The sequence below is a fragment of the Cherax quadricarinatus genome, unplaced genomic scaffold (genome assembly GCF_038502225.1).
Source record: "Cherax quadricarinatus isolate ZL_2023a unplaced genomic scaffold, ASM3850222v1 Contig342, whole genome shotgun sequence".
Lineage (NCBI taxonomy): Eukaryota > Metazoa > Arthropoda > Malacostraca > Decapoda > Parastacidae > Cherax > Cherax quadricarinatus.
Window position 1 is genome coordinate 50,371 of NW_027195368.1, and position 72,089 is coordinate 122,459.

Sequence of the window (72,089 nt, forward strand, 5' to 3'; positions counted from 1 at the left end):
TGAACTCTTGGATAGTCAAGGTCCATCTAGCTAACCTTCCAGTAGGTTGTTTGTTCTGGAATAAAGGTATCAGTGGAGCATGGTCTGTCAAGACATGAACAGAGTACTGATAAATAATGTCTCGGAAGTGCTTTAAAGACCATACTATTACTAAAGCTTCTTGCTCAGTTACTGTATAATTATGTTCAGCCTTTGTAAGGACTCGGCTAGCAAATGCAACTGCGTTGTACTTGCCATCGGTCTTCTGAGCTAGTACGGCACCTATGCCAATTGAACTAGCATCAGTTGTCAGATAGAAGGGCTTAGAAAAATCTGGAAATTTCAAAATTGGAGCAGATGTTAGCTTTTCTTTTAGAGTTTGGAATGCTCTTTCTTGACGGAAGGTCCAAACAAAAGGAGCATCTTTCTTAAGCAACTCAGTTAGAGGAGCAGCTATGGAAGAAAAATTGGCAATGAAAGATCTATAAAAACCTGCTAAGCCCACAAAGGATCTTACGGCATCAGCAGTTTTGGGAGTTGGAAAATTTAGTACTGCAGTTACTTTACTTTGGTCAGTCGTAACCCCTCTAGGAGTGACTACGTGACCAAGAAACTTAATTTCTGATCTGAAAAATTGACATTTAGACAGTTTGATCTTTAAATTGGCTTCTTCAAGCTTACCAAGTACTACATCAAGTCTTTTCAAGTGTGTATCCACGTCTTTAGACATGACGATTACGTCATCTAAGTACACCATAAGTGTATTACCTATGAGACCTCTAAAGATATTAGTCATGAGCCTTGAGAACATGATAGGGGAAGATCGTAATCCAAACGCCATACAGAGGAAGTGATAATGACCTGTAGGAGTGGAGAATGCAGTTAGCTCTTGGCTGTCCTCGTGAAGAGGGACTTGCCAAAACCCTTGTAACAAATCCAGGGTTGAAAAGACTTTGTTATCTCCGATGTTACGTAAAAGATCACCCAGTACAGGAAGTGGGAAGCGATCTGGAATGGTTTTCGCATTTAACTTCCTAAAGTCAATTACTGGGCGCCAAGTACCATCCTTCTTAGGTACTAGTATCAAGGGTGCATTCCAAGGGGAATTGCTAGGTGCAATAACTCCATCATCAAGCATTTGATTTATCAATTCTTCTGCGACAGCAACTTGTGAATGAGGCATTCTGTACGCAGGTATGTAGATAGGTCTAGTACCAGGTTCAAGTGGAATACGATGGGACAATAAGTTCGTTATACCCATCTTCTCACCTGGTAAGGCAATGGCTGTACGACGTTTGTTCAACAGAGTCAACAAACGCTTGACTTCATCTGGGAAGTCAGTGGGAGCTAAGTCTTTCTCCTCAACTGGTGGAACAGATTGATCCAGTGAAGTGGATGAGGTCTCCCCGGCAGAAATAACACCGACCCACTGGTCAGGTGACAACTCATCCTCTACCTGAACAGGGTAAGGATAGTGAACAAGGTCAACAAGATTGGTATTTGCTCAGAGGCAAACACTGTGACCAGAAGTGTTGGCCAGAAAGAAATGGATCTTACTATCTCTTACAACATGTAAGGATGGTTCAACAAATAGACCTTTTACTTTGCAGGAATCACTGTCAACTAGGACGTTATCACCATCTGGAACACTAGGAACAACTACAGACACTCTAGTGAGAGCACTAGCCGCAACAGAGACGTCTTTCTGCAGACGGCATGTGACATCAACAAGAGATGGCATTACTAGTTTCAAGTAATCGTTTTCTGACAAGGCATCCCCTGTGGAGAAACTACTACTCGAACTAGCAGTCATTGCAGGGATAGGTTGTGCACTCAAGGCAATCTGAGTGTCCTTGGACACTTGAGGCATCGGACTATCCTGCAAGTCTGAAGGTATAGGTGGAACACTGATGGGAGTGACAGAACTACCAGTGCCTGACCGCTTGGGTACGCTACTGGAGAATGCATTAGCTTGTAAGGACTTAATCCGTACATCATACTCTGCAGCAGTATAACAGATTTCTGATCCAAGCTGGTAACCCCAGAATGGAACGATCAAGTCGTCAATTTGGGCATGCCATCGATAAGGGTCGAGCACTATACGTAAGTCTCGCATGGAAGCAAATCCCAGTAGAAGGTCACCAGGGAAAGTAATCTGGTCGACAACAAGGAAGGAAGCAGTGAAGTCTCTACCTTGGATAGAAAAGGTTAGGGAAGTCCGACCTCGGACACGCAGGTGAGAACCAGCTACTCCACTAAGGGAGGACACATGAGTCGGTTCTACGAGGACATGTCGTAACTGCTTATCCTTAAACAAACTAGACCTAATAATATTGACTTGCGCACCAGAGTCCATGAACAAATGAACGGGCGCATTATGAACAGATGCTTGCACTATAGGGCCTATGGTTGCATTGGAAGTTATGTGCAAACAAAAAGGTGGATTGTCATCAGAAAAGACTTGTTCTACTTCATCCCCAAAATCATCTATGCCAGAGACATGTGAAGCAACATCATCAGCAGGATTATCATTCTCGAGACTGCTTAAGGCTTCAAAGGAATTGTGAACGGGGATGGTGTACTCATTATCACCTACTGTCACCATGGGACGGATTGACTGGGGCGCTCGAATTCCCCCGAATTGGAAGAATGAGCCTGGTTCTGGTTAGTTTGAGAATTGGAAGAATAAGCCTGGTTCTGGTTATTTTGAGAACCACGATATCTGTTTCCTCTACAGGTTCTGCGGTTGGAACGGCCACAGAAAGACCTAGAGTACTGAAGGTTATAGAGAGCATTGCACTCAAATGTGTCATGTCCATGTATTCTATGATAAGTACAACCCCCGGAATCTGAAAGGTGGCTTCCAGAGATACACCCGTCGCCCGAAAGACACCCAAATCCACCCTCCGGGATACAGGAGAGGGATCGGGACATCCCCAGGCAATCCAGATTCCATGGGAAACTACGCCGCCACCTAGAATTTCAATGGAATGGGATGGACCCAGGTACCCTTTCCCCTACCTAGGAACTAGCATGCCTGTGGGGAAAAAATCCCAAAGGCCAAAAAGGAAGGGCAAAAGGGAGGGGTGGGGAGGAGGAGGAGGAAAGGAAAAAAGGGAGGATGGGATAGGGAAGGGGGGATTGGGGGGTAATTAGGTTCGGTCTGAGGAAGGAGACCGACAGGTGTAATTCCTCAGACCAAGAGCCTCTTCACCACAACAAGGAGCCCCCCTTGAAGTGGGCTTGATTTGAAGCCGCTAGAATTTATGAGTATATATACGTCAAACATGGTGGCTCGTAAGACGTATATACAGGAGGGCCCCACTTATACGGCAGGTTAGGTTCCAGGCTACCGCCGTAAAGCGGAAATCGCCGTAAAGTGGAACACCCTTTTTTTCCACTTATAAATGCATACAAACACTAGATAACAAGTTTACACTAACATATATTAAGTTAGCAATAGAACCAGGCATCAAAAAACAATAAAAAGGTACAATACACACATAGTGCACTCATTACTTACCTTAAAATATTTATAGTCTTAATCTAGGGTGAGACAAGTAGTATTTATTGTAAGAAATCAAGTGTGGTATGTATTGTAATAGCCAGGCTACCTTACAGGCCACCCCACCCACACATACTATTCTATGATATTTAAGCATCCCAGAGCGATAAAATGTATATACAGTTCACTCATTACTTACCTTAAAATATTTGTAGTCTTAATGTAGGGTCAGGAGTAAGTAAATGAGATAAAACGAATAAATGAGAGAGAGAAAGAATGAGTACATGAGGTAACAGAAGCAGAGTTATGTAAACAAACCAGGCTCCCACATCTTATATTTATGTTTATTTATTCTATTGTGGGGTGTATTTATCATCTTTTTATGTTATGTATCGTGTTTATTATATAATTTTGAAAAAAATATCATGGCTGGATTAATGAAAATGTGTATATTACCGTAATATACGACATTTAATGAGACTCCGTGACTATTGTTATTATCACCACTTGTGGAAGTCGTCTGCTACCACAGCTCACATTTATGTTTATTTATTCTACTGTGGGGTGTATTTATCTTATTTATATGTTATGCATCGTGTTTATTATATAATTTTGAAAAAAATATCATGGATGGATTAATGAAAATGTGTATATTACCGTAATATACGACATTTAATGAGACTCCGTGACTATTGTTATTATGGCGTCACTTGTGGAAGTCGTCTGCTACGACATCTCACATTTATGTTTATTTATTCTACTGTGGGGTGTATTTATCTTATTTATATGTTATGCATCGTGTTTATTATATAATTTTGAAAAAAATATCATGGATGGATTAATGAAAATGTGTATATTACCGTAATATACGACATTTAATGAGACTCAGTATTGTTATTATCACCACTTGTGGAAGTCGTCTGCTACGACATCTCACATTTATGTTTATTTATTCTACTGTGGGGTGTATTTATCTTATTTATATGTTATGCATCGTGTTTATTATATAATTTTGAAAAAAATATCATGGATGGATTAATGAAAATGTGTATATTAACGTAATATACGACATTTAAATGACTCGATGTATGTAAGTTTATTTAGGTACAGGTATACATAAGTATAATTATCAGAGTATATATAAAATATGAAATAACTTTTAAAAACATTTGAAATTTTGGAGTTTCCAGACAAAATGGAGAGACTTAGTGCTTACTGAGCTCATGGAGAATGTAAACAAACAGGGTGGGGCACGGTGACCGTATTAGAAAGTCAGGTGGGGGGAGCCGTATAGTGAGTTTTGGTCATAATTTGAAATGTCCGTATTAGCGGAACGCCGTAAAGCGGAACGCCGTAAAGCGGGGCCCTCCTGTATATGACCGAAACAGTCAAAGGGTTAAGAGTTAAAGACAAGCTCTCTGGAATGGATTAATGTCATTAACTGAGGATCTACTGTACTAGTATCATTGTTTGAAACCCTTTTAACACACAACAATTTTATTTTTGTCTTTTTGTATCTGATAATGCTCTCTTAATATCAGGATCATTTGAGGTAAAAGTATTACTTCCATGTTGTATGATGGTAAACAGGCAAGTTCGCCTACTAATATTAACTATAATTCATCTGACTCAATGTGTTGCCTGGTTTACCTTAGTGTACTGATGCTAAGAGTCAACGTTAGATAATTTCTGATACACATTAATGCAAAATAGTTTACACAATTCATTATGACAATTAAATTTAATGTTTTATAAATAAAATGTGTTAATATGCAAAGTAGTTGTCTTGTGCATCTTGTAATAAAAAAAATTATTGTTTATGATCACCCAGAGATCATGTATATAAATATAAATAAGTTATTGTCATATTAGTCTTAAGATTGTCTTAAGTTTGTCAGAAATGTTCTGCAGAACAATGGTCTTTCTGCATGAACACCTAAATGTCACCCATCTCTGTACACTGTATCATGCTTAAATACAGATTATGATAATTATGATAACATGAGCTTAGTTCACTGTCTAGTATTGAAGCATTTCTCTATGCTCATGTTGAGGATTATGAACACCTTAATCTTTGTCCACCAAAACACTAGGTTAATTTTCTACACTTATTTTGGGGAAAATATAATGTATATTGTATAAGTGTACACTCATTGTATTTAACACAATAACTGCACTAATTTGTTTATCATTATATTGCTTACAAAACTTGTTTACAAGTTTATTGTAAACAAAATGATGAAAATATTAGTGCGGTTATTGTGTTGAATACAATGGTACCATATGGTACAATGGTGCCATATGGTACAATATGGTACAATGGCACATGATACAGTATTTTCCATATATATATGAATTGTTTGTACTGTATATTAGCTCTCATGAGTACACACGACTGCTCTTTCTTTTTTAAATATATAAGATATTCTGAACATTAATACAACTTATCTCCTCTATGAACTTATATGATTTATATGACTGACATTTCATTAACATATTTCACTCTCAACTGTTATGGTATATCTCTTTTATATATTCTGATGAGTTTATAACTAAAATATTTCTTAAACATTAAACACTAACATGTTCTATCTCTTGAATGTACTCTTGTATGTCTCACAAGTCTGATTTTTTATTAAAAGATTTCAGACACTCAGAACATTGATATGGTTTATCTCCTGTATGCACTCTCATATGTCTCACAAGACTGCCTTTTTCACTAAAACATTTCAGACACTCTGAACATTTATATGGTTTATCTCCTGTATGTACTCTCATATGTCTCACAAGACTGCCTTTTTCACTAAAACATTTCAGACACTCTGAACATTTATATGGTTTATCTCCTGTATGTACTCTCATATGTCTCACAAGACTGCTTTTTGCACTAAAACATTTCAGACACTCAGAACATTCATATTGTTTATCTCCTGTATGTACTCTCATATGTCTCACAAGACCGCCTTTTTCACTAAAACATTTCAGACACTCAGAACATTCATATTGTTTATCTCTTGTATGTACTCTCATATGTCTCACAAGACCGCCTTTTTCACTAAAACATTTCAGACACTCAGAACATTCATATGGTTTATCTCCTGTATGTACTCTCATATGTATCACAAGACTGCTTTTTGCACTAAAACATTTCAGACACTCAGAACATTCATATGGTTTATCTCCTGTATGTACTCTTATATGTCTCACAAGATGGCTTTTTTGATTAAAACATTTCAGACACTCAGAACATTGGTATGGTTTATCTCCTGTATGTACTCTCATATGCATCACAAGATAGCTTTTTTTATTAAAACATTTCAGACACTCAGAACATTTATATGGTTTATCTCCTGTATGTACTCTCATATGTCTCACAAGATTGCTTTTTCCACTAAAACATTTCAGACACTCAGAACATTCATATGGTTTATCTCCTGTATGTACTCTCATATGTATCACAAGATAGCTTTTTTTATTAAAACATTTCAGACACTCAGAACATTCATATGGTTTATCTCCTGTATGTACTCTCATATGTCTCACAAGATTGCTTTTTAGACTAAAACATTTCAGACACTCAGAACATTCATATGGTTTATCTCCTGTATGTACTCTCATATGTCTCACAAGACTGCTTTTTAGACTAAAACATTTCAGACACTCAGAACATTCATATGGTTTATCTCCTGTATGTACTCTCATGTGTGTCACAAGATTACTTTTTATACTAAAACATTTCAAACACTCTGCACATTGATATGGTTTATCTCCTTTATGTACTCTCATGTGTACCACAAGATAGTTTTTTCCACTAAAACATTTCAGACACTCAGAACATTGATATAATTTGTCTCCTGCATGTACTTCCATGTGTCTCACAAATTGCATTTTTCAGTAAAACATTTCAAACACACTGTGCATTGGTATGGTTTATCTCCTGTATGTACTTTCATGTGTACCACAAGATGGCTTTTTCTACTAAAACATTTCAGACACTCTGAACATTCATGTGGTTTGTGTTCTATATGTTTTTCCATATTTTTTAAATGAAAGTATTTCATTTAAAATATTTTAGTCATACAACAGTTGTAAAATCAATCTTCCTTATGTACTCACATGTCTATTTCATGATTTTTTTAACTATTTTGGACACTGAGCACATGGTTTTCCTTATGAACATATTCCCATGTTAAGATTTACTTAGGCAAAACTTTTCCTACTAATGAGCACTAATAAAGTTCATATTGTTTGTTAAAACACTATCATAATTTTTGTTGTGTTAAAACATTAATATATGTACTAGAACACTGCAGATACACTCAACATTATTATTATTATTTGCTCTTGTGTTTAAACAAATTTTTCTATCTTCTTTTATTGACCCTTTGAGGGATCAGACCCCCAATCTGAAAATTCTCCACAGGGTCTAAAAAATATTATTTTTTTCTTAGGAAATCATAGAGAATCTTTTTCTGAATGTTTTAAAATAAAGAGTACATAATTTTATAAAGAAATGATGAAGTTATACTCCTGCAAATTTTGCCGTGTCAGAAATATTTATGCACTGGCAATTTTGCCCACTTTGAGTCCTGTTTTTGGCCAATTACATAGTTCCATTAGACCAAATTCTTAGCTATTTCACTAGTATATGTTCCATATTGTCTACTAAGCACATAAAATTGACCAATTTAACTATTTCAACTTCTTAATAAAGTGACTGGATATTGGAAATATGGCCAATTTCACACAAAATTCAAAATATTCCAATATCAAAATATGGTCCAGAAAAATCAATGCAGGCAACCTGGCACTAAACTATCATTTCTACTATTTTTTTAGTTACATTTGCAGGCTTTGCAGATGAATTTCATTTTGATTTTTATTCACAAATTATTTTTATGCACACCAAAAAATAGAAAAGTTATTGCTATGCAATATTGTAATAATTGTATAAATAATATCAGTGCATTCAGTAGCACACATTAAACCCACCAGCTGACGTGCACTGGACGAATGATGTGATTATTTACCCTCTAATATCAGCAAAAATAGAACATTTCTATTACTCTGAACTCAATTTCAAGCTATTTTCAGTACTAAAATCCATCAAAGTCGTTTCTGTAATACATCTTCTATTCTATCAAATTAGATCAAGAAACAGTGAATGCTACTATAAAAACATGAAAATACACCAAAAATTTGCTGTCTTAATCCAAAAACACAGTTGCACTTTGTTTTTTCCTCATGCACTGCCTGCTGTAGGATTTCTTTTATATGGTGCACACTTACCACATCGATGCATTCTCTCATATTTAGGCCCAAATTTACTGCTCACAGCTTATCTGAGTAAGCTGAGCTCATGATGTAGTACTACAGCTTAAAAATCATAGAACTACAAAACGAACCCTCAAAGAATTAACTGCCATGCATTTTTAGATAGAATTCCCAATATCAAAAGCAAAATTGTTTAATTAGTAATAGCTAGTTAAAAATTCACAAGAAGAACAGCTGTTGCCTTCCTTGAAGTACTGAAGATATAGTCTCTGGCAAGACACAACCTGGTATTCTTCCACAAAATACTTCTGCAACATCAGTTGTTGTTCAAGACACTTACACTGGTACTTCTTGAAGTACTGAAGATATAGTGTCTGGAAAGACACAACCTGGCAGTTTTCCACAAAATACGTCTGCAATAGAAACATGAGTCAGTATAGTACAATATTCCACAATTACCATTATAACATACTCAACTAAAAAAGATTTTTTTCTCTATTGTCATATGCTTCACTAAGTAAAATTGTCACTTAAGCCTTTCAGGGTCTGTGCCATAGATCTATGGGTTTACGTTCAGGGTCCAAACCGTAGATCTACGCCAAAATTCTAGCAGCATCAAATTTAGCGCGAAAACGCTGGTAGGCCTACATGTGAGAGAACGGGTCTGCGTAGTGTGTGTGCGCCATAAACAAAAATTCTAGGCTCCCGCATAGCATTGTGGGAACGCCGGCTCAGTTACCTTTGTTCACCATGCCTCGCCGCAAGGCAGCTCTCACTCCAATGAAAATTGGGACTCTCCTCTTCCTATCTGATAGTTCTGACTCCGATGAAAGTGGAAATGAAGACGAATTCTTTGGCTTTGATCAGTTAGTGACCGAAAGGAATGACCAGGATATCGATAATAGTGCAGAAAACCTTGGCGATCCTGAACCTTCTACCTCTGATGTGAGCACTCCTCAGTCACGGTCAGTTGTATCTCATCCCAAGAGAAAACTATTATTTTCACGTGGCCGGGCCTCTGACTTCAGTAATGATGATGACAGTGACGTGGATTGTGATTTTATTGCTCTTGACGATTATTCGAGTAGTGATGGTGAGGAAACATATTACTGCAACCCCTGAATGGATCACAATGTATATAATGTATATTACCTGTTCATATAATTTTATATTGCTTATATTTGTGATAATACCTAAATCATAAATATATTGCTTTATACAGTGGACCCCCGCATAACGATGGCATCACATAGCGATTATTTCGCATACCGCTTACTTTAATTGCAAAAATTTTGCCTCACATACCGCTTAAAAACCCGCTTACCGATTTTCTTCCGAGACGCGCTCACATGTTCCGCCGGTGGCATTGTTTACCAGCCAGCCTCCGCGGTAACATCCAAGCATACACTCGGAATATTTCGTATTATTACAGTGTTTTCGGTGCTGTTTCTGGAAAATAAGTGACCATGGGCCCCAAGAAAGCTTCTAGTGCCAACCCTGTGGTAAAAAGGGTGAGAATTAGTATGGAAATTAAGAAAGATTTTGAAGGGTTTGGGGCTAACCCTGAGAAGCCTATGCCAGTTGTGGAATCCATTGTGCCTACTTCAAAGATTAAGGAAATGTGTGCACAGTGGGTTGAACTGCAAACCTTTATAGATGAAAATCACCCTGACACAGCTGTTGCAAGCCGTGCTGGTGACTATTTCAATGACAATGTTGTGGCCCATTTTAGACAAATCGTAAAGGAACGGGAGGTACAGAGCTCTATGGACAGATTTGTTGTGCGACAGAGGTCCAGTGACTCTCAAGCTGGTCCTAGTGGCATTAAAAGAAGAAGGGAAGTAACCCCGGAAAAGGACTTGCTACCTCAAGTCGTAATGGAAGGGGATTCCCCTTCTAAACAGTAAGAAGATAATGCTCTCCCCTCCTCCCATCCCATCAATCATCACCAGATCTTCAATAAAAGTAAGTGTCATGTAATTGTGCATGCCTTTTTCAGTTTGTGTGTATTAAAATTAACATTTCATGTGGTAAAAAAAATTTTTTTTCATACTTTTGGGCGTCTTGCACGGATTAATTTTATTTCCATTATTTCTTATGGGGAAAATTCATTCGCATAACGATTATTTCGCATAACAATTATCCCTCTTGCATGGATTAAAATCGTTAACCGGGGTTCCACTGTATTATTATTTTACTTAGTTATATTTATTAGGTAGGATATAATATTTGTATATTATTAAGTGCTCATAGTTCGAGTGTTAAGCAGCTGACAGTATTGTCTAACTACTGTGTTTTCTCTTCACTCGTTACGCTGACGGCTTGTGTGTTGCTAGGCAGCAGCAGTCCACGGAGAATCATGGAGTAGTCTGTCTGGGTTGCTCAGTCTCTTGTCGGATGGGCGTCCTTCTAGCAAGAGGTCCCTCTACTCCTCTACCCTGTGCACTGTTGTTGGAAGATCGTCTCTGTCACTTTCTTGTTGTTGGTTCTGTGTAACTCTGTTCACAGAACATTGCCTAGACTTAGTGATTTTCGACATACTGAGATTGCATGTTCGGCTTATCAGTCGTTTTATTGTTCAAGCAAGCTGTTCTGATTGCCAGGTTGGTCAAGAAGTTAGTTTATGTGAGGACTTTTAGTCAGTCACTGTCTATATACCTTTGATTTACCTTTAAAGAATTTCGAGGGCATATCTATTCTCTGAGCCCGGCCATGGGTCTGGCTCGTCTGGTGCTTGCCTGGTCAACCAGGCTGTTGCTGCTGGAGGCCCGGTGCCCTACATATCCATCACAGCCTGGTTGATGTAGCATCTGGTGAAGATACTTGTCTACTTTCCTCTTGAAGGCTTCAACACTTGTTCCAGCAGTGTTTCCAATATCTTCTGGTAAGATGTTGAGAAGTCTGGGAACCCGGATGTTGATACAGTATTCCCTTATTGTCCCCACCGCACCCCTGCTCCTCACTGGATTTATTTTACACTTCCTCCCATATCTCTCACTCCAGTATGTTGTTATAACAGTGTGCAGATTTGGGACCAAGCCCTCGAGTACCTTCCAGGTATATATTATCATGTACCTCTCTCTCTTTTGTTTCAATGAGTACATGTTCAAAACTTGCAGGCATTCCCAGTAGTTTAGGTGTTTCACTGGCTCAATGTGAGCCGTAAACCATCTCTGTATTCATTCCAGTTCTGATATTTCTCCTGCCCTGAACGGGGCCGTCAGCACTGAGCAATATTCTAAGTGAGGGAGCACTAGCAATTTGAAGAGTGTCACCATCGGCATTACAGTGGACCCCCGCATACCGTTGGCATCACATAACGTTAAATCCTCATACCGATACATTTTATCGCTAAAATTTTGCCTCGCAAACCGCTAAAAAACACGCTCAGCGCTATTCGTCCGAGACGCGTCTAATGTGCAGCCTGAGCCAGCCTCACATGTTCCACCAGTGGCACTATTTACAAGCCAGCCTCTGCGGTAACATCCAAGCATACAATCGGAACATTTTGTATTATTACAGCTTTTTTGGTGATTTCATCTGCAAAATAAGTAACCATGGGCCCCAAGAAAGCTTCTAGTGCCAACCCTACAGGAATAAGGGTGAGAATTACTATAGAGATGAAGAAAGAGATCATTGCTAAGTATGAAAGTGGAGTACGTGTCTCCGAGCTGGCCAGGTTGTATAGTAAACCCCAATCAACCATCGCTACTATTGTGTCCAAGAAAACGGCAATCAAGGAAGCTGCTCTTGCCAAAGGTTCAACCGTGTTTTCAAAACAGAGATCGCAAGTGATAGAAGATGTTGAGAGACTCTTATTGGTGTGGATAAACGAAAAACAAATAGCAGGAGATAGCATCTCTCAAGCGATCATAAGTGAAAAGGCTAGGAAGTTGCATCAGGATTTAATTAGAAAAATGCCTGCAACTAGAGATGATGTGAGTGAATTTAAGGCCAGCAAAGGGTGGTTTGAGAGATTTAAGAAGCATAGTGGCATACATAGTGTGATAAGGCATGGTGAGGCTGCCAGTTCGCACCACAAAGCAGCTGAAAAATATGTGCAGGAATTCAAGGAGTACATAGACAGTGAAGGACTGAAACCTGAACAAGTGTTTAATTGTGACAAAACAGGCCTGTTTTGGAAGAAAATGCCAAGCAGGACCTACATTACTGAGGAGGAAAAGGCACTCCCAGGACATAAGCCTATGAAAGACAGGCTTACTCTGTTAATGTGTGCCAATGCTAGTGGTGATTGCAAAGTGAAGCCTTTATTAGTGTATCACTCTGAAACTCCCAGAGCGTTCAGGCAAAATATCCTCAAGGCTAATTTGTGTGTGCTGTGGAGGGCAAACAGTAAGGCATGGGTCACTAGGGACTTTTTCTATGACTGGTTACACCAAGCATTTGCCCCCAATGTGAAAAATTACTTAACTGAAAAGAAATTAGATCTTAAGTGCCTCCTGGTGTTAGACAATGCCCCTGGTCATCCTACAGACTTGGCAGAGCGACTCTGTGGGGACATGAGCTTCATTAAGGTCAAGTTTTTGCCTCCTAATACCACTCCTCTCCTGCAGCCCATGGACCAGCAGGTTATTGCATTTCAAAAAACTGTACACAAAAGCTCTGTTTGAAAGGTGCTTTGTAGTGACCTCAGAAACTCAATTGACTCTAAGAGAGTTTTGGAGAGAGCACTTTAATATCCTCAATTGTGTAAACCTTATAGGTAAGGCTTGGGAGGGAGTGACTAAGAAGACCTTGAACTCTGCTTGGAAGAAACTGTGGCCAGAATGTGTAGACCAAAGGGATTTTGAAAGGTTTGAGGCTAACCCTGGGAATCCTATGGCAGTTGAGGAATCCATTGTGGCATTGGGAAAGTCCTTGGGGTTGGAGGTTAGTGGGGATGATGTGGAAGAGTTGGTGGAGGAGGGAAAGAAGAACTAACCACTGATGAGCTGCTAGATCATCTTCATCAGCATGAGGCCACACCTGAGGAAACTGCATCGGAGGAGGGGAGAGAGAAATTGAAGAAGTTGCCAACTTCAAAGATTAAGGAAATCTGTGCAATGTGGCTTAAAGTGCAAACCTTCATGGATAAAAATCACCCTCAGACAGCTGTTGCAAGCCATGCTGGTGACTATTACACTGACAATGTTGTGAACCACTTTAGGAAAGTCATAAAGGAACGAGAGGTACAGACCTCTATGGACAGATATATTGTGCGACAGAAGTCCAGTGACTCTGAAGCTGGTCCTAGTGGCATTAAATGAAGGGAAGTAACCCCGGAAAAGGACTTCACACCTCAAGTCTTAATGGAAGGGGATTCCCCTTCTAAACACTAAGAAGATCAACAGTCTCCCTTCCTCCCATCCCATCAATCATCACCAGATCTTCAATAAAGGTAAGTGTCATGTAACTGGGCATGTCTTCTTCAGTTTGTGAGTGTTAAAATTAATATTTCATTTGGTAAAAAAAATTTTTTTCATACTTTTGGGTGTCAGGATTGGATTAATTTGATTTCCATTATTTCTTATAGGGAAAATTAATTCGCATAACAATAATTTCGCATAACACTGAGCTCTCAGGAACGGATTAATATTGCTATGCGAGGGTCCACTGTATTTCCCTTCTTTTGAAAGTTCTCAATTCCCACCCAGTCATCTTCCTGGCTGTCGTGATCTTTGTTTTCTTATGGTCTTCAAAAGAAAGGTCGGCTGACATAATTATTCCGAGGTCTTTTACGTGTTCCTTACGTTCTATTTGGTGACCCTCTTGAGTTTTGTATATAGTGCTCCTTTTGAGTTCTTCATTCTTTCCACACCTAAGCAGCTGGAACTTATCATCATTGAACGTCATGTTGTTTTTCACTGCCCACTGGAAAATGCTGTTTATGTCTTCCTGTACTTTTTCAGTGTCCTCTATCATACTGACTTTCATGCTTATTTTAGTGTCATCTGCAAATGATGATACAAAAGTGTGCCGGGTGATTTTGTCTATGTCTGCTATGAGGATGAGGAACAGCAGAGGTGCCAGAACAGTGCCATGGGGCACTGAGCTTTTGACCTCGCTGATGCTGGATCTTGCCCGCTTCACTACTACTTTTTGTGTTCTGTGTGTTAGGAAACCGAAAATCCATCTGCCTACCTTCTCAATAATGCCCATGGCCTTCATTTTGTGCACTATCACTCCATGATCACATTTGTCAAACGCCTTTGCAAAATCTGTGTAAATCACATCTGCGTTTTGGTTGTCTTCCAGTGCCTCCATAATTCTGTCATAATGGTTCAGCAGCTGTGACAGGCATGATCGTCCTGCTCTAAAACCATGCTGGTTCAGGTAATGCTGGTTGTGCTGCTCCATGAAACTTGTAACCTGCTGTCTCATCACTCTTTCAAAGATTTTTATGATGTGAGAGGTTTGGGCTACTGGTCTGTAATTTTTAGTTAGTGCTCTACTACCTCCCTTGTGCAAAGGAGCTATCTATGTCTGCACTCTTTAAGGCCTCCAGTATTTCATCTAGATCAAAGCATTTTCTCCAAAGAATACTGAGGACTAGTGCTAGTGGTACTTTGCACTTCTTTATAAATAGAGCATTCCACGAATTTGGTCCAGGTGCTGAGTGAGTGGGTATGTTTTCCATTTCTTTCTCAAAATCTAAGAGATTTGTACTTATGTCAGTTAGTTGGTCTGTGCGGCTTTCTTCTGGAGTGAAAAATATTTCTGCATTTTCTACCTTGCTTTCATTTAGTGGGTTGCTGAACACTGACTCATACTGTTCTTTTAGGATTTCACTCATTTCCTGTTCATCGCCAGTATACGAGTCTCCTCTCAGTAGTGGTGGTCTAATTCTACAGGTAGTTCTTAGCTTGGATTTTGCATAGGAATAGAAATATTTTTGGTTTCTTGCAATATCCTGTACGGCCTTTTGTTCCCTTTGTACTTCTTCCGTGAGGTATAACATCCTAAGTTTTTGCTCTAATTCAGTGATCTCTCTGCTAAGTCTATCTTTCCTCTGTTGTAGCATATTTGTGTTTTTAAGCAGTTCAGTAACCCATTTTCTTCTTCTGTACCATCTCCTACACTCTCTCTCTATATCTGATCATCCTCTGGGTTTCCTCAATGGCACATGTTTCATACATACTTTGTATGCTTCTGTATTCAGCTTCTCTAGGCACTGGTGGGGATTTAAGGCGCTCATGTCTGATTCCCAGGGTATGTCTGATAGCTCTTGGTTTATTTTTCCCAGTTAATTCTTTGATTGTTAAAATTAAACTTACTGAACATCCCGTCTCTGACTTTAGCAATGCAGTTTCCTATCCCTGAGCTAATACTAGTTTGAACCTCAATGATTATTAACTTTCTTCTATGATTATTAACTTTCTTCAGTAAAGCTTTTGAGGCTGTTGACCACAATAAAGAATTTGATATTATTTACTTAGATTTTACTAAGACTTTTGATAGAGTTCTGCACCAAAGACTGTTAAAGAAAGTGGCAGCTCATGGCATTGGGGGAAAAGTGCTCTCATGTATCGAGTCATGGCTCACAGACAGGAAGCAGAGTGTGTCCATAAATGGGGTTAAATCTGAGTGGGGATCTGTAACATGTGGCGTTCCACAGGGATCAGTCTTGGGCCCGTTGTTGTTTATAATATATATCAATGATCTTGATGAGGGAATTACTAGTGATATGAGCAAATTCGCCGATGACACAAAGATAGGTAGGATAATTGATTCAAACGTAGATGTTAGGAAACTTCAGGAGGATTTAAACAAACTCTATTATTGGTCAGAAAAGTGGCAGATGCAGTTCAATGTAGATAAATGCAAGGTTCTGAAGCTCGGGAGTGTCCATAACCCTAGCACTTATAAGTTAAATGATTGTGGATGAATGGTACACAGAACCGACATATTGATAAATTAGACACATGTGCAACTCTTGGGTATCTTTATTGAGGAAACGTTTTGCCACACAGTGGCTTCATCAGTCCATACAAAGGAGAAACAAGAGTTGCATATGTGTCTAATTTAACAAGTTAAATGACGTAGAACTTAGCCATACAGATTGCGAAAAGGACTTGGGGGTTATGGTGAGCAGCAACCTTAAACCAAGACAGCAATGCCTAAGCGTATGCAATAAGGCAAATAGATTACTGGGATTTATATCAAGAAGTGTAAGCAACAGAAGTCCAGAGGTCATACTGCAGCTTTATACATCATTAGCCCTTTGAGGGTTTTGGTCGTACTAGTACGTTTTACGCGTAGGGGTTTTTGACGTACTAGTACTCATAAATTCTAGCGGCCTCAAATCTAGTGGGAGAAAGCTGGTAGGCCTTCATATGAAAGAATGGGTCTATGTGGTCAGTGTGCACAGTCTAAAAAAAATCCTGCAGCACACAGTGCATAATGAGAAAAAAAAAACTTTGACCATTTTTTTTTAATAAATCAGCGACTTTGCAGTGTATTTTCATATGGTATTTATTGTTGTATTCTAGTTTTCTTGGTCTCATTTTATAGAATGGAAGACATATTACAGAAATTGAGATGATTTTGACTGGTTTTACAATGAAAGGTGCCTTGAAATTGAGCTCAAAGTAGCAGAAATGTTCGATTTTTACCAAACTTCAAAAGTAAACAAATCGTGCCAAGCGTGCAATACACATCAACTGGTGAGTCTAATATTCTTTTACAAGTGCACCAATAATATTTATACCATTTTTTACACTAATGCAGTAGTCTGCATAACAGTAAATCTTATATTTTTTGTGAGAATAAAAATTCAAAGTGGAAAGCAAAAGAATATAAGAGGGCCCTTGAGACGTGACTAATGACTAGAGGAAATGTCATTTTAGTGCCAGGAATGTCTTTCTTGTTTATTCTGGACCCTATTCAGAAATTGGCATCTTTTGAAATTTGTGTGAAATTGTCAAAATTGCTAAATTCTGACCACTGTACTGGATAGTTGAATTTATAAATAGGTGGTTTCTTGCACCCATTCGATAGACAAAATGGAGTTCTAGCGAAATATTCATGTTTTTTGTCGACTAGTACAGTGAAATTGGTCGAAAATGGGGCTCAAAGTGGGCAAAATCGCCGATGCGTAAACATCGCCGAGACCGCTAACTTTGCGAGAGCATATTTCTGTAAGTTTTCTATCAAATTTCAAACTTTTGGTGTCTTTATGATCGGGAAAAGATTCTCTATCTTTTCATAAGAGAAAATAATTTTTTTTTTTTTTTAAATTTGGCCGACCCTGAGAACGAGTTTCGGAGAGGGCCTGTCGACCCTCAAAGGGTTAGTAAGGCCTCACCTAGATTATGCAGCTCAATTCTGGTCTCCATATTACAGAATGGACATTAATTCATTAGAAAACATTCAGCATAGGATGACTAAATTAATACATAGCATTAGAAATCTTCCCTATGAAGAAAGATTGAAGACTCTCAAGTTACATTCACTTGTTAGACAAAGAATGAAGGGAGACCTGATCGAAGTGTATAAGTGGAAGATAGGTATTAATAAAGGGGATATTAATAAGGTCTTGAGGATATCTCTCCAAGAGAGAACCCGCAGTAATGGATTTAAATTAGATAAGTTTAGATTTAGAAAGGACATAGGAAAGTATTGGTTTGGAAATAGGGTAGTTGATGAGTGGAACAGTCTACCTAGTAGGGTTATTGAGGCTAGGACTTTGGGTAGTTTCAAATTTAGGTTGGATAAGTACATGAGTGGGAGGGGTTGGATTAAAGAACATAAGAACATAAGAAATGAGGAACACTGCAGCAGGCCTGTTGGCCCATACTAGGCCTTTACAATTCATCTCACTAACAAAACATTTGCCCAACCCAATTTTCAATGCTACCCAAGAAATAAGCTCTGAGGTGCAAGTCCCACTCAAATCCAACCCCTCCCACTCATGTACTTATCCAACTGAAATTTGAAATTACCCAAAGTCCTAGCCTCAATAACCCAACTAGGTAGACTGTTCCACTCATCAACTACCATGTTTCCAAACCAATACTTTCCTATGTCCTTTCTAAATCTAAACTTATCTAATTTAAATCCATTACTGCGGGTTCTCTCTTGGAGAGATATCCTCAAGACCTTATTTATATCCCCTTTATTAATACCTATCTTCCACTTATACACTTCAATCAGGTCTCCCCTCATTCTTCGTCTAACAAGTGAATGTAACTTAAGAGTCTTCAATCTTTCTTCATAAGGAAAATTTCTAATGCTATGTATTAATTTAGTCATTCTACGCTGAATGTTTTCTAACGAATTTATGTCCATTCTGTATTATGGAGACCAGAATTGAGCTGCATAATCTAGGTGAGGCCTTACTATTGATGTATAAAGCTGCAGTATGACCTCTGGACTTCTGTTGCTTACACTTCTTGATATAAATCCTAGTAATCTATTTGCCTTATTACGTACGCTTAGGCACTGCTGTCTTGGTTTAAGATTGCTGCTCACCATAGCCCCCAAGTCCTTTTTGCAATCTGTATGGCTAATTTCTACATGTAAAGGGAGAGTACAATGTGTCGGTCTTTTCTGAATAGAACGAGAAGGTGGCAAAGAAGTATCATTGGGCAATTGTCATTGGCGTTTAGGTGTGGGACCAGAGTTGGTCCGACGTGGGACAGGCTGGTGATTTGAAAATTGCCGCATTGTAGAGAGAGAGGCCGGAAGCATAGTCAAAGGAGAACGGAGGTCAGACAAATTGAAGGAGTCAGTCGAAACCCCGGCACCTGAAGCGGGTGACAAAACAGCACCAGCAAGAGGTACAGGGGCCTTAGGAGTGTCCGAAGAGTGGTCAAAAGATGAGGCGAGGTCAGAACGGGGTGCGGTAACAAGAAGGGGCCCAGGGGTAGCAGGGTCATGGATTGGGAATTCCATGGTAAGGTTACTTCTTTCTTTTTGTTTTGTAATAAAAAAAAAAAATAAAAAAAAAAAAAAGAATAAAAAAAGGGGGGACCAGGGAGGGAACGTTCCTAGGAAGAATGAAAGGGCCAGAAATCTCCCTCCACACCCAAGAGGACCTCAGCACCGCAAGTAGCGCAGAAGCAGCATGGAACCCGTGCCATACCTTACCCTTCATGCCAGTAAACCAGCAATCCGGGATAGCAACCTCACATCTGCCGAGCTACCTCTGTGGACAAAAGAGAGGGTGGTCGGATATCCGCCACACAGCATACCTCCTTCGGCCACCACCCCCAGAATCCAAAAGGTGGCTTCCAGAGATACACCCATCGCCCAAAAGACACACAAAGCAGCCCTCCGGGATACTGGAGAGGGATCGGGACATCCCCAGGTGATCCAGATTCCACAGCAAACTATGCCACCGCCAAGAACCTCAACAGAGTGGGATGGACCCCGGTACCCTTTCCCCTACCTAGGAACCAGTGTGCCTGTGGAAAAAATCCCAAAGGCAAAAAAGAGGAAGGGCAAAAGGGAGGGGTGGGGGAGGAGGAGGAGGAAAGGAAAAAGGGGAGGATGGGATAGGGAAGAGGGGATTGAGGGGTAATTAGGTTCGGTCTGAGGAAGGAGACCAACAAGTCTAATTCCTCAGACCAATGGCCTCTTCACCATGCCAAGGAGCCCCCCTTGAAGAGGTGTGCTCCTTTTGAGTTCTTCATTCTTTCCATACCAAAGCAGCTGGAACTTATCACCATGGAATGTCATGTTGTTTTCCACTGCCACTGGAAAACCCTGTTTATGTCTTCCTGTACTTTTTCAGTGTCCTCTACTGTACTGACTTTCATGCTTGTTTTAGTGTCATCTGCAAATGATGATACAAAAGTGTTTACCTGGAGTTTACCTGGAGAGAGTTTCGGGGGTCAACGCCCCCGCAGCCCGGTCTGTGACCAGGCCTCCTGGTGGATCAGAGCCTGATCAACCAGGCTGTTGCTGCTGGCTGCACGCAAACCAACGTACGAGCCACAGCCCGGCTGATCAGGAACTGACTTTAGGTGCTTGTCCAGTGCCAGCTTGAAGACTGCCAGGGGTCTGTTGGTAATCCCCCTTATGTGTGCTGGGAGGCAGTTGAACAGTCTCGGGCCCCTGACACTTATTGTATGGTCTCTTAACGTGCTAGTGACACCCCTGCTTTTCATTGGGGGGATGGTGCATCGTCTGCCAAGTCTTTTGCTTTCATAGTGAGTGATTTTCGTGTGCAAGTTCGGTACTAGTCCCTCTAGGATTTTCCAGGTGTATATAATCATGTATCTCTCCCTCCTGCATTCCAGGGAATACAGGTTTAGGAACCTCAAGCACTCCCAGTAATTGAGGTGTTTTATCTCCGTTATGCGCGCCGTGAAAGTTCTCTGTACATTTTCTAGGTCGGCAATTTCACCTGCCTTGAAAGGTGCTGTTAGAGTGCAGCAATATTCCAGCCTAGATAGAACAAGTGACCTGAAGAGTGTCATCATGGGCTTGGCCTCCCTAGTTTTGAAGGTTCTCATTATCCATCCTGTCATTTTTCTAGCAGATGCGATTGATACAATGTTATGGTCCATGAAGGTGAGATCCTCCGACATAATCACTCCCAGGTCTTTGACGTTGGTGTTTCGCTTTATTTTGTGGCCAGAATTTGTTTTGTACTCTGATGAAGATTTAATTTCCTCATGTTTACCATATCTGAGTAATTGAAATTTCTCATCGTTGAACTTCATATTGTTTTCTGCAGCCCACTGAAAGATTTGGTTGATGTCCGCCTGGAGCCTTGCAGTGTCTGCAATGGAAGACACTGTCATGCAGATTCGGGTGTCATCTGCAAAGGAAGACACGGTGCTGTGGCTGACATCCTTGTCTATGTCGGATATGAGGATGAGGAACAAGATGGGAGCTAGTACTGTGCCTTGTGGAACAGAGCTTTTCACCGTAGCTGCTTCGGACTTTACTCTGTTGACGACTACTCTCTGTGTTCTGTTAGTGAGGAAATTATAGATCCATTGACCGACTTTTCCTGTTATTCCTTTAGCACGCATTTTGTGTGCTATTACGCCATGGTCACACTTGTCGAAGGCTTTTGCAAAGTCTGTATATATTACATCTGCATTTTTTTTGTCTTCTAGTGCATTTAGGACCTTGTCGTAGTGATCCAATAGTTGAGACAGACAGGAGCGACCTGTTCTAAACCCATGTTGCCCTGGGTTGTGTAACTGATGGGTTTCTAGATGGGTGGTGATCTTGCTTCTTAGGACCCTTTCAAAGATTTTTATGATATGGGATGTTAGTGCTATTGGTCTGTAGTTCTTTGCTGTTGCTTTACTGCCCCCTTTGTGGAGTGGGGCTATGTCTGTTGTTTTTAGTAACTGAGGGACGACCCCCGTGTCCATGCTCCCTCTCCATAGGATGGAAAAGGCTCGTGATAGGGGCTTCTTGCAGTTCTTGATGAACACAGAGTTCCACGAGTCTGGCCCTGGGGCAGAGTGCATGGGCATGTCATTTATCGCCTGTTTGAAGTCATTTGGCGTCAGGATAACATCGGATAGGCTTGTGTTAATCAAATTTTGTGGCTCTCTCATAAAAAATTCATTTTGATCTTCGACTCTCAGTCTGGTTAGTGGCTTGCTAAAAACTGAGTCATATTGGGACTTGAGTAGCTCACTCATTTCCTTGCTGTCATCTGTGTAGGACCCATCTTGTTTAAGTAGGGGCCCAATACTGGACGTTGTTCTCGATTTTGATTTGGCATAGGAGAAGAAATACTTTGGGTTTCTTTCGATTTCATTTATGGCTTTTAGTTCTTCCCGCGATTCCTGACTCCTAAAGGATTCTTTTAGCTTAAGTTCGATGCTTGCTATTTCTCTGACCAGTGTCTCCCTACACATTTCTGATATATTGACCTCTTTTAGCCGCTCTGTTATTCTTTTCCGTCGCCTGTAAAGGGAGCGCCTGTCTCTTTCTATTTTACATCTACTCCTCCTTTTTCTTAGAGGAATAAGCCTTGTGCATACATCGAGTGCCACCGAGTTAATCTGTTCTAGGCATAAGTTGGGGTCTGTGTTGCTTAGTATATCTTCCCAGCTTATATTGGTTAGGACTTGGTTTACTTGGTCCCACTTTATGTTTTTGTTATTGAAGTTGAATTTGGTGAATGCTCCCTCGTGACTAGTCTCATTTTGTCGGTCTGGGGCTCCACGCATACATGTCTGAACCTCAATTATGTTGTGATCTGAGTATATTGTTTTTGATATGGTGACATTTCTTATCAGATCATCATTGTTAGTGAAGATGAGGTCTAGTGTATTCTCCAATCTAGTAGGCTCTATTATTTGCTGGTTTAAATTGAATTTTGTGCAGAGATTTAAAAGCTCGTGTGAGTGTGAGTTTTCATCAGAGCTGCCTCCTGGTGTTATTACTGCAACAATATTATTTGCTATATTCCTCCATTTTAGGTGCCTTAAGTTGAAATCCCCCAGGAGCAAGATGTTGGGTGCAGGAGCTGGAAGATTTTCCAGACAGTGGTCAATTTTTAACAGCTGTTCCTGGAATTGCTGGGATGTTGCATCCGGAGGCTTGTAGACTACCACAATGACTAGGTTTTGGTTCTCGACCTTTACTGCTAAAACTTCCACTACATCATTTGAGGCATTAAGCAGTTCTGTGCAAACAAGTGACTCTGCAATGTACAGGCCAACTCCCCCCTTTTGCCTGTTCACTCTGTCACATTTGTATAGGTTGTAACCTGGGATCCATATTTCATTGTCCAAGTGATCCTTTATGTGGGTCTCAGTGAAAGCCGCGAACATTGCCTTTGCCTCTGCAAACAGTCCACGGATGATAGGTATTTTGTTGTTTCTTGCTGGCTTTAGACCCTGTATATTTGCAAAGAAGAATGTTATCGGACTGGTGGTATTGTTGGTACTGGGGGGGGATTTTTTTCTGGCATTAGTATCTGTATCCGTTGGTTTGGAGTGGAGGCCATCGACTGTGGTTCCACTCCAGGAATGACTGGATTTGGTGTACGATTTCTGCCATTTCCTGCCAGTTTTTTTTCCTTCCTGGCACTAAAAAACCTCTCCCTCTTGAGTGGCTGTGGCTACCCAGGTTTTCCCATGGCCTGGATGTTTTGTATCTTTTTGTCCCCTTTAGATGGTATGCCTGGCAATTTAAGTTATAGCACAGTCTTTCCTGTACTGAAGAGGTACACAGTTCAGGGTGAAAAAGCTTACAGGAAGGGAGTTTGCATTTTCCTGTTGTCATATGTGCATGGCATTTTCTAGGGTGGTCATAGTTGCATGTCCCATCTGTTTTTCCAGATTTCCCATGCCAGCAGATACCAAGTGCATAGTATGTGCACAGGCTTGGTTTCCGTTTGCCTTGGGTTTCTGTGACTGTATTCCCTGTTGGTGCATGTTTCCCTGTCTTACTTCTATCCTCCCTAGCACCAACAATGGAGCTCCCACCAGTTGTTTTTGGTAATTTATCCTCACTATTGCTATTGGAGTCCTCTTGTTTGCTATTTCCTGCGGTATTTCTAGTTTGCAATATTGGTTTTATCTTATCTTTGACTACACTTGTTTCCCTACTATGGCTCCTGTCCCCTATGAGGTCATTTATATGTATTCCTTCCTGCGTATAATTCCCGACTACCTGGACAAAATCTCCAGCTTCACCATTACTGTCTCCCAGGACAGCATCTCCAGCTTCACAATTTCTGTCTCCCAGGACAGCACCTCCAGCTTCACCATTACTGTCTCCTAGGACAGCACCTCCAGCTTCACCATTACTGTCTCCCAGGACAGCACTATCAGCCCCACATTTACTGACTACTAGGACATCACCTCCAGCCTTACAGTTTGTGACTACATGGCCAGTATCAAGGGCAGTACCATTCAGCCCAGACTTTTTATGTGTGCCAGGTGTTTTTGTCTATGTCTGCTATGAGGATGAGGAACAGCAGAGGTGCCAGGACAGTGCCTTGGGGCACTGAGCTTTTGACCTCGCTGATGCTGGATCTTACCCTGTTCAATACTGAATACCGATAGCATCGGTATTTGATAAATCCGGTATTTGATGCATTATATCGCAAAAAATTTTCCTCGGTATTCGATACGATTTGTATGAGACCTGTCCATGTGTGGCCAGAACTGCCCTATGTGTGCCAGTGTTTACAAGCCAGCCAGTGTGCGTGCATCTAAGGATACATTCGGTACATTCCATATTATCCATATTATCACTGTGTTTGGTGCTTGTTTCTGCAAAATAAGTCACCATGGGCCCCAAGAAAGCTTCTAGTGCCAACCCTGTGGTAAAAAGGGTGAGAATTAGTATGGAAATTAAGAAAGATTTTGAAGGGTTTGGGGCTAACCCTGAGAAGCCTATGTCAGTTGTGGAATCCATTGTGTCTACTTCAAAAATTAAGGAAATGTGTGCACAGTGGGTTGAAGTGCAAACCTTTATGGATGAAAATCACCCTAACACAGCTATTGCAAGCCGTGCTGGTGACTATTACAATGACAATGTTGTGGCCCATTTTAGACAAATCGTAAAGGATCACAAGGTACACAGATCTATGGACAGATTTGTTGTGCGACAGAGGTTCAGTGACTCTCAAGCTGGTCCTAGTGGCATTAAAAAGAAGGGAAGTAACCCCGGAAAAGGACTTGCTACCTCAAGTCCTAATGGAAGGGGATTCCCCTTCTAAACACTAACACCTCTCCCCTCCTCCCATCCCATCAATCATCACCAGATCTTCATTAAAGGTAAGTGTCAATTATTTTATTGTTATTGTAATCATTCTATTGCATTAAACTTAATATTTCATGTAGTAAATTTTTTTTTTTTTAAACTTTTGGGAGTCTTGCACGGATTAATTTGATTTCCATTATTTCTTATGAGGAAAATTGATTCGGTTTTCGATATTATCGGTATTCGATGAGCTCTCAGGAACAGATTAATATCGAATACCGGGGGTCCACTGTATTATGTTTTGTGTTCTGTGTTAGGAAACTGAAAATCCATCTGCCTACCTTCCCCGTAATGCCCATGGCCTTCATTTTGTATGCTATCACTTCATGATCGCATTTGTAAAAATCCTTTGCAAAATCTGTGTAAATACATCTGTGTTTTGGTCATTTTCCCATCCCCTAATTCTGTCATAATGATTCAGCAGCGGGAGAGACACTATCGCCCTGCTCTAAAACCATGCTGGTTCAGGTTATGTTGGTTGTACTGCTCCATAAAATTTGTAACCTCCGTCTCATCACTTTTTTGAAGATTTTATGATGTGAAGGTTGGGCTCTGGTAGGGTTTTTAGCAAATTGCTCTACTACCTCCCTTGTGCAAAGACTATGTCTGCACTCTTTAAGGACTCAGTATTTCACCTACATCTAGCTTTTTCCCCAAAAAGAATACTGGGGGCTAGTGCTATGGTACTTTACTTCTTACAAATAGGGCATTCAAAATTTGGCCCAGGTGCTGAGTGAGTGGGCACTTTTTCCATTTTTTTTTTCAAAATCTACGGTTTTTGTACAATTCAGTTGTTGGTCTTGTGGCCTTCTTCTGGGTGAAAAATTTCTGCATTTTCTACCTTGCTGTTTAGTGGGTTGCTGAACACTGACTCATACTGTTTTTTTAAGTTTCCTCATTTCTGTTCATCGTCATATATAAGTCTCCTCTCAGTAGTGGTCAATTCTACAGGTAGTTCTAAGCTTGGATTCTGAGTAGGAATAAAAATATTTTGGGTTTCTTGAAATACCCTGTATCCCTTTTTGTTCCCTTTGCACTTCTTCTGATATGACATCCTAAGTTTTGCTCTAATTCAGTGATCTCTCTCAAAGTCTATCTTTCCTCTGTTGTAGCATATTTGTTTTTTTAAGCAGTTCAGAAACCCAAATTTTTCTTCTTCTGTCCCATCTCCTCGCTCTCTCTTTTATATCTATTTTCCCTCTGGGTTTCCTCAATGAAACATTTTCATACAAACTGTATGTTTCTGTATTTAGCTTCTCTAGGCACTGGTGGGGTTTTAAAAGGTGCTCATGCCCAATTCCCAGAGCATGTCTGATAGCTTTTGGGTTTTATTTTTCCCATTTAATTCTATGATTCTTAAAATTAAACTTACTGACACCCCCGTCTCTAACTTTGCATGTAGTTTCCTATCCCTGAGTTAATACTAGTTTGAACCCCCCGATGTTTGATCAAAGTAAATATTTTTGGAAACTTATGTCTCTGATCATTTCCCTCATTGTTTGAATATCCCCAGGGTATTTTCAGTTCTAGTGGAATCAATTACCTGTTGGTTTAAAGGTATTTTTCACAAAACCTCATTTTTTCCCTGGTTTTATCTTTTGAGCTTGCTTCACGCTGTCCTTGAAGTGGATGAAACTGTGGTATTTTGACAATATTGACCTTGTACATAACATAAGGCCAACATCCCTCCTGTTTTAAAGGCTCTGCTGAAAGCAGATCTATCGGGATTAGCCCAGGTAGAGATGAGACATCTTGCTTTTTCTCTACTCTGTCAACATCCCCAGATGAAGGGGGGCAGGCAAACTAAGAAAGTGGAGCATACTCGGGTGTGAGCACCCCTTCCCTTGTAAAAAATCTAAACCCCTGTGTCAAGCAGATGGAGATATAGTGCTGAAAAGCTTCCTGGTTGCCTTTTTTGTAAGATTTAAACATGGTTTCATGGTCAGTTTGGGCTCAGATTTCCCCCAAGGATATAATTTCTTCCCAATAACCTCCCCCATTCATCCTTACTGCCCCAAACATTACCTCATTTGCCTGAGATCATATCATCTCGTTTTCTCAGGTCAAATGTTCCCCATCTATTTCCCCATGCATATGCTCTGATGGTGATTGATGTACAGACCTGGCATTTCTTCTCTTGCACAAGTGAATGTCAGTTATAGTCATCTGCTTTGCATCAATTCTTTTGAGATGAGGGTCTTTAAAATGACATTCTAACAATGGTCAGCTTTCCCTTGTGGAACCCCTTTTTAGGATGTCTTACTAATTCTGTTTTTGAGAACCCCCTTAGAGATCTACCATGAAGGTAATCACTGGGGAGCCCGCGTAAATCAATTCCCAGAGCTTGCAGTTTTGCTAAGAGGCCCTGGTGCCACCCCCTGAAAGCACCAGAAATTCAGTGCTACCACACGCTGACTTTGGATTCATCCGTGACTGGGCCACTTAGTGGAGGTTTAACAACAGATCAGGGGGGGGGTTTTCCTGAAGCCATTTGGGCCCAAAAGTGGTAGGGGTGTAGAAAACTCTGTCATTTATCTTGATTATTGTCTCAGGAGCTTGCCAGTGATTGAAGGGTGCCGTCTGTAGTTCTGATTTCTGCTCTGCTCTTTTTTTTGTGAACAGGCTTTTCCTCTTTTCACAGAGGGCCATTTACACTGTCTAGGCAGTGCTGAAGATCCGATTTAAAAGGTGCTGCTAGCTGGTCTGCACCTTCTCAGCAATCTTGGCTCAACGTGGGGGCCCCCCAACCTTTTCTTGGTCAAGTGATTTAAAAAGGAAGTGCCTCTTCCTTTTTACCACTGACAGTTTTGACACAGTTCTTGCAGCTACCCAAAGGGGGGTCCTTGCGGATGGGCATTATTTGGGAGTTTTTGGGCAAAGAGGTCGCTTTCTCATGACTCAGTAGGGTGTACATCCTGTCGTTTTAATGGAATGGTTCATCAGACAGATACCTTGTCTGTCCGCCAGGGAATAGGTTCGGGAGTATCTAGTCAGGGATTTGGGAAAATAAAATTTTCCTCTTTGTTTTGGTACAACTGAACGTAAAGAAAAAAAGGACACAAGCCACTAATGTGACATTTTATTGTCCCAAAAAAAATGTCACATTGGCCTTTTCCCTTTTTAAATTTTCTAATTCTACCAACTATTACAACTGAATGTGAACAAGGGGCCCCGGCAGAGGTGGAAGGCTGAGGGTTGTCGGGGTTTTCCCCCTTTTCTGTTATTATGGTCATTAGTTTCATAAACCTCCAAACCTTGAAATTTTCTTCTGGCACTTCCACCTGTATTAGAACTGTCACTGGGAAAAAAAGTTTCCCAATTCCGGGAGTGGGAGCTTCTTCTGCGGGCATGTGCAAAGGTCTATAAAATGGCTTTTAACAATCGCCACTGGGCCCCAATTTTTTTCTCCCCACACCGACCACACCCATTTCTCCCCCTAGGCCCCAGCCTTTCCCCGATATTTGAAGGCGCTGAATTTATGCACTATTCAAAAACACTGGCGTGTCCATATAAGGGCAAACAAAAGGGAAAATTTAGAAACTGGGAAAGCCCAATTCCCTAAAGAGCCCATCACCAGCATGGGAACCCTTTGCTCTGGTGGGGGCCTTATCAATGTATCAAAATCTAATTACCTAAATTAATAATAATTCTAATAATAATAATAATAATTATTTTTTTTATTATTATTATTATTATTATTATTATTATTTTTTATAAAAGATGCCACCACTCAGTGAACTGTTACCTGCTGAGCAGTACTGAGAAGAAGAATGTTTTCCCAGGGAATTACCCTTTTGGGGCCCGTCCATAGATTTTGGCCGGTGAGTGTCCAAACCGTAATCTAAACTCAGCTCCTCTGAAAAACTTATGGAAATTTTGGGTGTTTGAAAAAAATCTATTGGTATGTGACCAAAAAAACGATCCGGGAAACCCCTTTGGATAATGAAAAAAAACTGAAATCATGTTTTTTGATTAAAACAGCAATTTTGCAGTTTTTTTTCTCTTTGTTTTTAAAGTTGTTTGGATTTTTTGGGTCTCTTTTGATGAATGGAATTTTCAAAATAGAGATGATTTTGATTGGTTTAGCACAAAGGGCAAACTAGGCTCAAAGTAGCAGAAATGTTAAATTTTTCCCCGATATTCAAGTAAACAAACGACCTCACTCTAATACACGTCAGCTGGTGGGTCTAATATCATTCACAAATATGGTATAATTTTCAATTATTACAGTATTGCATAACATTCTTTATTTTTGGTGTGAATAAAATTCATTATGTGAAAAAAAAATAAAAATGGAATTTATTTGAAAAGCCTCAAAACATAACTAATGAACAGAAAAATGTTAGTTTATTGGGAATCCCAAATTGTTTTTTTGGACCTTTTTTAAAATTGGAAAATTTTAAACCCTTTTAAAGGGCCCAAAATTTCCCAATTTCCCCTTTTTTTTGTAGTTGAAACAGCTGACTTGGCGATTTCTTTGCTCAATCGATGAATAAAATAATACTAGTGAAATAGCAAAGAATTTGGTTGATTGGAAAAAATTAATTGGCCTAAAATGGGAGTAAAAGTCGCAAAATCCCCGATTGTAAATATTTTTAAATCAAAATTGGGAAAAAATTTTCAATTTTCCACCAAATTTGTATTTTTTGTTTTTTTTCCTTCACAAAAAGATTCTCTACGATTTCTAAAAAAAACAAATTTTTTTTTTTTTGGACATGGTGCATGACTCCAGATTTGGGCCTGGCCCTGAAAGGGTTAAAGCATGAAATCATAGAAAAAAAGCGGGTGTCAGGTTTTGGGTTAAAGGGGGAAGTGAGGGGGGGCTGGGCATAATGTTGCTTAAGTCAGGAAAAAAAATTGCCCCGGGGACTGCTCATTATCTAAAAAAAACTCATCGTTTGGACACTCTGAAGTAAAAGGTTCCTGTATTACAATTTAGTACTATTTAAAACAATGAAATTTAGGCATATTAATTTTAAGTGGTGTGAAGAGGTTGGGGCAATCCTCAGCACAATATAAAACTTTTGAGTAACTGGTGGTATTATAGATGAACTTTCGGGGGAACCACATTTGTAAATAAGACAATGTGAAACTTTTGGGTATCATTGAAATTTCACCACACAGGGGCTTCATCAGTCCATAAAAAGGAGAAACGGCGTGTGGTTCTCTGAACCCTTTTTTAAAATCTGTCAGACACTGCAACCTTGGGATTTTAAATCTTGGAAATTCTTCACTTCCCAAACCCCTTTGGGGGATGACCTCTTCCCCTAAACAAATGTGACACCACCTACAACTGCGCACCTCTCCTGCCACGGTTTATAAGTTGCTTCTCCCTTTTATGCCTTATTCTATTCAAGATTGATGGCGCCAAATATGGTTTAGATATGGTTTGTCGGGTTTAAATTTTTTGGTTTGGGGGCATTTCTTAATGGGGCCCTTTTTTTCCCTTTCCCCACAAACTAACCATTTAAATTAATTATACAACATGTTACATAAAATTTTGAAACAATTCTTCAATGGCGTCCTGTATTATTATAATAACGAAAGAGCTTCGTTCCCTAAATTAATAATAAAAATTAAAAATTAATAAAAATAATAATAATAATACTATATTATTATTATTATAATGATAAACTTCAGTTCCTAAATTAACCCTTTCAGGGTTGCCAGGCCCTCTCGAGACTTGTTCTCAGGGTGCTAAATTCTCAAAAAAAAAAAAAAATTTCTGATGAAAAGATGAATCTTTTCCCAATCATAATGACACCAAAAATATAAAATTTGATGGAAAACTTATGGAATTATGCTCGTGAATTAGCAGTCTGGGATGTTTGCATCAGCGTTTTCACCTTGAGCCCTATTTTGGCCCAATTTCCCAGTTTCTAGTCGACAAAATCCATATATCGCTAGAACTCCATTTTCTATTGAATGAGTACAGAAACACCATTACGATTTCAATTATCAATACAGTGGTAAAATTTAGCAATTTTACCAATTTCACAAATTTAAAAAGATGCCAATTTCCGAATGGGCCCAGAATAAACAAAAAACATTCCCTGGCACTAAAATAACATTTCCTCTGTTAATTAGTCATCCCCATCACCTATTACATTCTTTTGCTTTCCACTTCAAATTTTATTCTCACAAAAAGAATTTCTTTATAAGCACTGCATTAGTGTGAAATGTATAAATAATCGGCGCACTTGTGAAAGAATAGACTCACCAGTTGACGTGTATTGTGTGGCACGATTTTTTACTTTTGAACTTTGGAAAAAATGTTTCTGCTGCTGAGCTCAATTTCAGTACTTTCATTGTAAACCATCAAAATCATCTCAATTTCTGTAATATGTCTTCCATTCTATAAAATGAGACCAAGAAAACTAGAATACAGTGGGCCCCGGTATTCGATGGCATTGTTATCCATAAATCCGGTTTTCGATACATTTTAATGCAAAAATTTTGCCTCGGTTCGTTAAAACCCGCCACCCGATTAGTAAAGATGTGTCCAATGCCTTATTGCCCGTGTGTGCCAGTGTTCAAAGCCAGCCAGAAATGCTCACATCTGGATACTTCAGTACATTCCATATTATCACAGTGTTTTTGGTGCTTTTTTCCCTGAAAATAAGTCACCATGGGCAGAAGCTAGTGCCCCCCTTCGAGAAAATGGTGCTAATGACTATTGAAACAAAGAAAGAGATATTGCAAAAAGTGCGTGGAGTGCATGTGATGGCCAGTTTGTATCAAACCCCAATCAATCATCGCTACTATGTGACCAGGAAACAGCAATCAAAGGCTTTTGTTGCAAAAGGTGAATGTGATTTCAAACAGACCAAGTCTTAGAAGATGTTGGGGCTGTTATTGGTGTGGATAAATGAAAACAGATACATCCCCAGCGATCATTTGTTGTGAAATGGGAAGTTGCATGAGGATTTAATTGAAAAATGCCTGCAACTAGTGGTGATAAATGTAATTTAAGGCCAGCAAAGGTTGGTTTGAAAGATTTAGAATCGTAGTGGATACATAGTGTATTAGGCATGGTGAGGCTGCCAGTTGGACCAAAAGCAGCTGAAAAATATGTGAAGGAATTCAGGTTACATAGACGTAAACTTGAAACCTGAACAAGTGTTTAATTGGACAAAACAGGCCTATTTTTGGAAGAAATTCCCAAGCAGGTTACATTACTCAGGAGGATAAGCCCAGGACATAGAGAAAGACAGGCTTACTCTTCTGATTAATTAATGCTAGTGTGATTCAAAGTGAAGCCTTTTTGGTGTATCACTCAGAACTCCCAGGCGTTCAGGCAAAAGAATATCCTCAGGCTAATTTTTGTGCTGTGGAGGGCAAACATAGGCATGGATGCTAGGGATTTTTCCCATGACTGGTTAACCCTGCATTTCCCCAATGTGAAAAATTACCTAATTGAAAAATTGACTTAATTGCCTCCTGTATTAACAATGCCCTGGTCATCCGACAGACTTGAGAGCGACTTTGGGGACATGAAGCTTCAAAGTCAATTTTGCCTCTAATACCACTCTCTCCTGCAGCCCATGGACCAGCAGGTCTTTTTCCAACTTCAGAACTGTCAAAAACGTGTTTCAAAAGTGCTTTGAAGTGACCAGAGACCTCGATGACTCTAAAGAGTTTTGGAATGATCATTTTAAATCCCTCAATTGTGAAACCTTATAGGTAAGGTTTGGGAAAAGGAGTGACTAAAGGGACCTTGAACTCTGCTTGGAAAAAACTGTGCCAGAATGTGAAGACAAAAGGGATTTTAAAGGGGTTTGAGTCAAACCCCGGAACCCTATGCCAGTTGAGAACCCCATTGTGGCACTAGGGAAGTCCTTGGGGTTGGAGGTTAGTGAGAGGATGTGGAAGAGTTGGTGGAGGAGGACATGCAGACACCACTGATGACTGCTAGATCATCTTCAACAGCAGAGGCCAGACCTGGAAACTGCTTCAGAGGAGGGATGAGAAAAAAACCATACCACGAGTAGATTGAACCGCATCAGTCTCAAACTCCATTTATCATTACGATTTCGTAGTCATGGGGGGAAAAGAGAATTGAAAAACTGCCTACTCAAAATTTAAAGGGAAATGTGTGCAAAGTAAAGCAATGCAAACCTTTTTGATGAAAATCACTAACACATTAAGCTGTGTTGGCAACCTGTAATGACAATTTGCTTAACCACTTTAGGAAAGTCAAAAAAGGAATGAGAGGTACAGGCCTTTGGACGAATATGTTGTGCGACAGAAGTCCAGTGACTCTCAAGCTAGCCCTAGTGGCATTAAAGAAGAAGGAAGTAACCCAGAAAGGACTTTCCTCAACCCCTAAGGGAAAGGTTCCCCTTCTAAACAATAAGTTTGACACTCTCCCCCTCCATCCATCAATCATCACAGATCTTCATTAAGGTGCGTAAGTGTCATGTATTCTATTGTTAGTAAGAGCTACAAACTGTCATGTCTTCTTCAGTTTGTGTGCATTTAACTAATATTTCATGAGGTTAATTTTTTTATACTTTTGGGTGTCTTGCGGTTAATTTGATTTCCATTATTTTTCTTTTGGGGAAAATTGATTCGTTTTCAATAATTTTGGTATACAATGAACTCTCAGGACAATTAATATCGAAAACGGTGGTCACTGTACAACAATAAATACCATATGAAAAAACAATCAAAGTCGCTTTAATCCAAAAACACAGTTGTTTTTTCTCATTACACTGTGTCTGCAGATTTTTTTATACTGACTGACCACATAGACTCTCTTTCATAGGGCCTCAGCTTTCTCTCATAGATTTTAGGCAGAATTAGGCAAACTAGTACATCAAAACCTGAGCACTCCAGGACGATTTGAATGACTGTCAATGGTCAGAATGCAGTCAGAATGATAACAAATTCCACTACAGGCAGACACTCCACCAATATTCAAAACACTAAACCTCTCACCCACAAAACATCCATACTATTTTATTATTATTATCACACTGCGATTCCACCAAGGCAGGTGCCAAAAAAAACTTCACATCATTCCTCCATCACTGTCTTGCCAGAAGGGTGCTTTACACTTACTACTTTTGAAATTTGCCTTCCATTTGTATATATATAAATATGGAAACACTTAGCTGATAAATACAACAAATTGTCTCAACCCCTCAGAGGTCTGAAGCTTCGAAACCCTCACAACATTTGGGGTGTCAAGAGATACAATTTGTAGTATAAATTACCCTAAGGGGTGTTATGTCAGCATATTTCATTCGATGATGGCTACGAAATACCTATGTTTGGACTCAAAGTCACACCTTCTCCGATTATAGGTTGTTACAACTCCTTGTGACTCAATCGCAATCCCGTCCCACAAGAATTCGTAACATACCTTGCTCTTTGTGTGAGTTTGGTGTTCTCAACACTTCGACGTTTTCGTGACTTGATAGAAGCTGAAGTGTCCTTGGATGTCCGTCTTCCATTGTCTGGAAGCATTCCTGTACATTTTCCACAAGATTTGTCTTTATTTTACAATGTATCAAAGAGAAGCTGATCACACTTCTCTTAAGTTTTAATGTGTTTGAGACCTTGTTCACACTAACCCAGATCAGTATCCTGGCATCAGTGTCACTCTCTAAATTAAAAAATAGTCCCGCGTGCCACCCCTAAACCGTCCCCGCCTAGCACAAAAAGTACCTATTTGCATCCTTGTCACCTCCTCTAAAAAGCAGAATGTTTGTTTCTTGCTGTCTTAAACATAGACAACAATGTACACTATTTTTACTATAGTAAAAAGTGGCAGGATTTTCCTTATTGTCTGCTAAGTAAGAGATGTACTGTCTTTATAAAATACACTTTGCAACAGCTGCAAGGAGCAGAGGTCACTTGACTCTGGCTGCATCGTTGATCATCCACTCTAGCAGTAAACAGGCCTTCGCCCTTAAGGCTTGGCCCTCAAGGCTGAAAGGGGCTGAAGGGGCTGAAAAGGGGTAAGGGCTGATACCCCCTCCTGGGGAAAATTTCTCCCCACTGGGGGGGAGGTTGCTGCCCGGTAACTATTCATCACTTAACATTAATTTAATTTTCTCCTCCACCACTGCTGCTTGTCTTTTCTGAACAGCTTTAGTCTGTTGGTTTCTGGAGAATCACTAATTTTTTTTCCACACTGTAATTCATGGCACTAGTTTATTTATTTTCAGCTTTTACACATTTGCTCAAAACATCAACTGTCCCGATGTTCCATTTGCATCAGGATATATGAGTCTAATTTTCCAAGTGGCCATTTAGACCTCGGGCCATCATTGTGAAAAATCACTATGTCCCCCGGGCTTGGACTTTTATTTTCAGGAACACCAGCTCCATGAAATGTCTCTCAATGAAAGGGGAGATCTTTTCCCAAATTTCTCCCAACGTTCAATCACTTTTAATAGGTGTTTGAATTTCGTCTGAGTTGCTCAGGTTGAAATAAGTAGGATCCTCTGTATTCATCATTCATAGGAGGAACAGGTTCGGGGCCTTCTGCCCTGTAGTAAATGAGATGGACTTAACATTCCCCAAATTTTCAGATCTCCAGTACTAAGGTTAAGTGTTTTTGACTCTATTTTCTATTTCAGTCACAACTGTATGAATTCTTCTAAAGTCCCATTCTTGCATGAAAGGTCATCTAACCCGAATCGCAGGCCCTCTCGAAATTTTTGTTCTCGGGTGCCAAATTTAAAAAATTATTTTTCTCTTTGAAAAGATGAGAATCTTTTCCCGATCTAAAGACAAAGTTTGAAATTTGATAGAAACTTTGGGAAATTTTGCTCGAAAGTTAAGGGGCTCGGGGATGTTTACGCATCGGATTTTCCCCGGCCCCATTTCGGCCAATTTCACTGCTAGTCGACAAAAAACATGAATATTGCTAACTCCATTTTGTCTTTTCGAATGGGTTTGAAACCACCCTTATAATTCAACCTATCAGTACAGTGTAGAATTTAGAATTTTTCCAATTCCTAATTTCAAAAGATGCCAATTTCAATAGGGTCCGAATAAACGAAGAACATTCCTGGACTAATGCATTTCCTCTAGTCATTAGTCCGTCTCAAGGGCCACTTATATTCTTTGCTTTCCACTTTGATTTTATTCTCACAAAATATAAGATTTACTGTTATCAGACTACTGCATTAGTGTAAAAAATGGTATAAATATTTTAGTGCATTTAAAATATTAGACTCACCAGTTGGGTTGCAACAAGGTTTACTTTGAACGGTAAATCGAACATTTCTGCTACTTTGGGGCTCAATTTCAAAGGGTTTCATTTAAACCTCAAAATCATCTCAATTTCTGTAATATTCTTCCCTTCTATAAATGGGGGAATGAAAACTAGAAACAACAATAAATACCATACGAAAATACACTGCAAGTGTGATTATTAAAAAAATGGTCAAAGTTTTTTTCTCATTGCTGTGTGCTGCAGGATTTTTAGACTGTGCACACTGACCCACATAGACCCATTCTTTCATAGAAGGCCTGAACTTTCCCACTAGATTTGAGGCCCCTAGAATTTCAGGTACTAGTCGTCAAAAACCCCCGGCGTAAAGCTATAGTAAGGCGAAAACCCTCAAAGGTTAACACATTTTACAATGCCCATCATTCTTTCATAAAATCCGCCGTGCCATGGAATTTAGGAGGAATGTATCTCAACACAACTCGTTGATTCAGCATCTTTGTACTTCTGGTTGATAAGATCTTGCTTATATAAGCAACCCCCCAACAAATTCATTGCATTATCTGAAATCTCAGTCAGGACATCCCCTTCGACTGCAAACCTTCTGAATAATTTGATAAAGTTTCAGCAGATGTCAGTGCTACTTCTAAAATGTACTGCTCTGGTCTGGGACAAGTGAACAAACAGATGTACACCTTGATGAGAACTTTGTCAACTGTTTGTTAAAATTATTGGTCAGTGTAATCCACCTGTCACCTCAAATGGGTGATATGACAAACTCTTTCAGAGGATTATGGAGGTGGACCTGGATACTGACATCTGCATATCGTAGTGACGACCATTTAAAGTCTTTATTTGTTTCACACTTTATGGAAAAATTGAGGTATCCAGTAGATTGTGTAAATGACAATGTGTCAGCTACCCACCATGTACACGTTACTGTGGGCGTTCTGCACAATCAGTTTTGTTAGCCAATGATTCTTGGGGTCAATAGGATGTATGCTTCTTTAGGTTAAAATTATGAATTCTTCCTCGCATCTTATAATCTTTTCTGAGTCGAGATAAAGTCCTAAAGATTTAAACATTGAGGATTTATCTTGTGTTTCTAAAATTTATATTCTGTAAAAAAACAACTTTCTGTATTAGTTTCCCTATTTAATGGGTTCCCAAAATTCCCTAATCAGGTTTATTCCTTTAATGAATTTGACAAATTAACCTTAGAGTTTCCCAAGATGAGTATTTAGATCCATCAATGACTACTTTGGGTTTAGTATTTACACAACATTTCTGCTATGTTCAAGCAGCCCTTTCTTCTGGCATAATGTGAGCTTTTTTCGAGGCCAGTTATTTTATAGAAGCCCGTTAGGTCATGGAGCCATAATTTATTATCCAATTTCTTGAGTAGGACACCGTGACAACATTCAGCTGGATTCTCTAGGGTAGAGGGCGTGAGAAGAGATAATCTCTCTGCATCTCTTTATTTCTGCTACTCTGTTCTGTACATGAACCAACTTACTTATTTTTTAACCATTGGAGAACTGCCTCATTTCACTCCAGATCACGTTTTCCAATAGTGAGATGATCAAGTACTTGTTGGATAGACAGCTAATTTTTTACCTCAAAGTGCTGTCAGTTCCCAATGTGGTACTGTTTTTTGACCTTCAAAGGGGCTACTGGCCTTTGAAGTAAATGTGTACTTCCCCTTTAGCATTACTCATGCTACATGCGGCCATAACCTCTGTTGCCGCATCCGGACACTGTAATTTTACTTGTTTCCCTCTTGACCTATTTGTCTGGGAATTTATTTGATGAAGTTGGGAAACTCCTGGATATTTCTCCCATGTTTACTCATTCCCAGAGGTAAGTTCTCATCCCATCTATTTTGAGCTTCATGATCTTGCATAAGCATTTTACCCTTTATGGTAATTGTGAGCAGTCCTAGAGGATCAAACATTTGTGATCCTTCTGACAGTAAATCGTTTTTGTGAGTGTACTGCATGATTTATTGTTTTCTTTTTGAGACTCAAAGTTCTTCCTGTGTGTTCCCAAATTTAAATCCCAGCATATTATTGCAATGAATTTCAGTTTCAGGAAATCTTCTTTATAAATTCCTAATTGCTTTGATTTGTTTTCCCCATCCTTAGAGGCATGTTTGTCTTTCATCTCCTTTTAACTTCTCTGTATAAGGTTTCAAATCCTCCTCTTTTTCCCCACTATTAATTTTCCACATAAACTTTCTTTAAGATTTCTTTGAAGGACTTTTAGATTTCTTCAAATGTGTATTTATAAGAGTAGCTTCTAATAAGAATGGGAGGATGTTGCAAAATTTGATTTGGAAACAATAAGTTTGGACTTTTAGATCATGTGGATTTTCAGGCCACAAGAATAGTTAATGTCTATTTATTTCTTGTAGTCCTACTCTTAAAACCTTGGAAAAATCAGCCTGTTAGCAAGGGTTTTTTTCCCAAAAATTTCTAACCGTCCAAACTCTCAGTTAGTGAGTCGGTCATCAGACAGTCATTAAGACTTCTCATCTTTATTTCCCTTGCGCTGCATTATATACAACACGTAGTGGGTTAGAATTTTTCTGGCTCCTTTGGGGCGGGAGATAATGGCGTTTGTCTTCAACCTTTCTTGATATTTCCTCAATGAATTTATTGTCCAACTGTTCTTGTATGATATTATCAAGAAGTCAGTAGCTCTGGATTCTTCCTGGCTCATGTATTTGTGCTTTCATTGTCAAAGCCATGCCCATAGTGCTAGCCCGATGTGGGGGATTTAATTTCCCTGGTAACTAACCCATATGCCATCTTATATTTGACAGTGTCCAAATATTGTTATAAGTCTGAGACTTTTGTGGCTTGTTTATTTACATCAATACCTATATCTAAACACCTTATCAACTGGTTCATTCATTTCTTCCAGTAATGATAATTTTGCTGTGGTACATGATCAGCGGGTTTTTCGTAACTAATACATTTTCCACTGAATCAATATGCTTCTTTCCACTTTGAGAGGAATGGACATATCATTTTGCCTCCTGCTGTTTCAGCAAGTGAACATCATGTTTACTTACTATATTTTGCACAAAACATGATAATAATCACTTCCAATGATTAAATCAATTGGACAATTGTGTCCGTCTGTATTCAGGACAGTAATTTACCTTAGCTGCTTTCAGTGCTGCAACTGTTTCTTTTAATCCTGGATCTGCACAGACTTACATTACTACCACATTCTACTGTCTTTTTCCTGTTTCCTAGACCAGCAGTGATTCTGGCTGGTCATATGTCTTTTACCAAATTGTGAAAAAAAGCTATATCTTAGTATTTGGCATAGGGTTGTTTATTCAGTTTCTGCACATGATCTTCTTATGAAGGACCTTTGTGAGCCTTGATCAAATAGTTTAGCACATTGGTTTTTGTAATTTATTAGATAACTCAACTGACTATTTGGAGAGCAGTTTCTTAAACTTATCTCTCATTTAATGCTGTTGCTTGCTGACTTCCTGATTCTGGGGAAATCTGCTGCTGTTCAACAAAGTATTTGGGGGTAATGCTGTATCATGCATACCCTTGCATTTAAAACCTTCTTCAGTGAGCATTTTCCTCCCTTGTGTTTTACTAAAAACTTGATGCACCTTTCAGCTGATGAACCGCTTGTTTACGTGCCTCCATTGATGTGTATTGACTCAATACTGTGCCCAATTTTTTCTCAAAAATACACATTTTGAGAAAGTTTATGTATGAAAGTCTGTTTATTCATTGTATTCACACTTGATAAATGCCTATATGGTTCCCATTATGTAGTTTAGTGGGGTGGGATACTCTTTTTATACTGAGTTGAAGGTTTATTATCCACTGGATTTGTGGTTTTCATCTTGTCTCGTTGTTTCATGCATGAAATTTTTGTTTATAACCATTGCTAATTTCTTCACAAGTGAAATCGTTTTGAACATATATTTAATATTTTAATGTTTTGTGACACTTATCTTGTACAATACCACTGATAAACCAATCCATTGTCTTGGTCATATTTAGCACCTAGAGATTAGCTATTGTCTAATGTGATTCTAAATGCCTGTAAATCTGAATACCCAAAGTTTTGGGGGCTTCAAGCTTGATTTAAGACTGCATGTCTATTCAGCCTTGTCAGCATGGTAAAATTTTCTGCTAAGACCGTGGGTATTTGATAATTTCTTTGACCACGAAATGACTTAATCAGTTCATAGGGTTCTCCTTCAAGACATTTAAGATTTGAAATTAGCAATCTCTTCTATGTCAGTTCGTGAATTACTATGGATTGAAAACCACTAATGAATTCTTCATAAATTTTGACCTTGGAAAATAGGGAATGACAAAAGTAGTAAGCTTAATGGGACACTTGTTGTTGTTACAGGTGTAACAGGTGTTTTCACTGTTATAGTAGGTCTCTGTGACAGGTTTTGACAGATGGCCTGACTCCTGTCCACCTTTAAATTTTTGATCACTAAAAGTATCCAAACATTTTTAATTTCATCCTCAGATGGATCTGATTCAAAAATTTTTTTTATAATGTGTATAGTCTAATTAATTATTTTCATACGTTGTGTAAATAATCCCAAAATGACCTCAAGATCATCAAAAACTATGTTGCATCTTGAGTTAATCCTATACGACTGAATTAGATTTTCAATTTGTAATCTTAGTCTGTAAAATAATAGTTTTCAAACAAGCCATTTAATGGTATACTGAAAATTCTAGCACCACCTTAGAGTGTTTAAAAACACTTACTGTTATAAACAGCTGAGTTTTGTTATGCTTAAGTCCATTCGAGTCAGACACTATGACCTCAGGGTCAATGACCATGAAGATTTAAAGCGTACATGTGTCCCCGTGTTTATGGGTTGATTTGTTTGCTGTCAGTGAAGATGATTAATGAAAATAACGACATTATAACCCTTTATTACTATACACTATAAATGTACTGTAAACTTAAATCCCGTGAATATTACTTATTTATTTATTTATTTATTTATTTCCAATTTGAGCACATATAAGGTACAAAAAATACAAAACACTCAAAGCCTATACTATGCATAGCATTCGGGCTGGCTTAAAATTAACTTAAGATTAACTAAGCAATGATGAAATCAGTGATAAAACATTAATGTAAACAGATAACTATAAAGCACAAGTGAGTATTACAAAGACAGGTCATATGGTTGCATTCAGTTAGGTAGTGATTCTGTTAGGTAGTGTATTTAAAAAATAATAAAGTTAGATTGGGTTTTAGGTTTAACATTTATGTGATATAATTGTGAGAAACATTTAAGATATACAATTTATAGTGTTCAGTTATTCAGTATTTATTTGGTTTTGGGTGAGTAAGTAATCTTTGAGAAGAGACTTGAATTTATAAACAGGTTGTGTTTCTTTTATATTTACAGGTAATGAATTCCAGATTTTAGGGCCTTTTATGTGCATTGAGTTTTTGCATAGTGTGAGATGGACACGAGGAACATCAAAGAGTGATCTGTGCCTTGTGTTATGGTCATGTGTTCTGTTGAGGTTGGCAAGGAGATGTTTGAGGGGAGGGTTAATATCAGAGTTAAGTGTTCTATGTATGTAATAGGTGCAGTAATAAGTATGGATGTTTTGTATGGTGAGTAGGTTTAGTGTATTGAATATTGGTGGAGTGTGCTGCCTGTAGTGAGAATTTGTTATCATTCTAACTGCAGCCTTTTGTTGGGTAATTAGTGGTCTGAGATGGTTAATTGTTGTTGAGCCCCATGCACAAATTCCATAGGTGAGATAGGGGTAAATAAGAGAGTGATATAGGGCCAAGAGGGCTGACTGTGGAACATAGTACCGTATCTTCGATAGTATGCCTACAGTCTTGGAAATTTTCTTAGAAATTTGATGTATATGTGTATGAAATTTGAGTCTATTATCAAGGTGGATTCCTAAGAATTTTCCCTCTGTTAGTTTTGTGATAGGTGATCCATTTATCATTATGTTAAGAGGGACATCTGTAGCTCTGTTACCAAACTGAATGAAGTAGGTTTTGTCAATGTTTAGTGTAAGTTTGTTAGTCCTCATCCAGGTAGATATTTTCTGTAATTCGGTATTTACAGTATTGGCTAGCGTGACTGGGCTTGGGTGAGAGAAGACGTATGTAGTGTCATCTGCAAATAGTGTGGGGTTTGAGTAATTGCGAAGCATTTGGAAGGTCATTTATGTATAGGAGAAAGAGAAGAGGGCCAAGGACACTTCCCTGTGGGACACCAACTGTAATTGGTTGTGCAGAAGAGTTTGCCCCATTTGCGTACACATATTGGCTTCTGTTGCTGAGGTAAGACTTGAGGTAGTTGAGGGAGTGCCCTCTTATACCATAGTGTGACAATTTTACGTGGAGCAAGTCATGGTCAACTGTATCAAAAGCTTTACGTAAGTCAATGAAGATCCCCAGTGGGACTTCTTTTTTCTCTATTGCAGTGTATATATGTTCTAGCATGTGTATAATAGCATCATTAGTATTTTTATTAGGCCTGAATCCAAATTGGCAGGGGTTGAGTATGTTTTGGGAGATAAGGTAGGAGTAGATTCGTTTATGAATTAATTTTTCGAAGATTTTTGAGAGAGGGTGTAAGTTGGATATTGGCCTATAGTTATTCAACTCTGTTTGGTCTCCTCCTTTGTGGATCGGGGTCACCCTTGCTATTTTGAGTACTGTAGGGAAGGTGGAGGATTCAATGGATTTGTTAAAGAGTGTTGCAATGATTGGTGATAGCACTTGTGACACTTTTTTGTATATAAGGGGTGGTAAGGTATTTAAATCTCCTGCCTTGTTTTTTAGTGCGTTGATAATAAGGGAGACTTCGTATGGGTTAGTCGGAGCTAGGAACAGTGTGTTCGGGTAGTTGCCGGTGAGGTAGTCATTTGGTGGGGTATCTGAGCTTGGGATTTTATTGGCAAGGTTTTGTCCTATAGTGGAGAAGAAATCATTGAGTCTGTTTGCTGTTTCTGTTGGTGGGAGTTGGGGTTCATCTGTTTTTGCTAATTTTATTTCGCTATTTCGTGATATCTTTTTTGTTCCCAGAATTTCTGATAGGGTTTTCCAGGTCTTTTTTATATCACCTCGTAAGTTGGATAATCTGTTCTCATAATACAATTTTTTTGCCCTTCTTATCAGGCTGGTTAGGATTGACGAGTAACGTTTTGTTTGGTCTCTGGTTATGTGACCCATTCTGTACTGTTTTTCATATTGGTGTTTTGTATTTATGGATTTGAGAATGCTGGGTGTTAGCCAGGGACTGTTCAGTCTCTTTGCTGTCATCTGTTTAGTTTTTTTAGGGCAGTGCTTGTTATAGAGGTATTGGGTTTTTTTTAGAAAATTATTAATACATTCGTCAATATCTGTATAGGTTTCTAGCTCAGTGTGCCAATCAATGTTTGCTATTGCTGTTGTGAAGTTATTAATGGCTGCCTCATTGTGAAGTCTGAAGGTGACTTTAGTAGTGTCTTGGGGTAGTTTACCAAGAGTTGTTATGAGGAAAGTAGGGTAGTGGTCTGTGGTATTATCTGTAATTATGCCTGATTTTAAAGGGGATATGGTGTTGGTCCAGATGTGGTCAAGTAGGGAAACACTAGTCTCTGTAACTCTTGTAGGTTTTGTTACTGTTGGTAGTAACATACAGTTACTCATTGTGTTTGTGAATTCAGTAACGTGTGGGTCCTGGTCTTGCAGGAGATTTATATTGAAGTCACCTGAGAGTAGTAAGTGATCTTTGTTCATGCGTGCATCAGTTATCATACTTCCTAGATTTTGACTAAATTGGTTAATGTTTGACTGTGGAACTCTGTAGATGTTTATCAATGTGAGAGGTTTTTGTAGGTACTTGGATTTGAATTTAGCTATTATATATTCCCCATGTTCATCCCTTGTGCAAGTATTAGTGATACATTCTAGTTGGTCTGAGTAGTATATGGCTGTGCCACCCCCTTGTTGGTCTGGCCTACAGTTGTGTATGGCTGTGTAACCAGGAATGGCATAGACATCTGTACTATCAGGCTTTAGCCAGGTTTCAGTTAGTGTAATGATGGACATATTGGCATGTAAGGAATTTAGTAATGCTATGAAGTCATCGTAATGCTTGCTTAAAGATCTGATATTGTAGTTAAAGATAGTTATGTTGTTGTTGGCACTGAGAAGTGCCTTTGATTGTTCTGCAGTGTAGTAATTACAGTAACTGTTTGATTCATTTAAGTCATTAAATAAGAGGTTGGTATCAGGATCAATGCTTGTAATCATAAGATTTGTAGTGAATCTATAGTTTGAATTAAGTATAAAACAAAGTAAATAGTCTTAAGCTAAAAAATAGCACATGGATTATTTAACAAATGTAAAATAATGAGCTAAGGGACTAATACAAATAAAGTGATGATCAAATAGTGGAGCTTGGGAATATGATAGTAGGTAGTACTATAAAGGTAATTTTTTAAAGTTAGAATTATAGTATAAAATTATAATATAAAAGGGACTAATATAGGTTGTGGTGAACAATAAAGTGGTAATCAAATAAATGAGCTTTGGAATATAATGGCAAAATTGTGAACTTATTCTACTTTAGCACCTGAGAATAGCACCTTGATTATTTTAACAATTGTGAATATATAAACTAAGGTAGTTATATAAAGCTAAAATAAAGGAGAAAATATATAAGGGACTAAAATTAAGTAATGGTAAGCAGTTAAATGGACAGATGGTAGGAATTATATATTTTTTATTTTTTTTTATTATCACACTGGCCGATTCCCACCAAGGCAGGGTGGCCCGAAAAAGAAAAACTTTCACCATCATTCACTCCATCACTGTCTTGCCAGAAGGGTGCTTTACACTACAGTTTTTAAACTGCAACATTAACACCCCTCCTTCAGAGTGCAGGCACTGTACTTCCCATCTCCAGGACTCAAGTCCGGCCTGCCGGTTTCCCTGAATCCCTTCATAAATGTTACTTTGCTCACACTCCAACAGCACGTCAAGTATTAGAAACCATTTGTCTCCATTCACTCCTATCAAACACGCTCATGCATGCCTCCTGGAAGTCCAAGCCCCTCGCACACAAAACCTCCTTTACCCCCTTCCTCCAACCTTTCCTAGGCCGACCCCTACCCCGCCTTCCTTCCACTACAGACTGATACACTCTTGAAGTCATTCTGTTTCGCTCCATTCTCTCTACATGTCTGAACCACCTCAACAACCCTTCCTCAGCCCTCTGGACAACAGTTTTGGTAATCCCGCACCTCCTCCTAACTTCCAAACTACGAATTCTCTGCATTATATTCACACCACACATTGCCCTCAGACATGACATCTCCACTGCCTCCAGCCTTCTCCTCGCTGCAACATTCATCACCCACGCTTCACACCCATATAAGAGCGTTGGTAAAACTATACTCTCATACATCCCCCTCTTTGCCTCCAAGGACAAAGTTCTTTGTCTCCACAGACTCCTAAGTGCACCACTCACTCTTTTTCCCTCATCAATTCTATGATTCACCTCATCTTTCATTGACCCATCCGCTGACACGTCCACTCCCAAATATCTGAATACGTTCACCTCCTCCATACTCTCTCCCTCCAATCTGATATTCAATCTTTCATCACTTAATCTTTTTGTTATCCTCATAACCTTACTCTTTCCTGTATTCACCTTTAATTTTCTTCTTTTGCACACCCTACCAAATTCATCCACCAATCTCTGCAACTTCTCTTCAGAATCTCCCAAGAGCACAGTGTCATCAGCAAAGAGCAGCTGTGACAACTCCCACTTTGTGTGTGATTCTTTATCTTTTAACTCCACGCCTCTTGCCAAGACCCTCGCATTTACTTCTCTTACAACCCCATCCATAAATATATTAAACAACAACGGTGACATCACACATCCTTGTCTAAGGCCTACCTTTACTGGGAAAAAATTTCCCTCTTTCCTACATACTCTAACTTGAGCCTCACTATCCTCGTAAAAACTCTTCACTGCTTTCAGTAACCTACCTCCTACACCATACACTTGCAACATCTGCCACATTGCCCCCCTATCCACCCTGTCATACGCCTTTTCCAAATCCATAAATGCCACAAAGATCTCTTTAGCCTTATCTAAATACTGTTCACTTATATGTTTCACTGTAAACACCTGGTCCACACACCCCCTACCTTTCCTAAAGCCTCCTTGTTCATCTGCTATCCTATTCTCCGTCTTACTCTTAATTCTTTCAATTATAACTCTACCATACACTTTACCAGGTACACTCAACAGACTTATCCCCCTATAATTTTTGCACTCTCTTTTATCCCCTTTGCCTTTATACAAAGGAACTATGCATGCTCTCTGCCAATCCCTATTTACCTTACCCTCTTCCATACATTTATTAAATAATTGCACCAACCACTCCAAAACTATATCCCCACCTGCTTTTAACATTTCTATCTTTATCCCATCAATCCCGGCTGCCTTACCCCCTTTCATTTTACCTACTGCCTCACAAACTTCCCCCACACTCACAACTGGCTCTTCCTCACTCCTACAAGATGTTATTCCTCCTTGCCCTATACACGAAATCACAGCTTCCCTATCTTCATCAACATTTAACAATTTCTCAAAATATTCCCTCCATCTTCCCAATACCTCTAACTCTCCATTTAATAACTCTCCTCTCCTATTTTTAACTGACAAATCCATTTGTTCTCTAGGCTTTCTTAACTTGTTAATCTCACTCCAAAACTTTTTTTTATTTTCAACAAAATTTGTTGATAACATCTCACCCACTCTCTCATTTGCTCTCTTTTTACATTGCTTCACCACTCTCTTAACCTCTCTCTTTTTCTCCATATACTCTTCCCTCCTTGCATCACTTCTACTTTGTAAAAACTTCTCATATGCTAACTTTTTCTCCCTTACTACTCTCTTTACATCATCATTCCACCAATTGCTCCTCTTCCCTCCTGCACCCACTTTCCTGTAACCACAAACTTCTGCTGAACACTCTAACACTACATTTTTAATCCTACCCCATACCTCTTCGACCCCATTGCCTATGCTCTCATTTGCCCATCTATCCTCCAATAGCTGTTTATATCTTACCCTAACTGCCTCCTCTTTTAGTTTATAAACCTTCACCTCTCTCTTCCCTGATGCTTCTATTCTCCTTGTATCCCATCTACCTTTTACTCTCAGTGTAGCTACAACTAGAAAGTGATCTGATATATCTGTGGCCCCTCTATAAACATGTACATCCTGAAGTCTACTCAGCAGTCTTTTATCTACCAATACATAATCCAACAAACTACTGTCATTTCGCCCTACATCATATCTTGTATACTTATTTATCCTCTTTTTCTTAAAATATGTATTACCTATAACTAAACCCCTTTCTATACAAAGTTCAATCAAAGGGCTCCCATTATCATTTACACCTGGCACCCCAAACTTACCTACCACACCCTCTCTAAAAGTTTCTCCTACTTTAGCCTTCAGGTCCCCTACCACAATTACTCTCTCACTTGGTTCAAAGGCTCCTGTACATTCACTTAACATCTCCCAAAATCTCTCTCTCTCCTCTGCATTCCTCTCTTCTCCAGGTGCATACACGCTTATTATGACCCACTTCTCGCATCCAACCTTTACTTTAATCCACATAATTCTTGAATTTACACATTCATATTCTCTTTTCTCCTTCCATAACTGATCATTTAACATTACTGCTACCCCTTCCTTTGCTCTAACTCTCTCAGATACTCCAGATTTAATCCCATTTATTTCCCCCCACTGAAACTCTCCTACCCCCTTCAGCTTTGTTTCACTTAGAGCCAGGACATCCAACTTCTTTTCATTCATAACATCAGCAATCATCTGTTTCTTGTCATCCGCACTACATCCACGCACATTTAAGCAACCCAGTTTTATAAAGTTTTTCTTCTTCTCTTTTTTTAGTAAATGTATACAGGAGAAGGGGTTACTAGCCCATTGCTCCCGGCATTTTAGTCGCCTCATACGACACGCATGGCTTACGGAGGAAAGATTCTTTTCCACTTCCCCATGGACAATAGAAGAAATAAAAAAGGACAAGAGCTATTTAGAAAAAGGAGAAAAACCTAGATGTATGTATATATATATATGCATGTGCGTGTCTGTGAAGTGTGACCAAAGTGTAAGTAGGAGTAGCAAGATATCCCTGTTATCTAGCGTGTATAAAAATACAATTTGAAATGGTACTTGCAATTGCACTAGAGTCTGGTATAGGTTGTTGACAAGATCAAGATTATAACTAGATTTAAATTGACAAAATAAAATTCACAATTAAAGTACCAAAAGAATAATAGTAAAAAAATAACAATGGTAATGTCTTGGTTATAATATGATAGTAAGATGGTAGACAGGTACCCAGGTACACAGGTACAAGGGATAATATAAAGGTTGGGGTTGAATATACAAACTTGAAAATTTGGCAACAAAATGTTATGGGAAGTATAAAATAATGTTTAATGTACAAAAGTAAAATTGACTGGTAGTAAATATGGTGTTTAATAAAATTTTAGTAAGTAATAATGATTACAAAAAAGTGAAAAAGTAATGTTTATTTCATTCAATATTGCACTGGTAGTTATACTTGAGGTTATATGGCAGTACAAGGTAGTTAAGAGTAATCTAGGATAGTAAATGTGGTATTAAAACAGGTAAAGGTAATTAGACAAGTAATGGTTATTAAATGTCAAAAATGTTAAGAGTAAATTGAAATTTTAGTAAAAATGATATTTATTAATTTTAGTAAGTAATATCAATTGATAGTATTTAAAAAAATATGAAGTAGTAATATGGACAGAGAAAGTATCAATTCAGCTAATGTTTAAGCGAACAATAGTAAATAAGAAAATCACATAAGGTGACTTATGCTTACTAGTAAAATCACAAAATGAGGTAGTTGATTATTTAATTACTAAGAGATTGTACAATGAAATTTGAACAATAATGGAGCAAAACGTACACTGCACTATGTAGGCTTTTAGGTTGGACATTGTTCAGTTATTCTCTGTAAGATTAGTATCCCTGAGAAATCGTGATAGATCATTCTCATTCGTGATTGTGTACAGTTGACCTACATTTGTTTTCCTAACTAGAATTTTCCCATCCCGTGTGAAGCATTGGTGTATTGTGTCATTATTCTCTCGCTTAAGTTTTCTGACTCTATACAGGAGGTTCTGACATTTTTTGGTAAGACACTCGTTTATGTATACCTCTTTCTTTACTTTACTTACACATATATAAATTTCACTGTTAATATATATTTGAAAGCTTACACTTTATATATAAGTTCCTTTAATATAACAGGTAGATCTATAAGAAACAATCTTGTCTCTTAATTTCTGTCTATAAACATTATAAACACTACGTGTATATATACACTCAGACAAACAACATCACTTGGTGGTGGTGTCTTAATCAGCAATTTCTCCAGATTGGAGCAGTGGGTGCAGGATGTGGGTGAGTCACCCAGCTCCCGTTTTCTTTGGGTGTCCGCTGGGTGAGCGCCCGTTTTCTTTTGGGTGAACGCTGGGTGAGCGCCCATTTTCTTTTGGCTGCGCATTCTCTGTGATTGAGTCTGAAGGGACTCATTTATACTGATTTATATTGTAAAACACTAGTTTTACAGCTATTTTCGAAGGACCTTGGCTCATAGGTTATTTGTACACTGTAGTACAACATATTTGGACCACAGTGTGGTCTTTATCCGGTTCGAGCACGCCCAAATTCTGTTGAGAATTTTGGTCTTACCAGCTATGTGTATATATATAAATATAGGAAACACTTAGCTGATAAATGACAGCAAATCGTCTACACAGCCACCCCTGGAGACGAGGTCTAGAAGCTGTCGAAACCATCACAACATTGGGCTGTCAAGAGATACAATTTGTAAGTATAAATTACCCCTAAGGGGTGTTATGTCAGCATATTTCATTCGATGATGGCTGACGAAATACCTACTTGTTTGGACTCAAAAGTCCACACCTTACTGCCGATTATAGGTTGATTACAAACTCCTTGTGACTCAAGAATTGCGCAATCCCCCGATCTACAAGAAATTCGTAACATACCTTGCTCTTTGTAATGTGAGCTATGGTGTTCTCAACACCTTCGACAGGTATCGGTGACTTGATAGAAGCTTAAGTGTCCTTGGATGTCCACGTCTTCCATTGTCTAGGAAACGCACACTGGTACACTATGTTCCACAAGATTTGTCTTTATTGTTCACAATGTATCACAAGAGAAGCTGATCACACTTCTCGTAAGTGTTTAATGTGTTTGAGACACTTGTTCACACTAACGCACAGATCAGTATCCTGGCATCAGTGTCACTCTCCCTAGAGTCAAAGATAGTCTGGCGTCGCCACACCGCCCCAAGCCGTCACTGCCCTAGCACAAAAAAAAAAAAAAACGCTGACCTAGTACCTTGCATCCTTGTCACCTCCTCGATGAAGCAAAGCAGAATGTTTGTTTCTTGCTGTCTTAAGCATAGACAACAATGTACACTATTTTTACTATGGTAATAAAGTGGGAGCAGGATTTTCCTTAATTGTCCTGCTAAGTAAGAGATGTACTGTCTCTTATAAAAATACACTTTGCAACACCGCTGCAAGGAGCAGAGGTCACTTGACTACGTGGCATAGCATCTGTGATCAATTACTCACTCTAGCAGTAAACAAGACGCTCGCCCCTTCTGAGAGCTTGGCCACTCAGGGCTGAAAGGGGCTGAAGGGGCTGAAAGGGCTGAAGGGGGCTGATACCCCCCTCCTGGAGAAAATTTCTCCACATTACTGCACCTATTACATACATAGAACACTTAACTCTGTTATTAACCCTCCCCTCAAACATCTCCTTGCTAACCTCAACAGAACACATGACCACAACACAAGGCACAGATCACTCTTTGATGTTCCTCGTGTCCATCTCACGCTATGCAAAAACTCAATGCACATAAAAGGCCCTAAAATCTGGAATTCATTACCTGTAAATATAAAAGAAACACTACCTGTTTATAAATTCAAGTCTCTTCTCAAAGATCACTTACTCACCCAAAACCAAATAAATACTGAAAAACTGAACCTTATAAATTGTATATCTTAAATGTTTCTCATAATTATATCACATAAATGTTAAACCTAAGACCCAAATCTAACTTCGTTATTTTTTAAATACACTACCTAACAGAATACTCCATTCTACTGAATGTACAGCAATGCATGCAACCATATGACCTGTCTTTGTAATACTCATTTGTGCTTTTCTGTTATCTGTTTACAAAAATGTTTTATCACTGATTACATCATTGCTTAGTTAATCTTAAGTTAATTTTAAGCTTGCCCATAATGCTATGCATACAAGTGGCTTTGGCATGCTGCTCTTACCTGTATTTTTTGTACCTCTGTATGTATGTTCAAATTATTAAATAAATAAATAAATAAATAAATAAATAAAAGTGGCAGATGCAGTTTAATATAGACAAATGCAAAGTCCTAAATGTCGGACAGTTAAATAACCATGCCACATATAAACTAAATAATGTAGATCTTAATACACGTATTATTGATTGCGAAAAGGATTTAGGAGTTCTGGTTAGTAGTAATCTAAAGCCAATACAACAGTGCATTAGTGTTCACAATAAAGCTAACAGAATTCTTGGCTTCATATCTAGAAGTATAAATAATAGAAGTCTTCAGGTTGTTCTTCAACTCTATATATCCTTGGTTAGGCCTCATTTAGACTATGCTGCTCAGTTCTGGTCACTGTATTACAGAATGGATATAAATGCACTGGAAAACATACAGAGGAAGATGACAATGATGATCCCATGTATCAGAAATCTTCCCTATCAGGATAGACTGAGGGCCCTGAATCTGCACTCTCTCAAAAGGCATAGAATTAGGGGGGATATGATCGAGGTGTATAAATGGAAAACAGGAATAAATAAAGGGGATTAAATAGCGTGCTGAAAATTTCCAGCCAAGACAGGACTCGCAGCAATGGTTTCAAGTTGGAAAAGTTCAAATTCAGGAAGGATATAGGAAAGCACTGGTTTGGTAATAGAGTTGTGGATGAGTGGAACAAACTCTCGAGTACAGTTATTGAGGCTAAAACGTTGTGTAGTTTTAAAATTAGGTTAGATAAATACATGAGTGGGTGTGGGTGGGCGAGAGTTGGACCTGGCTAGCTTGTGCTGCTGAGTCTGGTGCCATGCTCCTTCCTTGAGTGGAGGTGACCAGACTGGGTGGGTCATTAGGCTAATATGGGGGTACATGGACCTGCTCTGCATGGGTCAGTAGGCCTGTTGCAGTGTTCCTTCTTTCTTATGTTCTTATGAAATCAGCCAAGCAAAAATCTGGGACCGAGATTTGATTGCAGTTATCTGGGGAATTCCTTGATACAGTAGGGCCCCGCTTTATGGCGTTTTGCTTTACAGCGTTCCGCTAATACGGTCATTTCAAATCACGACCAAAACTCGCTATACGGCTCCCCCCACCTGACTTTCTAATAGTCACTGCGCCCCACCCGGTTTGTTTACATTCTCTGTGAGATCCAAGCACAAAGTCTCTCCATTATGTCTGGAAACAACAAAATTTCAAGTGTTTTTAAAAGTTATTCCATATTTTATATATACTTTGATAATTATACTTATGTATACCTATACCTAAATAAACTTACATACCGTGCTGGCGTGCAGGTACACATTAAAATCAGTAAGAGTGTCTTATGTCTCGAGACGTCATATTAGTAATGATAATAATAATCATCGAGTCTCATTAAATGTCGTATATTATGTTAATATAAATATTTTCATTAATCCATCTATGATATTTTTTCAAAATTATATAATAAACACAATGCATAACATATGAAGATGATAAATACACCCCACAGTAGAATAAATAAACAAATATGAGATGTGGTAGCAGACGACTTGCACAAATGGCGCCATATTAGAAATGATAATAATAATAATAATAATAATAATAATAATAATAATAATACAGTGTCCCTCGTTTTTCGTAATTAATCCGTTCCTGGAGGAGCTACTATAAATGAAATTTACGATTTGCGAATCAATTTTCCCCATAAGAAATAATGTAAATACAATTAATCCGTTTCTGACACTCAGAAGTATTAAAACAAAAAAATTTTTTACATGAAATACACATGTAGTACATAAACAATACAATGGGAAATGATGAATGAAGCATTAACAGCATAACACTTACCTTTATTGGAGATTCTTCTTAGTGTATGGGAGACTGGAGGAGGAGAAAGATTGGATTGTTTACAGTTTGGAAGGGGAATCCCCTTCCAGCAACACCTCAGGTACCAATTGCTTCTCTGGGGTTGTTTGTCTTCTCTGTTTCTTAATGCCACTAGGACCACCTTGAGAGTCACTCTAGTCCTGTCTCGCAAAGTAACTGTGGAGAGAGCTCTTTTTCTGGTGTCTCTTTAACACTTCCCTAAAATGGCCCAAGACTTTGTCACTGTACATATTTCTCACCTTCTTTACCACAGGCTTGGCACTAGGAGCTTTCTTTGGAGCCATAGTAGCTTATTTAGTACTTGCAAGCACTAAAATGAGTGGAATATTATGAAATATTTCGTAGGAGCACTTGAGGGGACCTTCACTCACTGGTAAACAATGCCAGACTGGCTGGGTAGGGAGGCCTCCCCGGCTCACACCGTGCGTAAGTGTCCTGGACGAACTACTATTCGCGAGTCAACCTATGAAAAGCGAGTCCATTTTTATACAAAAATACCCCTATGATTGGCAAAATTTACGATTGCCGAGAACTACGAAAAGCGAGGGACCACTGTAATAATAATAATAATAATAATAATAATAATAATAATAACCACCGAGTCTCATTAAATATTGTATATTACGTTAATATAAATATTTTCATTAATCCATCCACTATATTTTTTTCAAAATTATATAATAAACACGATACATAACATATAAAGATGATAAATACACCCCACAATAGAATAAACATAAATATGAGATGTGGTAGCCAGATAACTTGTACAAGTGATGGAAAGAATAACACTTTCTCTAGTCTAACATAAGAGAAAATGTGTTACTGGGGTAACTGTAGAAAATTATTTCTTTCGTATGTTTGTAAGTAAGTTTATTCAGGTATACACAAATACAGTTACATAGATTATCATACATAGCAGCATATGTGTAGGGAACCTGGGATAACCCAAAAAAGTCATAGTGACTTATTTCCATTGCCTTCACTCAGAGTGTCATTTCTTCTAAAAATGGTGTTACATGAGAATGGGACTGTTCCTCTTTATTTGTTCTACCATATCAATGTAGAGACAACTTGTACACAATGTAACTTGTACACAAACCAGACGTGTACACTTTGTTTACAAAACTTATGTTCGCCTGGTTTGTTTACATAGCTCTGTGCCTGTCCTCACTCACTCACTCACTCACTCACTCACACACACACACACACACACACACACACACACACACACACACACACACACACACACACACACAGCATATTTTTGGACTGCAAGAAGGCCTTAGACACAGTTCCTCACAAGAGGTTACTGCAAAAGCTAGAGGATCAGGCACACATAACAGGAAAGGCACTGCAATGGATCAGAGAATACCTGACAGGGAGGCAACAACCAGTCATGGTACATGACGAGGTGTCAGAGTGGGCGCGCTGTGACAAGCAGGGTTCCACAGGGGTCAGTCCTAGGACCTGTGCTGTTCTTGGTATATGTGAACGACATAACGGAAGGGATAGACTCAGAAGTGTCCTTGTTTGCAGATGATGTGAAGTTAATGAGAAGAATCAAATCGGATGAGGATCAGGCAGGACTACAAAGAGACCTGTACAGGCTACAAGCCTGGTCCAGCAACTGGCTCCTTGAGTTTAACCCTGCCAACTGCAAAGTCATGAAGATTGGGGAAGGGCAAAGAAGACCGCAGACACAATATAGTTTAGATGGCCAAAGACTGCAAACCTCACTCAAGGAAAAAGATCTGGGGGTGAGTGTAACACCGAGCATATCTCCTGAGGCACACATCAATCAGATAACTGCTGCAGCATACGGGCGCCTGGCAAACCTACGGATAGTGTTCCGATACCTCAGTAAGGATTCGTTCAAGACTCTGTATACCATTTACATCAGGCCCATACTGGAGTATGCAGCACCAGTTTGGAATCCACACATAGTCAAGCATGTCAAGAAATTAGAGAAAGTGCAAAGGTTTGCAACAAGACTAGTCCCAGAGCTACGGGGATTGTCCTATGAAGAAAGGTTGAGGGAAATCGGCCTGACGACACTGGAGGACAGGAGGGTCAGGGGAGACATGATAACGACATATAAAATACTGCACGGAATAGACAAGGTGGACAAAGATGGGATGTTCCAGAGAAGGGACACAGAAACAAGGGGTCACAATTGGAAGCTGAAGACTCAGATGAATCAAAGGGATTTTAGGAAGTATTTCTTCAGTCATAGAGTTGTCAGGCCATGGAATAGCCTAGAAAGTGACGTAGTGGAGGCGGGAACCATACATAGTTTTAAGGCGAGGTATGATAAAGCTCATGGGGCAGGGAGAGAGAGGACCTAGTAGCAATCAGCAAAGAGGCGGGGCCAGGAGCTATGAATCGACCCCTGCAACCACAAATAGGTGAGTACACACACACACACACACACACACACACACACACACACACACACACACACACACACACACACACACACACACACACACTCACTCACTCACTCTCACTCTCACTCTCTCATTTATTCGTTTTATCTCATTTACTTACTCCTGACCCTACATTAAGACTACAAATATTTTAAGGTAAGTAATGAGTGAACTTTATATGCATTTTATCACTCTGGGATACTTAAATATCATAGAATATATGTGTGGGTGGAATGGCCTGGTATGGTAGCCTGGCTGACTACCATACATACCACATTTGATTTCTTACAATAAATACTACTCATCCACCACGATGCTGTGAACACTAACTCCAAGGCTGACGGACTGATTACCTCATCTTTTGTATATAGTTCTACTGTCTTCCTATTATATCCTAGAATCTGTATTGATAAAGCCACTGGATGGCGAAACATCTACAATAAAGATTTCCAAATGTTGCACATGTGTTTTAACTTTCAAGTAATGAGTAAACTGTATATGCATTTTATCACTCTGGGATGCTTAAATGTAATAGAATATTATGTGTAGGTGGGGTGGCCTGGTATGGTAGCCCGGCTGACTACCATACATACCACACTTGATTTCTTACGATAATTACTACTCATCTCACCCTAAATTAAGACTATAAATATTTTAATGTAAGTAATGAGTGCACTGTGCGTGTATTGTACTTTTTTATTGTTTTTTGATGCTTAGTTCTATTGCTAACTTAATATATGCTAGTGTAAACTTGCTATCTAGTATTTGTATGCATTTATAAGGGGAAAAAAGGGTGTTCCACTTTACGGCAATTTCCGCTTTATGGAGGTAGCCTGGAACCTAACCTGCCGTATAAGTGGGGCCCTACTGTATATTGAAACTAAGTGATTTGTGATCACTTTCCCCAAGCTCATCATTAACCTCAAGATTATTAATTAGTGACTCTTTGTTGGTAAGAACCAAGTCAAGCAGATTGTTTCCTCTAGTTGATTCTGCCACAACTTGCTCTAAAAAGCAATCCTGAACTGTATCAAGAGAGTCACTAGACTCAAGATTTCCTGTCATATTGTTCCAATCAATTTGTCTAAAGGTAAAATCTCCCATTATCACAACAGTTTCATATCTAGATGCCTTATGAATTTCTTCTCATCATAATGGTGTATGGTGAATAACATCATGACATTTTGCTATTTTCATGTTTTTATGATTTATTAATAGTCCTGCTTATTCTGTTTTGCTGAATGTTATTTTTTTTACAGATTTACCATGAGATATAAACAAAAATCCCTAAAATGACAGATCTGTCAGACTTTGAAAGAGGTCGAATTCTTCGTGCTTGTATGGGTGGTTGTAGCGTAACGATAACAGCTGGACTTTTTGGTGTATCAAGAGGTACTGTCTTGAAGGTGATGTGAGACTTTGCAAAAGAGGGGAAAACCTCTTCATCAAAGAAAAACTCTGGGAGGAAGTGAAAGTTGTCAGATAGGGATCAATGAACTCTTTCACGGATTTTTCGGAAGGATCATAAGACTACAGCACCCAAAATTGCAGCAGAGCTTAACCCGTAAACGATCCAAACGTATATATATGTTTTTTCAACATTTGAAAGTATGTAAAAAAAGTAGATCTTTTTGTTTTTCTACATTTGAAAATGTGTAAAAAAAAACTTTGATCTTTTTTTTTTTGTTATATATTTGAAAAAATGTAAAAAAAAATTAGATCTACTTTTGTAGCACAACACATGTGAACGTAGATCTGCTTGGACCGTTTACGGGTTAATGCACACCTCCTTAACCCAGTTTCCACAAAAACTGTGAGAATGGAACATCCTAAAGCTGGATTTTATGGGACGGCTGCAATTAGGAAACCCTTAATATCAAAAACCAATGTTGAGAAGTGTGTAGAGTGGTGTAAAAATCATCAACAATGGTCCTTAGATCACTGGAAGAACGTTATTGTCTCCAACGAGTCATCTTTCACCTTATTTCCAACATCAGGTCGAGCATACGTGTGGAGACAGCCAAAAGAAACATATGATCCCCACTGTCTTCTTCCATCTGTGATGATCTGGGATGCTATATCTTGGAAATCTTCAGGCCCAATGGTTGCCCTTCATGGCAGAATTAAAGGTAAGGATTATTTAAACATTTTAGCAGATCAACTTCATCCTATGATTGCAACACTGTTTCCAGAAGGGAATGCAATATTCCTGGACGATAATGCACCAATTCACGAAGCTAAAACCATCTCTGAGTGGCATGAGGAACATTCCAGTTAGGTTGAGCATCTTATATGGCCACCCCAATTCCAAGATCTTAATATAATTGACAATTTGTGGTGCATTTTGGAAAAACAAGTGAGGGGTTGATACCCTCCACCTTCATCACTTAAGGAACTGGAGACTGTTTTAGCTGACGAATGCACAAACATACCCTTGCAATCTATTCAAACATTGTATGAATCAATACCTCGTTGAATTCAAGCGGTAATTACTGCCAAAGGTGATCCACACCATATTAAAATAAATATGTTTGACATTTCAAGGTGTTTCCATTATTTTGTGCAACCCCTGCACATATGCCTCTGGGTTTTTCTTCTATTTTCTTTCTAGTTCTTGTTCTTGCTTATTTCCTCTTATCTCCATGGGGAAGTGGAACAGAATTCTTCCTCCATAAGCCATGTGTGTCGTAAGGGGCGACTAAATTGCCAGGAGCGAGAGACCAGTAACCCCTTCTCCTGTATATATTACTAAATTTAAAAGGACAAACTTTTGTTTTATCTTTTGGGCCACCTCACCTCAGTGAGATACGGCTGGTGCATTGAAAGAAAGAAGATATATATATAGGGAGAGAGAAATATGTTAGAAATTTAATTTATGGAATTTTCCAAAGGAAAATATCACCTTATTGGTGAAGAAACCATTCTTTCAAAATTAAGTAGAAATAATTTTTTACAAAAATAATTTAAGAGACTACAAAACTAAAAGTTTTTAGGGAAAATTGTTTTTGATACAACTAGATATATTTGGGGAAGTTAGTAAACAAAATAAAGCTCAAGATTAGCATCTCACTTACGTTGAGAAGGTTATCGCTGAGGCCAATTTGTTCTAACTATAGAAAAACTTGCTAGTTGGTTGGAATCTGAAAAATATTTTGAGGATTAAAGTAAAATGAGGAAGAAAGAAGGATTTAGGCAATTGAGAACAGTGCTGTGAAAGACAGTTGAAATATATAAAAAGGTATTAACCCTTTGACTGTCGCGGCCGTATATATACGTCTTACGAGGTACCGTGTTTGACGTATATATACTCACAAATTCTAGCGGCTTCAAATCAAGCAGGAGAAAGCTGGTAGGCCCACATGTGAGAGAATGGGTCTGTGTGGTCAGTGTGCACCATATAAAAAAAATCCTGGAGCACACAGTGCATAATGAGAAAAAAAACCTCTGACCATTTTTTTAATTAAAATGCCGACTTTATGGTCTATTTTCATATAGTATTTATGGTTGTATTCTCGTTTTCTTGGTCTCATTTGATAGAATGGAAAACATATTATAGAAATAGATGTGATTTTGATTGATTTACTATAAAAGAGCTAGAAATAGAGGCCTCAAATTAAATGTTTGATTTTTGCCAATGTTCAAAAGTAAACAAATGATGCCATTGTCCAATAAATGTCCAACTAGCCATTCTAATGTACAGTCATGAATGGGTTGATGTTATTGCTCACAAGGTATTAAAATTGCAGTAATCTGCATAATAGTAAGTCTTCTATTTTTGAACGAAAAAAAATTCAAAATAGAAAAGCAAGGAAGTAATATCAGAGGCCTGGAGACATGACTGATGAACAAAGAGAAATATGTTTTAGAGCCAGGAATGTGCATTAATTCATTTCTGGATTGTATTTTGAAATTGTCATATTTTTAGTTTTGTGAAATTGGCTGATGCAAATTTTCTGACTACATTAGGTGGTTGAAATCGACGATAGGCCAGTTTCTTGTACTCAATCGATAGAGAAAAATGGGTTCTAAAAATAGTTTGAGTTTGGGCGACTGGAACAGCAGGATGGCAAAATAGGGCTCAAGTGGGCGAAATTGCCAATTTATGCAATGCCAGTGCGCGGCTTACTTGCTTGAGAGCATAATTAAAATCAGTTTTCCATCAAATTCTGTTTTTTTGGTGTCATTACAATTGGAAAAAGATTCTCTGTATTTCATAAAAAAGAAAAATATTTTTTTTTTTTTTTAATTTTGCAACACCAGGAGACACCTCCAGGATTGGGGTTCACGACAGTCAAAGGGTTAATGATACTCGCATGGATTACAAGTGGATCTTCCTAACTAATTTATTTTTTTTCAGTAAAGTTTTTGGGCTGTTAACATAAAAATTTGTTTTTATTTACTTAGATTTAAAAAAAGGCGCTCATGGCGGGGGAAGGGTGCTCGTGGGTGAATCTGGTCACAGACGGTGAAGAGGTCCATAAATGGGGTTGGTTAGAAAGACATGTAAGAAAACACTATCATATTTATTAAAAAACGTTTTGGTCCTGGGCCCGTCACTTCAACATACAGAGGTAGAAACCATTATTATTAGGCGGAGTGAGGGTGCTACGTGACCTGGGGAATGTCAAAAGAACAAAAGAATGGAAACTAAAAGGCCTACTGGCCCAATCGAGGAGGCCCTTATCAAACAACCTCACCTATGATGAGGCGGGGCGGGGGAACATGGCTCCTGGTTTTTGGGGTTTGGGTGCTGCTTTAAATATCATGTATGCCAAGTTTTTTAAATTTTTAGTTTCAGTGTTGGTTTTATGCGGTGGCCCCATTAGTGAGGTTCTAGGGACCCCGGGGCTGAGGTCTGGCAGTAGGATTTGTCCTCTTTCCAGTTCATCAATGCCCAAGTTCTGTGGAGGGCACATGCAACCAACATCGCTCTTTAGAGGGATTTGATGCTCATTCAGGCGGGCTGAATCTTGCCCGTCTGCCTACATATTTTTGGGACAGAACCACGGGGTAGTGAGCGCCTGCTGTGAAAGGGGGTGTGGGGGTGGTTTTTTTAGTGAGGGCTTTGATAGATATGTTTATGGTAGAAACGTTGATGTAAATCTGAAAAGCCCTTCCAGTATTTGTGGGCCCTCCCCCATGGGGGGCCCCGAACTGTTTGGGGCTGTTCCATGGGGGGTTTGTGGGGGATGCTTTGCCTTGAGTCTCGTTCGGGTGAAGAAAGATGGGACAAGCGTTAAAGGCTTGTTTATGTAAACATTCTTCTTCTGAAAAAAAGGGGTGGGGATGGGGGCCCCAAGAAAAGTTTGGGGGACTCCTCTCTTAGTCCGGGGGTCTTGGGGTGAATAAAAATGTATAAAATCGCCTTGTTGGTAGGTTTTTTTACACTTTGAAGAGAAGTTTTTCCCGTGGAGATTCACAGTAGAGGGGCGAGGAAAGGGAAATTTTCCATCATTTTGGTTCGGTTAAACTTTATTGATGGTTCAACTGCATTGATCTTGTTGAGAAGGGGCCGGATATTGAGCTCTCGGGTGAAAACCAAATATCATCAACGATCTTAGCCAGGTAACGTGTTGGGAATGAGGGGGGAATTTCTGTCTCCCAGGTTTTCCCAAAAAGGGTTGGAAGCCGCACTGGCGGGCTGCCCATTGCCACCCCAAAAGCATTGTTTGTAACAGTTGTCCTGATACTTGAAGAAGTTGAAAATTTAAAACAAAAGTTCCACTGATTGATGAAATCAGAAGAGGTAAAGGAGGTCGTGGGGTTTTAGTGGCCTCTGTCTCAGAATTTGATTGCAGTTCGTAGCGTTGGGAAAGAGGGCTGTGACATCGAAGGAAGCCATGCTTTTTTTTGACACAGGTTGGAAATTCGGGAGAAGGTCACCTGAGTGTTTGGGGTTTACTGATGGGCCCGAAGCGCTGAAAAGGGATTTGTAGGTGTCCCCGATTTCATCAATCTAGTGGAACTTTGTGTTAATTTTTTTTTCAAGTATCAGGGCACTGTTCAAACAATGCTTTGGGATGGCTAAAGCCCGCTCATCTGTTTTACCCCTCTTCATGGGAAAAAAACCGGAAGAAATTCAGCCCCTCATTCCAACCCCGTACCTGGCTAAAAATCGTTTATTTTGGTTTTTTTCCAAACGTCTCAAAACAGGCCCTTTAAAAAGACCTCAGTTTAAAACCCGGGCTGATGACAAACTCCTTTATGTTCTCGTAGATCTGGTGACAAAATTTTTTCAAAGGGGATGACCTCCAACGAGTTTATCCTTTTTTTCCCCAGACTCCCAAAGGGTCTCATTGGCCTTTGAGGGTCTTGCATCTCCCCCCTTTTTCTGAAGAAGAATGCCCTAACACAAGCCCTTTACAAATTTCGTTTTCTTTTTTCCCCAAAAAAACCGGCCAAACCCCCAACCGAAACAAAAAAGTTGGTCCCTGGCGATGTTACCTTTCGGGGGCACTGCTATGATAAAATCACGTTTTTTCCTAAACATCTCTATCAAAAACCATACGGCCCCCACCCCCCTCGGCGGCGTTACTTCGCCCCCAAAATGGGAAGGGGAAATCTTGCGGTAAGGCAGTCTCAAAAGCGAGGATCAGTTCCTCCACAGGCTGGGGGCGGAATAAAACCCCCTCGTTTTCCAAACCGCCCCCGGCCCGGCGGTAAGCCTCCAATCCCCCCCGCCCTTGAAACGCAACCGGAAACACAAAAAACATTCAAAATTTTTAAAGCAGCAAACAACAACAAGGGGTCCATGTTTCATCTTCCCCGTCACATAAAAAGGTTTTTTGAAAGACCCCGCAGGGCCAACCTTTGGTTTTCCTTCTATGTTCTTATGATTTCCAAACAGTGGTCCCCCTCTATAAAATGTGTTTCTACTGTTGTTAAAAGGTACCCAGGCAAACTTTTCTAAAAATTTTTATATTTTGTTTCTTTTTTTAAACTTTGTTTTTTTTATTCCGGTTTTTATACCTAAAGGGGGTTAAATCATTTGGAATCGACATGGCATTAAACGGGATCAGTTTTGGGCCCCCATTGTTGTTTATAATACATATAAAGATTGATGAAGGGAATTAAATAGTTTGGGGAAAAATTAAAATTTGAAAGCAAAAATTTCCCTTTTTTGAATGGGAAAACAAAGAAAAAAAAGGAAAAAGGATAATTAAATTTAGGGATTTGTTGGGGAAACCTCGAAAAAAAAATTTAAAAGACAAAATCATTCTTGGTCAAAAAAAGGGATGAGTTCAATGTAGATAAATGAAAGGTTTCCCGGGGGAGGTCCATCACCCTAGCACTTATAAGTTAAATGATGTAAAACTTGCCGATTGTGAAAAGGACTTGGGGTTATGGTGAGCAGCAACCAAACCAAGACAGAACCCTAAGGGGCAATGGAAAAAATTTAGGGATTTTAATCAAAAGTTTAAACAACAAGTCCCGAGGGCATCTGAAGTTTTTTTCATTAGTAAAGGGCCCACTAAAATGAGCTAATTTGGTCTCCCTATTTCAGTAGCATAAATTGTTAAAAAATTTCATAAGAGCTAAATTAATACATAGCTTAAAAACTTCCTTAAAAATAAAAATTGAAGACCCTTAAATTACATTCACTTGCTAGACGAAGAATGAGGGGAGACATGTCGAAGTGTATATGGAAGTTAGGTATAATAAAGGGATATTAATAGTCTTGAGGATATCTCTCCGAGAGAACCGCAGTAATGGATTTAAATTAGATAAGTTTAGATTTAGAAAGGATATAGGAAAGTATTGGTTTGGAAATAGGGTAGTTGATGAGTGGAACAGTCTACCTAGTTGGGTTATTGAGGCTAGGACTTTGGTAGTTTCAAATTTAGGTTGATAAATACATGAGTGAGAGGGGTTGGATTTGAGTGGGACTGACATCAGAGCTTATTTCTTGGTAGCATTGAGGATTGGGTTGGGCAAATGTTTGTTAGTGGATGAATTGTAAAGGACCTGCCTAGTATGGGCCAACAGGCCTGCTGCAGTGTTCCTCCTTTCTTATGTTATGTTCTTATGTTAATTTCTGAATCTCATTTATGTCTTCCTGTGTAAAAACTGAAACAATTGGCCTTAACAATGGGCCTAAACTGATCTCTGGAACGCCACTTGTTACAGATCCCCACTCAGATTTAACCCCATTTATACACTCTCTGCTTCCTATTAATGAGCCATGACTAGATCCATGACAGCATTTCCCCAATGCCATGAGCAGCTACTTTCTTCAAAAGTCTCTGATGTGGTACTTATATCAAAGCTACTAAAATCTAAATAAACAATATCGAATTCTTTATTCTGATCAATGGCCTCAAAAGCTTTGCTGAAGAAGGTTAATAAATGAGTTAGCAGAATGGCCCTGGTGAAACCATGTTGAGTATCATTAATCAAATTATGCCTATTGAGATGGCTTCTATATTATCAGCTAGAATTTTATTATTATTATCACACTGGCGATTCCACCAAGGCAGAGATGGCCTACTCTAGAATGAATAAAATAAGTCATGTATGTCTCGAGAGGTGTTGTGTTGTGTTGTTGTTGGGTATATAAGGGCCACTGAGAGTAAGCCGTCCATAATGGTGGTGAAGCAGCAGCTGAGGCAGCTGTGTTTTCTGTAGCCCTATATAACTCCAACAACATTGGAGGAGTTGGTAGAATTGCTGAATCACTAAAGAAGACACCCTCTACCACCACTACCACCTTCTAACACTATTACAATGCTACCACCTTAAGAACATAAGAACGGAGGATCACTGCAGCAGGCCAGTTGGCCCATACTTGGCAGGTCCTTTACAATCCATCCCACTAACAAAACAATTGCCCAACCCAATTTTCAATGCTACCCAAGAAATAAGCTTTGATAACTATCCACTCATCTGCAAGTCCCACTCAAATCCAACCCCTCTCACTCATATATTTATCCAACCTAAATTTGAAACTACCCAAAGTCCTAGCCTTAATAACATAAGAACCAGTATTACAACTACTATTACAACTGCTACAACCATCACTACCACCATCAACCACTATCACAACTGCTTCCACTCTGCCACCACCACCTTCATATTTTTCTACAAACTTTTTCTTAAATTATGTGTTTCTCACATTCTTTACCAAAGAGCTGGCACTAGAAGCTTTCTTTGAAGCCATGGTAACTTATTTAGCAGTTGCAAACACTAAAACAAATGGAATATTATGAAATGTAATGCATGAACTTGTGGGATCATCCTCACTCACTGATAAACAATGGCACACTGGCTGGGAAAGGAGTGTGAGGCGGCTCGGGGCTGTGTGTACCTGTCCCGGACGAACTACTATTTGCGAGTCAATCTACGATTAGCAAGTCCATGTTTATATGAAAATATCCCTATGATTTCCGAAATCTACGATTCTCGAGAATTACGATTATCGAGGGACCACTGTACAGTGGACCCCTGCATACCGTTGGCATCACATAACGTTAAATCCGCACACCGATACATTTTATCACTAAGATTTTGCCTCGCATACCACTAAAAATCCCGCTCAACGCTATTCATCTGAGAAGCGTCTATGTGAGGCCTGAGCCAGCCTCACATGTTCTGCCAGTGGCATTGTTTACAAGCCAGCCTCTGCGGTAACATCCAAGCATGCAATCGGAACATTTCGTATTATTACAGCATTTGTGGTGATTTTATCTGCAAAATAAGTGACCATGGGCCCCAAGAAAGCTTCTGGTGCCAACCCTGTGGTAAAAAGGATGAGAAATATTATCAAAATACTGTGGTACCATGGTCAACTGCTGATGCTGCTGCTGCTGTAGCACTGTCAGCTGCTGCTGCTGCTGCTGTACCACCATCAGCTGCTGCTGCTGCTGTACCACTGTCAGCTGCTGCTGCTGCTGTAGTACTGTCTGCTGCTGCTGTAACACCGTCTGCTGCTGCTGTAGCACTGTCAGCTGCTTCTGTAGCACTGTCAGCTGCTGCTGCTGCTGCTGTGCTGCTGTGCAGCAGCTGCTGCTGCTGCTGTAGCACTGTCAGCTGCTGCTGCTGCTGTAGCACTGTCAGCTGCTGCTGCTGCTGTACCACCGTCAGCTGCTGTTGCTGCTGTAGTACCATCTGCTGCTGCTGTAGCACCGTCCGCTGCTGCTGTAGCACTGTCAGCTGCTGCTGTAGCACTGTCAGCTGCTGCTGCTTCTGTAGAACCATCAGCTGCTTCTGCTGCTGTACCACCGTCAGCTGCTGCTGCTGCTGTAGTACCATCTGCTGCTGCTGTAGCACCATCTGCTGCTGTTGTAGCACTGTCAGCTGCTGTAGCACTGTCAGCTGCTGTTGTAGCACTGTCTGCTGCTGCTGCTGCTGCTGCTGCTGCTGCTGCTGCTGCTGCTGTAGCACCGTTGTTTGTGTGGCTTATTGAGAATACCAAGAAACAATTAACCCCAGAGGGTTAGCCACCCAGGATAACCCAAAAAAGTCAGTGTCATCGAAGACTGTCTAACTTATTTCCATTGGGGTCCTTAATCTTGTCTCTCAGGAAGCAACCCACACCAGTCGACTAACACCCAGGTGAACAGGGAAAAATACCTGGAACTAGTGCTCATATTGCTGAATTTAAAGCCAGCAAAGGTTGGTTTGAGAGATTTAAGAATGGTAGTGGCATACACAGTGTGATAAGGCCTGTTCTGGAAGAAAATACCAAACAGGACCTACAGTACTCAGGAGGAAAAGGCACTCCCAGGACACAGTGTCTCATCAGTCATTGCTGCATCTTCAATAAAGGTAAGTGTCATTTAGTGTCATTTATTCTTCATTTAGTAGAGCAGTACAGTACATGCACAATATATATTGTGCATGTACTACTCTACTATTGTGCATGTATCCTTCTCTTTGTGTGTAGGAAAATATATATTTCATGTGGTAAATTTTTTTTTTTCATACTTTTGGGTGTCTTGCACGAATTAATTTGATTTCCATTATTACTTATGGGGAAAATTCATTCGCATAATGATAATTTCGCTTAACAATGAGCTCCCAGGATTTGATTAATATCGTTATGCGGGGGTCCGCTGTACTTGTATAATTATTCCATGAAGTTCATAGGTTGGAAACATAAACACATATGCAGTTTAATGTGATATTTATTGACAACGTTTTGCCCACTCAGTGGGCTTTTTCAAGTCACAAACAGATCTACCTGGGGTGGAAGGTACGTGAGTATTTATAGTCATGCTCACAATGTTAAGGTCTGTTGGAGAATGCTGCATCTGATTATCTACCAGGTGGGGTTAGAGTCTAAAATCTTGGGTAGCTTGGAAGGGGTATTGGATATATTGTGAGCAGACCTTCTGCAGTGTTCTATGTTCTTATGTGGGATAGCGATGAAGAAGTTTCTTGGCAAGTGGTTCATCTATGTTATAGAAGACATTGTTCTGGTTGAAATTGTTAGTTATAGAGATAAGCGATGATTCCAGGATTCTTCGGTATTGAGTGTTGTCTTCTGTGGCGATAAGTCTTGTCCTGTCTACTACTGGTGATGTCCTTGATGGTCGTGGTTGTGGAGGTAGATATTTGGAATGAGGTATTGGAAAAGATGTTGGAAACATGTCTGGCAATGGAGTTGGTGGGGAGGACTATGTATCTCTTCTCGGCAGTGTCTTCTCTGGGTGTGGTGAAGATGTTTAATGCCCACCATCTGCAGTCTCTGATGAAGTGACGAGGATAGTGGAATTTAGAAAATACTTGTTCAATTATAGTGCATTCTTCCTCAAGGAACTCATTGCTGCAGATTCTGAGTGTGCGCAGGAAGAAGCCTATAATTACACCACGTTTAGTTTTGGTGTCATGGTGAGAGTAGAAGTGGAGAAGATCATTTTCGTTGGTTGGTTTTCAGTAGACTTTAAAACAAAGTTCATGGTCAGCTTTGCAGAGAAGAACAACAAGGAAAGGAAGAGTGTTGTCGACTTTTTCTTCAAGTGTGAACTGGATTTAGGGCTCGACCTGGTTGAGCTTGTCTTGGAGAGCTTGAACGTTGAAGTGCCTGGAAGTTATGAGGAGAATGTCGTCAACATAACGGAGCCAGGTGACAGTTTAAGGAATAATGGTGGAGAAATGCTCAGCTTCCAGATGCTCCATGTATAAGTTCGCCAGGATGGCACTGAGTGGCGAGCCCATGGGTAGACCGAAAGTCTGTTGAAAGAGGTGATTTTCGAAAGAGAAACATGTAAAGCTGACACATAGTTCAACGAGGTCGATGAAATCGCTGGCTGGAATAGGAAGATCAAGTGAATTGTCAATTTTTCTGCGCAGGAGATCGATGGCTTGTGTAGTAGGTACTTTGGTAAATAGGGAAGTTACGTCAAGGCTGGAAAGTTTCTTGTTCCTGATGTTGATGTTTTTAATGCAATTGAGATCACCCGAGTGTTTGAGATGTGTTTTACTGATAGTGCCCAAGAGTTTGGAGATGTGTTTTGTGAGAATTGCTGAGAGTTGGTGGGGAGCACTGCATATTCCCGAAGATATGGGCCTCAATGGGATACCAGGCTTGTGAGTTTTTGGTAGGCCGTACATTCTGGCAGGTCTGGGGTTGCTGGGTATGGTGTGCAGAAGTTTCTTCCCTTGTTTTGAGTTCCTCAGAATGCGGCGAGTTCTTTGAAGAAAAGTTTTAGTAAGGTTGTCCACTTGGTTAGTTGTGAGGGGTTTGTAGGTATCTGGGTCATTAAGTAGATTGAGCATTTTGTTCCTGTAGTCATCAGTGTTCAAGATAACAAAGTACCTACTACACAAGCCATCGATCTCCTGCACAGAAAAATTGACAATTCACTTGATCTTCCTATTCCAGCCAGCGATTTCATCGACCTCGTTGAAGTAGGAGTCGACTTTACATGTTTCCCTTTTGAAAATCACCTCTTTCAACAGACTTTTGGTCTACCCATGGGCTCGCCACTCAGTGCCGTCCTGGTGAACTTGTACATGGAACATCTTGAAGCCGAGCGTTTCTCCACCATTATTCCTTCGACTGTCACCTGGCTCCATTATGTTGATGACATTCTCCTCATAACTCCCAGGCACTTCAACGTTCAAGCTCTCCAAGACAAGCTCAGCCAGGTCGAGCCCTCAATCCAGTTCACACTTGAAGAAGTCGACAACACTTTTCCTTTCCTTGATGTTCTTCTCTGCAAAGCTGACCTTGAACTTCGTTTTAAAGTCTATCGAAAACCAACCAACCAAAACAATCTTCTCCACTTCTACTCTCACCACAACACCAAAACTAAACATGGTGTAATTATAGGCTTCTTCCTGCGCGCACTCAGACTCTGCAGCAATGAGTTCCTTGAGGAAGAATGCACTATAATTGAACAAGTATTTTCTAAACTGCACTATCCTCGTCACTTCATCAGAGACTACAGACGGCGGGCATTAAACATCTATAACACACCCAGAGAAGACACTGCTGAGAAGAGATACATAGTCCTCCCCACCAACTCCATTGCCAAACATGTTTCCAACATCTCATTCTAATACCTCATTCTAAGTATCTACCTCCACAACCACGACCATCAAGGACATCACCAGTAGTAGACAGGACAAGCTTCCATCCTCTACAGGGGTATACATAATCCCTTGTAATGACTGCAACAAATTATACATGGTCAAAACATCAAGAGACCTCCAAACACGTATTTCAGAACACAAATATGCAAGCAGGACTGACGATACATGGAATGCCTGTGTACAACATCGCAATTCACACAACCATTTAATTAACTCCAGAAACTCAAGACTTATCGCCACAGAAGACAACACTCAATACCGAAGAATCCTGGAATCATCGCTCATCTCTATAACCAACAATTTCAATCAGAACAATGGCTTCTATAACATAGCTGAACCACTTGCCAAGAAACTTCTTCATCGCTATCCCACATAAGAACATAGAACACTGCAGAAGGTCAGCTCACAACTTATCCAATACCCCTTCCAAGCTACCCAAGATCTTTAGACTCTATAACCCCACCCTATAAATGGTGCAATAGGTGACATTAAAACAATATCACAGATGGTTGGCACAAACTCACTACCATTATAGTATGCTCCTCATTTAGAGAAGAATTCATTTACCGACTGACTTAACATTTTGTAGTTAAAAGCATAATTAATGGCCAAGATCAGTCTAGTAGCTGTCATAATTTATATCCTAAAACTGACTTCTGCATGAGCAAGCAATTCAAGCTACTCCTTTATCACTATGTAATAAAAGGTGGTTGAGGCCTGCCACCAGCAGTTATATTCACATCTCCTAGTAACATTGTAACTTGTCACCTAGAATTTGAGAAAATTTGTAGCAAGGTATTCTGGACAGTACTGCTTGCAATTTTAATCAAGCTATGCTTATCGAGATGGCTTCTTATAATCTCAGCTATAATTGACTCTAGTAATTTGCCTACAATTGAGGTCAGGCTTATAGGGTGGTAATTTGATGGTAACGACTTGTCCCCTGTTTTAAAAATAGGAATTACATTAGCATCTTCCACATATCAGACACTACACCTGTTTGAAGAGATAAATTAAAAACATTAGAAATCGTTCACAGAGTTCCATTTGCATTCCTAAGAACCCTGAAAAACCTCATCAGGACCCGGTGACTTATTTTGCTTCAGTCGGTCTATCTGTTTCACAACCATTTCACTAGTGACTGTGATGTTACATAATTTATCTTCTTCAGCCCACTATAAAAATTAATTACTGGAATATTGTTAGTGTCTTCCTGTGTATAAACCGAGAGAAAATAATTATTTAAAATCGAGCACATTTCATTCTCTTTGTCAGTAAGATGCCCATAGTTATTTTTAAGGTGACCATCTTATCTCCAACTTTTGTTCTATAGACCGAAAACTTTTTGGGTTAGTTTTAGAATCCCTAGTAACTTTAATTTCATAGTCACTTTTAGTTTTCTTATCCCCTTTTAATGTCAATATACTGATTCATAAGATGACCTCACCTCTTTTGAGATGCCTATAAATTCTTTCCTATGCCCTAGTAGATATTTCAGCCTATTATTCATCTTACTGTTATTTATAATATATAAACGACTTGATAGGAGAATTACTAGTGACAAGCAAATTTGCTGATGACACGAAGATAGGTAGGATAATCGATTCAGACGCTGATGTCTCACAACTTCAGGAGGATTTAGACAAGCCAATTCTTGGTCAGAAAAGTGGCAGATGAAGTTCAATGTAGATAAATGTAAAGTTCTAAAGCTCGAAATGTTCATAACCTAGCACCTACCAGCTTAATTATGTTGAACTTAGCAGTATAGAATGCAAAAGGATTTGGGGGTTATGGTAAGCAGCAACTTTAAACAAGACAGCAATGCCTAAGCATAAGTAATAAGCAAATAGATTATTGGATTTATATCAAGAAGTGTAAGCATCAGAAGTCCAGAGGTATACTGCGCTTTATACATCATTAGTAAGGCCTCACCTAGATTATGCAGGTCATTTCTGGTCTCCATATTACGGAGTGGACATAAATTCATTAGAAAACATTCAGCATAGAATGACTAAATTAATACATAGCATTAGAAATCTTCCTTATGAAAAAGATTGAAGACCCTTAAATTATATTCACTTGTTAGACGAAGAATGAGGGAGATATGATCGAAGTGTATAAGTGGAAGATGGGTATAAATAAGGGGATATAATAAGGT

At 39.3% G+C, this 72,089-nt stretch overlaps 1 protein-coding gene across 1 annotated transcript; it reads right to left on the reverse strand.

Annotated features, from left to right (window-relative positions):
• Nucleotides 1-5,793: 5,793 nt before the first annotated feature.
• On the reverse strand, nt 5,794-59,544 carry LOC128706275 (zinc finger protein 84). The gene is given in 3 exon segments (XM_070080359.1): nt 5,794-7,362; nt 7,365-9,171; nt 59,470-59,544. Coding segments are annotated over 2 exon segments (1,443 nt in total). The 5' UTR covers nt 7,546-9,171; nt 59,470-59,544; the 3' UTR covers nt 5,794-6,100.
• Nucleotides 59,545-72,089: the final 12,545 nt, after the last annotated feature.